Source organism: Mustelus asterias, chromosome 1 (genome assembly GCF_964213995.1).
Source record: "Mustelus asterias chromosome 1, sMusAst1.hap1.1, whole genome shotgun sequence".
In the NCBI taxonomy this organism is placed as follows: Eukaryota; Metazoa; Chordata; class Chondrichthyes; order Carcharhiniformes; family Triakidae; genus Mustelus; species Mustelus asterias.
The window spans coordinates 186,554,739-186,626,827 of record NC_135801.1 but is presented as its reverse complement, the minus strand read 5'-3'; positions in this window follow the sequence as shown (position 1 = coordinate 186,626,827).

Genomic DNA, 72,089 nt, shown 5'->3' with positions numbered 1-72,089 from the left:
TGCACTAATCAAAGGGGGGAGCGGAGATGGAGGCCAGCCCGTCATAACCTATAACATTTCTGCCTTCCCACTGTCCATGAACCCAGGAGCCTATGGCCTAAATTATCAAAACCCATACGCCCTGCAAAGTCAGACTGACTGGAATAGAAATGGGAAAGGACAGGGAGGTGGTAGGCCACCCTATCAGAATCAGAGAGGACAGGGACAGGTTAATTATCAGACTCCGAGACAGGGACCATTGCCTGGCCCTTCAGGTGTGTGTTGGGGGTGCGGGGAGGCAGGGCACATAAAAAGGAATTGCCCGCGGAATTTCCCCAGACAGGGAGAAAACCAGCAGCAGACAGGCCAACAACTGATCCAAGGATCGCCAAACAGCATCCCGATGTTTCAAGGGCCGGTAAACCATCAGAATTCCCCATAGGGAGGCCCAGAGAACCCCGAAATGGTAGGACAGCACATACAGATAACAGAAACTGCAGAGCAGGAACCTATAGTTAACGTTAGAGTAGGAGGGATCGAGGTCCCCATGATGATAGACACCGGCGCCACATGTACGTGCATGCAAACGAAATATGCGGATCACTTACCATTATCAAATCAGTTTGTAAAAACTGTGGGGTTCTCGGGGAAAGTAACATTAGCTCGAATGACGACGCCGGTGCCTGTTACCATTGGAAATAAGACAACCCATGTACCTATTTTAGTATGTGATAAAACTCCTTTAAATCTATTGGGAAGGGATGCAATCCTAGGTCTAGGACTAAAATTAGAATGCACCGAACAAGGAATTGATTTGATGGGAATGTATCCACTTGAAATACCAGGTAAGGAAGGGGTTAATGTATATTGGTTGGGAGATATAGAGGAACAAGTTAAAAAACAGATATGGGAAGTTTGGGGAAAGCTTATAAACACTTGGGTTCCACAAGCCAAATGGCCAAGAACAGAATTACACAGTACAATGATATTTGATGAAGGGCAGGAACCTGAGATACAGGAGAAATGGGAAAGGGAGGCAGGACGAGAACAGGAAATAAAGTCAGGAAGTATTTTAATCGGACTAGAGGGAGTAGCCCTCACCATTGTTAGGAATGAATGGGTTAACAAATGGTTCTCTGTATCTGGGGCGGAGCCACATGTCACATTGAAAGTGAATCCGGGATACAGATCAAAAGACCTAGGACCAATGGTGTTGAGAGCACAAGATTTAGAATTTGTCCAGACAGACAATGTAGATATTTGGACGTCCAGCAATGGACAAATGACGAAAATAATTTTGGATGTTAAGATGCTTGGGAAACCGAAGCAGATAACAATAGGAGTGCAAATTGAGAAACAGGAACTGGAGTGGAGAGAGAGGTTAGAGCAGGATTTGAACTCCCTCCCGCAGGAGTTGTGGTCCAGACAGGACACGGATGTAGGGAGGGTCAAAAACGCTAATCCAGTTGAAGTCAGATTAAAGATAGGACGTCAGGGGCCGTATAGGCCGCAATACCCAATCAAGACAGAAGCAATTGAAGGAATTAGAGGGACAATTAAGGGATTGATAGAAGCAGGGGTATTAAAAGAAACCCGGAGCAGGTGTAATACACCGCTACTACCAGTGAAAAAGGCGGACGGAGAAAAATGGAGATTGGTGCATGATCTAAGGGCAATTAATGAGGTAGTGGAAGATATGCCAGCAGAGGTTCCAAACCCTTATACCTTGATGACAAATATACCACCTGAATGTAGATGGTTTACTGTAATAGACCTATGTTCGGCATTTTTTAGTGTGCCACTAGCTCAAGAAAGTCAGTATCTCTTTGCATTTACGTACGAGGGGAAACAATACACATACAATAGGATGCCCCAAGGATTTAAACATTCCCCACATGTATTCAATCAGGTGTTGAGAGCAGATTTAGAAGGAATACAGTTGGAAGGAACACTGATACAATATGTGGATGATTTATTATTATGCACAGGAACACAAGAACAGTGCAGGAAGGATAGTTTAAAACTATTGGAAAGACTAGCAGAAGGGGGCCATAAAGTTTCCAGGAAAAAGCTGCAGCTGTGCCAGAAAAAGGTAGAATACTTGGGAAGAGAAATATCAGCAGGACAGAAGGAGATAGCTTCACAGCAAATAGAAGCAGTACTAAAAGTTCCGAAACCACAGACGGTGGGACAAATGATGACATTTTTGGGAATGACAGGATTCAGTTCAGAATGGGTGGAAAGCTATGCCGAAAAAACGCAGGCACTACGAAAGATAATGAAGGAGGCAGGGTGTGACGAATTAAAAGCCAAACTAAAATGGGATAAAGATGCTTCAGACGCATTTGAAAACGTGAAAAGAGAAATGGCACAGGCACCAGCCTTGGCCTTACCGACCTATGACAAGCCCTTTGACTTATTTGTGAGTAACAGAGAAGCCGGATTTGCTACAGCAGTGTTAACGCAGGAAAATTGCAAGGGTAGACGAAGGCAGGCTGTAGCATATTACAGTACCAAGCTAGACGACGTAGCGATGGGATACCCTCCGTGCTATCAAGGCCTGGCAGCAGCTTGGTGGGCGTACGAAAAGGCAGCTACGGTCACAATGGGATATCCGATAAACATACATGTATACCATAAGGTAGCTGAATTGATTGAGCAAGGAAAATTTGTGCTGACACCTGCTAGGATCCATCATTATCGAATGCTAACTACATTTCCAGATATCACGATAATAAAGTGCAACAGAGTAAATCCAGCTGATTACATGCCATTACCTCATGAAGGAGAAGAACATGAATGCTTAAGAGAAGCAAAAACATTTATGAAACTGAGGAAAGATTTAAGAGCAGAGGGACTAGTGACAGAAGGGAAAAGGATACTGTATGTAGATGGCTCATGTTACAGGGATCACTTAGGAAACCACGCAGGCTATGCCATAGTTGAACAGAAAGGGGAAACACTTGAAGTCATAGAAGCAGAGAAATGTGAACAGCCCTGTTCAGCCCAACTGGCAGAACTTAAAGCATTGACCAGAGCATGTGAGCTAGCAAACGGGGAAGCATTGGAAATTTATACTGATTCGGCCTATGCCCACGGGGTCTGCCATCTGTTCGGGGCAATATGGAAGCAAAGGGGATTTATGAAAAGCGGAGGAGGACCAATACAACACGAAGGTCAAATCAGGGCTTTAATAAGGGCCATGATGGGTCCAAGGGAATTAGCCATAATTAAGTGTCAGGCGCATAAAAAGGGAGCAGACAGCATCACACAGGGAAACACCAAAGCCGACAAGGCAGCTAAAGAAGCGTCAGGATGCATTGAGGCTACGATAGCCCCAGTAGAAATAGCAAGGCCACACCCAGGGCCAGGTACGGGGGATATCGAACCTCATATCACATTAGAGGATGTAGCACAGTTACAGGAGGAAACCTCTGTAGCTGAAAAGACAATGTGGAAAGATAGAGGAGCACTACAGGGACAACAGGACAGGATATGGAGAAATGGGGAGGGATTGGTCATAGCACCCACATCATTACTAACCGTACTAATTAGCGAAGCGCATGGAGTGGACCACTGTGCAAGAGGAGAAGTGGCTAGAAAGATCAAGAAGGAAGGATTCTGGTCACCATACCTGCAAAACTCGATTGACTCCATACTAAGTCAGTGTGAGGTGTGTGCTCAGAATAACATCAGGAAGGGCATTACTGCCCCAATAGGGCATATACCCATTCCTGAAGGACCATTTAAACATCTATGCATGGACTATGTGGATATGGGAAAGGTGGTGAGGGGGAAAAGATACATGTTAGTGATTATTGATAGATTCAGCAGATGGATAGAAGCAACGCCATCCAAAGATCAAGGATCTGGAACGGTGATTAACTTCCTGTCAAAAGAAATTATCCCAAGATTTGGCATACCCACGCAATTAAGTTCAGACAATGGATCTGCTTTTATAGGAAGGGCACTGAGAGAGACACTCTCGGCACTCCGAATAAAGCAGAAGTTTGGATGTGTATATCATCCTCAATCCCAAGGAATGGTGGAGAGAGCAAACGGGACCCTTAAGGCTAAAATAAGCAAAATTTGCAATGAAACAGGGAAAAACTGGATAGATGCTCTGCCATTGGCTCTAATGCAATACAGGAGTCAGGAAAACAGAATCACACATTTGAGCCCACATGAAATGATGACAGGAAGAGTAATGCCGGTACCTAAGATCAGGGGATCAGGAGGTCCTACGCTAGAATGTTTAGATCAAAGCACAAAAGAATATATACAACAATTAACTGTTATACATAGAACTATATTTGAACAGGAAAAAGCCAAGGAGGAGGAGAATCCGGTAACAGAACATCAGATCAAACCTGGAGATCGAGTATACATCAGAAAGTTCCGGAGACGTTGGAACGAACCGAGACGAGAAGGACCGTTTGAAGTCACCAAAGTGTCTCCCACGGCGTTGCAAGTAGAAGGCAGTACACTGTGGTATCACTTGAACCATTGTACCAGAACGGTACCAGGGGTGGGGGAGAGAAGGGAAATTGAAGAAGTACACAGAGTGGACAGAAGTGATAGCGAGGAAGAAATAGAAATACACGGGGAGAATCGTGGGGAGGAGGAACAGAGCCAAGGAAGAACAAAAAGAATAGAGGATGATGAAAGTAGTTCTGTACATGAGCTGGCTGATGATACAAATGCCCAGCCTGAGCCTATTAGTCAAGGTGCCGAGGGAGGTGAGGACAGGGAAGGGGCCCCATTCCCCACCTGGGACTTGGAAACTATTTCCCTTAGGGACTTCCGTGACCCATAGAAAAGGAGAATGGGATACAGAAGACATAAGGGTGCAAAATCAGGAAGATAGAGTATTAAGACGAACAAAACGTGAACGATTAGTGAGCACAAATACTATTTGGGGAAAAGCGCAGAAAAACAAATGGTGGAAATGGGCTGAGTATACAGGTCAGAAAAACAGTGATGGGAAAGAGTGTGTAGTATGCGCATCAGAGAAACCTAACACCCAAGTAACTGATATACCATGGGGATCAGTGCTGCACATTTATCCCTAATAACACTAATCCAGAAGGGTCATTTACACAAGCCATGAATAAGTTAAAAAATCTTAAGAAAGAAGTGAAAGAAAATGCTGGGTTTGGGCATGAGGTATGGAGTTGGCTGGACAGAATATTAGGAAGATGGGGGGCGTGGTTTGCCAAAGCTGGAGCTGTAGCAATCGCAACAATAATCATTCTGGGATTGATATTTTGTTGTTTTTTACCCGCCCTGAGATCCTTCCTTACCAGAGTGGCAGCGCGGCAGATGGTGACGCGGGTGATAAGCAGCTCACGCTCGAGAGAAAAAACAGAGGAATGGGAAAATCTTGAGCCGCCCCCGCTGAGTGGATTCACAATGACCTTGGTCGAAGTTGAAACTCGTCACTCTGTAAAATAACTACAATAGTGGAAGATCACCTTGTGGAAACAACAGCACCTTGCTGAAGTCCGCACGAAACCAGGAGAACTTAGTCTGTACACAGGAATCAGTCTTTTTCCCTTCCCTAGACAAGAGTGGGAAGGTTTTTGGCTGATGACTGTCAGGGGCAGGCAATCTGGAGGAGCAACCCAAAAATCAGAACCGGGATAGACAAATTATGATAAAGTTAGAATAGGGACACTGATCCCTGACCAAAATATTCGGCTCCTCCACATCGCCTGCAAAGAGTGATTAAAATAAAATACAAATGGGATTGAGCGAGGGGATTATTTGAGCTTGGTAATTGGGATGAGGCTAGGGAATAGCCTCAAAGGGGGGACTTGTAAGGGAAATTGTACTGGATATTGTATGAGTTTAGTATGAAATTCAGATTCACTTGTAAGGGAAATTGTACTGGATATTGTATGAGTTTAGTATGGAATTCAGATTCACAGGTTTTAGTAAAATGATAAAGTAGATTTAGGTCTTAGTGAAATGATAAAGTAGATTTAGGTGAATAGTGAGATGAGTATGTAACCTAAAGTAACTTTGTGTGACCTAATATAATCAAGTGTAGTCGATATGATTAAAGTGGAGGAACTAGAGGAACTAAAGAAGTAATATAGCAATCACTAATTAAGGAAAGCAGACAATAGTCACTTAAGAAAACAAGGAAGACTGCTCGGTGGTTCAACTTAATAGTGGACCATAAATCAGCAGAGAGAATGTCTTTTTCTTCTAAACACATTCGGCCTTAGTCTACAAAACCACGATTATTGTACAAACAGAAAAGTTCAGATAAGAGCAAGAGTTATAACCACCATGGTTTAAGAAACGAAGAGATATAACAGGGAACGACCAAATGCAAAGAAAACAGATAAAGGGTCAACTAAAATTAATGGTGGCCAAAGAAAGATAGGGCTGTAGGGTAAGATTACAACCAAGGACAGGCTGTAAAAGGGAGATAAGGATCTTGAGATAGGAGGCTGAAATGTACATAAAAGAGTGTAAGCCCAAGGGCTCTTTGGAGTTTTCCGGACGCTCCCGGCTTTGTCTCTTGTGCTGAGAAATAAAGTCTTTTGCTTGAAAGATCGCTGCTCAGACTCTCTGTTTTAAACCGATGTGAACGAATTGTCGTCCTGGGGAACCACGACAGTCTCCAACACTGTGAGGCAGCAGTGCTAACCACTGTGCCACCATGCCATGTTGTATTGTAGCTCTTTTTGTCGTGTGTTTCCTATTCAGTTCATAAATGTTCTTTGTTAATTTTGATCTCAACAAGACATCACTGTTCCTCATTGGTATGCAGTTCTTTTCTCACATTGCACCACTATGAACCAGTGTTCCAAGTTACCCTGAGATAAAAAAACAAATTACTGCGGATGCTGGAATCTGAAACAAACACAGAAAATGCTGGAAAATCTCAGCAGGTCTGACAGCATCTCCGGGGAGAGGATAGAGTCAATGTTTTGAATCTGGAGTCTGGATAATCTTTCGCCACTTTAGCAAAGGGTTATCCAGATGCGAAACACTCTGTTTTTCTCTCCACAGATGCTGTCAGACCTGCTGAGATTTTTCAGTATTTTCAGTTTTTCTTCCGGAAAATTCAGACTGACGCTGATTCAAGTTTACAGATGCACCATAGAAAGCATCCTTTCCGGATGTATCACAGCTTGGCATGGCTCCTGCTTTGAACCAAGACCGCAAGAAACTACAAACGGTCATGAATGTAGACCAATCCATCACGCAAACCAGCCTCCCTTCTATTGACTCCTTCTATACCTCCCGCTGCCTCGGAAAAGCAGCCAGCATAATTAAGGACCCCAGACATACTTTCTTCCACCTTCTTCCATCAGAAAAAGAGTCTGAGAATACGTACCAATCGACTCAAGAACAGCTTCTTCCCTGCTGCTGTCAGACTTTTGAATGGACCTATCTTATATTAAGCTGATCTTTCTCTACACCCTTGCTATGACTGTAACACTACATTCTGCACTCTGTCCTTTCCTTCTCTATGAATGGTATGCTTTGTCTGTATAGCGCGGAAGAAACAATACTTTTCACTGTATGTTAATACATGTGACAATAATAAATCAAATCAAATCAAAATTTGCATTTTGTTAACTGGACACTAGGTGGCCCCACTAACAAGAGGAAGCACATTGTACCAAATTACTCGACCTACGTCACTTGCTGCTTTTGGCATTTTCTGACACGGAAATGTCCTCAAGGGTCATGAAATAATCACATTTGATTATTCCAGTTCAATTATCTCTTCAGACACAACAGGAGGTGGCACTGGAAGAGCAGCGGTTCTATGGAGCTGCAAACCAGTCTGAGTCAGTGAGGAGCAGATATTCCCCATAACTTTAACCTTCACAATCGATAGAAAACCTTGACACACCTAAATGTTAATTCTGGAACTGAAAGCGATTAATAAAGACTGTTAATAGAAACCATCCACCAAGGCTTGGGGAAAGTGATCAACAGAACCAAGAGAGATATCCATACAAAACTTGGGATGCTTGGGCTAATTCCCAACAAGAGGGATTTCTCGTGTCCAATGGTTCAATTCTCTGACGTGAGTCTGGTCACTGATCCCTGCTTGATTGGTGGAATCAGAGTAGAGAAAACAGACCCCGCAGCAAGAATCGCTAGAAGCTACTGGAAGTCCAGAGTTGAAACATTGTGTAGACATTTTAGCACTTTGTACAAAACTCTGTGAATAAAATTCCTGCGCAGCAGAAACTAGTGTTATCTCTGCATTGCTTTGATGTGCAATCAAGCATGTAGACCAAGTGGTCACATGCAAATGTGGTGAAGTGGCACAGTGGCGCAGTGGTTAGCACTGCTGCCTCACAGCGCCAGAGACCTGGGTTCGATTCCGGCTTCGAGTCCCTGTCTGTGCGGAGTCTGCATGTTCTCCCGGTGTCTGTGTGGGTTTCCTCCGGGTGCTCTGGTTTCCTCCCACAGTCCAAATGATGTACTGGTTAGGTGGATTGGCCGTGATAAATGCGCAGGGGTTACGAGGATAGGGCAGAGGGGAGGGCTTGGTAAGATCTGCTCCTTCGGAGAGTCAGTGCAGACTCGATGGGCCTCTTTCCATACTATAGGGATTCTATAATATGTCACATGGTGGGGAGTGCGGGGAGCAGATACCCCCAGGATCACAGGCAGAGCACAAGTGCTGTTTGTAGCTGTGGGTTTAGAAATAAACCACTGTTCTTTGAAAATCCTTGATGTTGCTGAGGACCCACAACTTTCTACAAATTATGTCTAATATACAACAGGCACAGCAGAAATTAGATTTGACAGAGCTGTATCTAATCGAAAGCAGATAAATAATAAAATTATTGGAATTATTGTTGATTATGGGCCAAAGTGGCCAGAAACTCCCTCCCTCTGAAAGATCTCTCACAAACAATACCTACACCACATGGACTGCAGAGGTTCAAGAACCCAGATCCCAGATTGATTCCTGGGATGGCAGGTCTGTCATATGAGGAGCGACTAAGTCGGTTAGCATCATAGAATTCCTACAGTGCAGGAAGTGGCCATTTGGCCCATTGAACCTGCACCGACAACAATCCCACCCAGGCCCTTCCCCCGCATTGCCACATTACCCTGCTAATCCCCCTGACACTAAGGGGCAATTGAACATGGCTAATCAACCTAACCCCACATCTTTGGAGTGTGGGAGGAAACCAGAGCACCCGGAGGAAACCTATGCAGACACGGGGAGAACATGCAAACTCCACATAGACAGTGACCCAAGCCGGGAATCAAACCCGGGTCTCTGGCGCTGTGAGGCAGCAGTGCTAACCAGTGCTAGCCATGCCGTTAGGATTATATTCACTGGAGTTTAAAAGAGTGAGAGGGGATCTCATTGAAACTTATAAAATTCTAACAGGATTAGACAGGGTAGATTCAGAAAGAATGCTCCTAATGGTGGGAGAGTCCAGAACTAGGGGTCGTAGTTTGAGGATAAGAGGTAAAGTTTTTAGAACTGAGGTGAGGAGAAATTTCTTCACCCAGTGGCTGACTGCACTTCCCAGTTGCCTACTGGCCTAAGATGCTCTGCCCAGAGTTCAAATAAGCATTCTTATGGGTTCGCTGTCTCACCAGACTAATTTGTGACACCAATTTTGGCACCAGTCCATCTCATCCGGACAGTGAATAAACTCTATTCATGAAATATGATTAAGTGTTCTAAACATTCTTTCCAACCGAAACTTTAGCTGATAAAACTTGCATATTCCAACATTCAATTATTCTCTCGAAATATGGCTTCATCCTAATGTCTTTTTATCATGATGCCCGGCAGTAAATTGCTTCTGGCCAGAGTGAACGCTATTACTTAAAATCAACAATAATACATTCAAAATATCAGCTCATGTGTTTTACAAACATAATCACTCGTTCTGGTCGCCACACTACCAAAAGGACGTGGAGGCTTTGGAGAGAGTACAGAGGAGGTTTACCAGGATGTTGCCTGGTATGGAGGGGCTTAGTTATGAGGAGAGATTGGGTAAACTGGGGTTGTTCTCCCTGGAAAGACGGAGGATGAGGGGAGACTTAATAGAGGTGTATAAAATTATGAAAGGCATAGATAGGGTGAACGGTGGGAAGCTTTTCCCCAGGTCGGTGGTGACGTTCACGAGGAGTCATAGGTTCAAGGTGAAGGGGGGGAGGTTTGACACAGATATCAGAAGGACATATTTTACACAGAGGGTGGTGGGGGCCTGGAATGCGCTGCCGGGCAAGGTGGTGGAGGCGGACGCACTGGGAACGTTTAAGACTTATCTAGACAGCCGTATGAACGGAGTGGGAATGGAGGGATACAGAAGAATGGTCTAGTTTGGACCAGGGAGCGGCGTGGACTTGGAGGGCCGAAGGGCCTGTTCCTGTTGTTCTTTGTTTGTTCTTTGTTCTTTGAATCAATTACCACATCGTGTATGTGTAAATTTCTTCTTGTTAGCTCATAAACTTATTTTAAAAGTCATTTAACTGAATGCTGCTAGTTCTGTCAGTGCCTTAATGTCTAATGGTTTAAAAATCTTACCACCCCATTAGGGGTTCTACTTACAGACAGGGTAGATTCAGACAGAATGTTCCCGATGGTGGGGGAGGTCCAGAACTATGAGTCATAGTTTGAGGATAAACCTTTTAGAACTGAGGTGAGGAGAAATTTCTTCACCCAGAGAGTGGTGGAATTCATTACCACAGAATGTAGTTGAGTTGTCTAATTTCAAGAAGAAATTAGATGTAGCTCTTGGGGCTAAAGGGATCAAGTGTTATGGGGGAAAGAGGGGGAATCAGGATATTGAATTTGATGATCAGCCATGTTCAAAATGGATGGCGGAGCAGGCTCGAAGGGCTGAATGGCCTCCTCCAGCTTTTTTCATAGAATCCCTGCAGTGCAGCAAGAGGCAACTCGGCCCATCGAGCCTGCACTGACAACAATCCCACCAGGGCCCTATCCCTGTAACCCCATGTATCACCCTGCTAGTATGTATTACCCCTGACACTAAGGGGCAATTTAGCATGGCCAATCAACCTAACCTGCACAATTTTGGACTATGGGAGGAAAATGGATGGCGGAGGGCGGCACGGTAGCACAGTGGTTAGCACTGCTGCTTCACAGCTCCAGGGTCCCGGGTTCGATTCCCGGCTTGGGTCACTGTCTGTGTGGAGTTTGCACATTCTCCTCGTGTCTGCGTGGGTTTCCTCCGGGTGCTCCGGTTTCCTCCCACAGTCCAAAGATGTGCGGGTTAGGTTGATTGGCCAGGTTAAAAATTGCCCCTTAGAGTCCTGAGATGCATAGGTTAGAGGGATTAGCGGGTAAATATGTGGGGGTAGGGCCTGGGTGGGATTGTAGTTGGTGCAGACTCGATGGGCCGAATGGCCTCCTTCTGCACTGTAGGGTTTCTATGATTCTATGAAAGCGGAGCACCCGGGGGAAACCCACGCAGACACGGGGAGAACGTGCAAACTCCACAGGCAGCCACCCGAGGCTGGAACTGAACCCTGCGTCCCTGGTGCTATTCATGAAATATGATTAAGTGTTATAAATGTCCTTTCCAACCGAAACTTTAGCTGATAAAACTTGCATATTCCAACATTCACCGCCCCTAGTTCTAGTTTCTATGATTCTATGTTTCTATGACACCTCCAAGTTTGCAATCATGGGCAAACTTTGAATATTTGTATCTGTACGGCCACATCCAAGGTGTTCACCTTGGTAGAGTGGAGGGAGTGAGAAATCGGTGGTGGGGGGTGGGGGGGGGGGGGGAGGAGAGGAAGGAATGATTCATTGCCAGAAGAATAGAGTGGGGAGGCAGTCCCCGGCTCAATTCATTTTTCGTACCATTCTGTTTGTGAATGTAACTACATGAAAGCTATCACATTTGCCTGCCAAACAACATAGTCTCTTCAAAAGCAATTAATTAAGTGAAGTGTTTTGGGACTTGTCAGCGCAGTGAGAGTGGCAATGCAATGCAAATATTGTTACAACCATATAGCTCATGGTTCACAATTCTTGCTCCGTCAAAGGCATATTGCAATATCCCAGATGTCAAATAATTAAGGTGGTAATTTTCTTCCTGACATCGACTCAATAGTCTAATCTTTGTCTCAAAGAGAAACCACCTGCAGCTCTTTTATCGCTCAGGTAATCACTCACAGAGTTCCGCTTCTTACAAGAAGCAAATGAAATAATCCACCTACGCAGAGAGAACACTCGGAGTCTGCCAAAGGCAGAGCTGAGGGGATTAGATGAATTCCAAAGCTGTTTGTACCTCAGCTGTTTCATAAGTTACGCATCTGAGTTTGTCATCAAGAAATCTATAGGACTAAACAGCTTGTGCAGTGCTGTATTGAGTCATCCAGTCCAGCCTAACCGAGTGGCAACACCCCCGCTTCCCCCCCAACACTTACAGAATCGGAGAATTCTTACAGTGAGAAAGAGGCCATTCGGCCCACGTCCGCACCGATTCTCCGACAGAGCATCTTACCCAGGATCTATCCCCGTAACCCCACGTATTTAACTCTCTATTCCCAGTAACCTACACATCTTGGGACTCTAAGGGGAAATATAGCACGGCCAATGCATCTAACCTGCACATCTTTGAACTGTGGGAGGAAACCTGAGCACCAACTCAGACACGGGGAGAATGTACAGACTCCGCACAGACAGTGACCCAGGCCAGGGATCGAACCCGGGTCCCTGACACTGTGAGGCAGCACTGCTAACCACTGTGCCGCCCAAAACCAGATTGATAACTGTTGTGGCATCTCAGTTATCAGGGTGAATCTTGGAGAGAGTGAAAAGGAAGACTTTGCCTTTCTAGAGTACCTTTTACAGCCCCAAGATGTTCCAAAGCACTTTACAACCAATTCAGTATTTTTGATGAAAGCAAAATACTGCAGATGCTGGAAACCTGAAATAAAACCAGGAGTTAATTTTGAAGTGTAACCACTGTTGTAATATAGGAAATACAGTAATCAGTTTGCACACAGCAAGCTCCCTGAAACAACAATATGATAGTGACCAGGTAATATCTTTTAGAGATACGATCGAGGGCTAAATATTTACTGTTAGTTTATGAATTGCCTTCTTTGTTGTTTAGAGTGTGGGAAGGATGGAAGGTGAGGTGGTCTTGTGGCGCAATGGGTAGTGTCCCTGCCTCTGAGCCAGAAGCTCTGGGTTCAAGTCCCGCTCCAGGGGTTGGTGGCCAAGGAAGGAGCATTTGTAATGTGGCCAAACAAGTTAATCACCAATCTGCAAATCCTGCTAACACGCACCAATGGCAGGCGGGGTAAGAGTAGGAGAGATTCCAGGTCAGCCATAGAAACATAGAAGATAGGAGCAGGAGGAGGCCATTTGGCCCTTCGAGCCTGCTCCGCCATTCATCACGATCATGGCTGATCATCCAGCTCAATAACCTAATCCTGCTTTCTCCCCATAACCCATTTACCCCCAAGCACTATATCCAGCCGCCACTTGAATACATTCAATGTTTTGGCATCAACTACTTGGTAATTATGGTAATGAATTCCACAGGCTCACCACTCTTTGGGTGAAGAAATGGCTCCTCACCTCCGTCTTAAATGGTCTACCCCGAATCCTCGGACTCTGACCCCTGGTTTTGGACTCCCCACCGTCGGGAACATGCTTCCTGCATCTACCCTGTCTAGTCCTGTTCGAATTTTATAAGTCTCTATGAGATCTCCCCTCACTCGTCTGAACTCCAGCAAAAACAATCCTAATCAAGTCAATCTCTCCTCATACATCAGTCCCGCCATCCCCGGAATCAGCCTGGTAAACTTTCGCTGCACTCCCTTGGGAGCAAGAACATGTGATGGAAAGATCATTGGAAACTTGACCATCATTATCTGTAGCCCCAGAGTGAAACATGCATGTTACCACAGCAATTCAGGCTCCCTGGGTGAACTGTAACAGATTGAATATAAACCCTGGAAACCAGCCAATTGACATAACTGGTCCATATCTGTGTTTATGTTTCACACCTCTTCATTTCAAGCAATCAGCATAATGTTCTATTCCTTTCTCCCTTGTGTTTATCTAGTTCTCTGCGAAGGAAACCAAATACTCCAGGTGCCGTCTCATCAAGGCCCTACGTAATTCAATAAGACATGACAGGGGTACAAGACCTTCAGACCACCTGAATCTCCATTTTCAAGGACTTGAAGGGGAAGATGCATTAATATTGTTGATGCGTGCTGTCAGTGTTGTAATGCTAATCATTACATTGCTCAGAATTAGAATAACACTTGAACTAAGTACACAAGACTTATAGCGATCTAAGACTTGACGCAAACTGTAAGTAAACTAATATCAGTGTATATTCAGAGGATAAAGACTTGGGGAATGGTGTAGTAGCAGGAACCGGTACCTAAAGGGTTACCATGGGACTGATGTCCACACTGTGATGTACGAAGGCACATGACCTTGACATGAAGGCACATGTTCGGGGCAGTCAAGAGACAGGTCGCAACATGTAAGGACCTACTATAGGGTCATCTCCTTATACCCTCTGCTGTAAGTATGTGTATTGTTAGCAGTGCTAACCACTATGCCACTGTGCCACCCAAGTTAATGATATAGTTTGGGCCATGCTTTTGTTTACTGCTGGTGATGTTGGGACACATTACCAAATTATGCAACCTTAAAGATATTGAAGCCTATGTAAAAATAGATGGGTAATTTTTATGGGATAAATACAAAGTCGTCTTGACAAGTAGAGCTGAAGTGAAGCCTTATGGAGCGTAAAGGATTTTTTGATGGTCCCGTGTTTTTACACAGAGTGACAGCTGCTAACTTTAGCACTCAACATACCGCTACAGATTCTTGCATCTTGTCACTTTGAGGCTGGAGAAAGCCCTCAAAAGAAATGGTGATGAAATGCAGCCTTACCTTTTTAGCGTCTGTAATTAAGTTGATGTGTCTCAATGAATGCTAAATGAATAATGATTTAAACAGGCTAAATCCAGGATATCGGTGACACTGCTACGTTAACATTTATTACTCTATTTGCCTTGACAGCGAAGTGGCTTCAATGTCTCTGTGGACCTGGAGTCATACTCAGGTTAGCCTAGGTTGGGTGACAAGAGGTATCTGGGACAATAATTGGAAGAAGAGTTAATCGGCCTGACTCAAACATGCACTATTTTTCAAGAAAAGATTCTTTGTAGGAATGTTGGCATCACTGGCTAGGCCAGCATTTATTACCCATCCCTAGTTACCCTTGAAAAGGTGGTGGTGAGCTGCCATCTTGAACTGCTGCAGTCCCTCTAGTGTAGGTACATCCACAATGCTGTTAGGGAGAGAGTTCCAGGATTTTGACCCAGCGACAGTGAAGGAACGGTGATATATTTCCAAGTCAGGATGCTGAGTGGTTTGGAGGGGAACTTGTGGTGGTGGTGTTCCCACATGTCTACAACCTTTCTCCTTCTAGGTGGTCGAGGTCGTGGGCAGGGAATATGCTATGGAAGGAAAATTGCTGAGTGCATCTTGTAAATGGTACATACCTTAGCCACTGTGCGCCAGTAATGAAGGGCGTTGTTGTATTTAAAATGGTTGTATCTCTGCTGGTATAATATCACATGACCTGTAGTGATGTAAGCAGAGGAATTCGTGGGCTTTTGGGGTTCTTCCATCTTGGACCTGGAACAAGCAACATCTTGACAATAAACCTTTATCGTGTTTGACTTAAACTCACCAGTGTGGCACTTTATTACTTTTCTTTTTGTGGTAATGCCTGGTTGATATATAACAAAGAGGAAACTGGCAATGAAAGTCGGAGAGTCACAGAATCACAGAATACTACAGTGCAGAAGAGCCCTCTAATTTCCCTTGAGAAGGTGGTGGTGAGCTGCCATCTTGAACCGCTGCAGTCCCTGTAGAGTCTGCACCGACTCATGAAAGGCCCTGACCTGCCCATCTAATCCCACTTGCCAGCACTTGGCCCATAACCTTGAATGTTATGCTGTGCCAAGTACTCATCCAGGTACTTTATAAAGGATGTGAGGCATCCCGCCTCCACCACCCTCCCAGGCAGCCCATTCCAGACCATCACCACCCTCTGGGTAAAAACATTTTTCCTCAAATCCCCCCTAAACCTCCCACACCTAACTTTTCACTTGTGTCCCCTTGGACACTGACCCTTCGACTAAGGGGAACAGCTGCTCCCCATCTACCCTGTCCATGTCCCTCATAATCTTGAACACCTCAATCAGGTCACCCCTCAGTCTTCTCTGTTCCAACAAAAACAACCCAAGCCTATCCAACCTCTCTTTATAACTTAAGTGTTCCATCCCAGGCAACATCCAGGTGAGTCTCCTCTGCACCCCCTCCAGTGCAATCACATCCTTCCTATAATGTGGCGAACAGAACTGCACACAGTGCTCCAGCTGTGGCCTCACCAAAGTTCTATACAACTCCATCATGACCTCTTTGCTTTTGTAATCTATACCCTGATTGATGAAGGCGAGTGTGCCAGATGCCTTTTTCACCACCCTATTTACCTGCCTTTCCGAAAAAAAAAATTTTTTTCGACTGGATTCAAGGAAAAGAAACACAGCACTTTGGATTGAAAAGTCTATCGAAGACCAGGAAAAAAAATACCTCTGAGGCATGGTGAAACCTCCAAGGCATGACGAAACCTCCAAGGCATGATGAAATGGCTTAGAAAGGAAAGTAAACCATGAGGAAGCAAGAAACAAAGGTCAAACTTACTTACTGTTCAATAAAGTGGGTAGACTTCCACTGCATGTGGTGAAGCGTAATGGGCTGTGGGAGTGGAGATTCTCAGAAACGAAAGTCTGTGGGGTCTTAAAGAGAAGCTACGATTCAGAATAAAGGGAAAGGGAATCTTTGGCATCGTCGGCGAAGCTAACCTCTTGTATGACGAAGAGGGAGAAAACTGAAGAAAGTCTCAAACCTGGGATTCGATAACCAGAAATGGTGGGAGAAGGTAGTGCCATGGATTTATTTAATGAGAATTGTTACACATGGAACTCACACAAAGAAAGATTCCAGTATTATCTGCAAGAAAATCAAGTACCAGATGACTCAAAGGTTGTAACATTTCTCAGTTTGGGAGGATGCAAAACTTTTACACTGGTATAACGTTTCGTCCTTCCAGCAAAGCCAGGAGTTAAAAGCTGCAGCAAACTGTAAAGGTCTGAGAGGGGCATTTTTACCAAAACCGCTCATCATTGCAGAAAGATTTAGGTTCCACCACCGCAGCCAAGAGGGAAGTGAAAGCATTACAGTTTGTGGCGACCTTTTGAAGGCGAGTTCAATATTGCAAATGTGGTGCGATGCTTAATGATACTCATTGTGATAGGTTGGTATGTTGACACGGTGGCACAGGGGGTGGCACGGTGGCACAGAGAGCGGCACAGTGGCACAATGGTTAGCACTGTTGCCTCACAGCGCCAGGGACCCGGGTTCGATTCCCGGCTTGGGTCACTGTCTGTGTGGATCTGCACATTCTCCCTGTGTCTGCGTGGGTTTCCTCCGGGTGCTCTGGTTTCCTCCCACAGTCCAAGGATGCGCTGGTTAGGTGCATTGGCCATGCTAAATTCTCCCTCAGTGTACCCGAACAGGCGCCGGAGTGTGGCAACTAGGGGATTTTCACAGTAACTTCATTGCAGTGTCAATGTAAGCCTACTTGTGACGCTAATAAATAAACTTTAATTTTTGGTAGATCAACACCAACAGGGCCCCAGGTTTTTGATTTCAATATAATTTGTATCCCCAAATATAAAGGAGACACAAAAGTGACTTTCAGATTTATTATCTCTGTCTATTTTTGATGCATCATGTGATACATATATATTGGGTGGAATCTTACAACCATTCACACCGGCCGGATTGCAATGAACGGAGATTTTTAAAATTCATTCATGGGATATGGGCATTGCAGGCAGGCCAGCATTTATTGCCCATCCCTAGTTGCCCAAGGGCAGTTGAGAGTCAACCCCATTGCTGTGGCTCTGGAGTCACATGTAGGCCAGGCCAGGTAAGGACCTGGCCTTACCTGGAATCTTCCCTAAAGGACATTAGTGAACCAGATGGGTTTTTCTGACAATGGTTTTATGGTCATCAGTAGGTTCTTAATTCCAGGTATTTTGTATTGAGTTCCAATTCCCCCATCTGCCGTGGCAGGATTCGAACCTGGGTCCCCAGAACATGAGCTGAGTTTCTGGATTAATAATCTAGTGATAATACCACTAGGCCATCATCTACCCAGATTTGACTGGGTGTCAAAATCTCATTCCTCGCTTGCAGTGGTAGTGGGGTGAATGGGCCAGCAAGGTCACACCCATTATATACAATGTTTAACACAAGGAAATGACCAAAGTTGAAAGTGAAACTTGATCTAAACACATTTATATAGTACAGAGAGAGAGAGAGAGAGATGAAAAGAGACAAGGGCGTTGTCCACCGTGAAAGGGTATAACAAAATACAGAAAATCCATTGGAACAAGCCAGACCTCTAATTGAAAGTTAAAATGCTGAAACTCCCCTGTGACACTTACTGCTGCCTTCTGTAATGTGAGTTAATCACTGCTAGATTAGGTGGAAAATAAGCTACTCCTGTCCTGAGTCTTATAATTAGTGTGGGGTGAGAATTTCCTCTCAGAGTGTTATTATTTGTCACCTTTATCTCCAGCCTTCTTGTGCATTATTTTATATCTCTCCTGCCCTGCTTGGTGGCAGTTTTGTGTCTCTGGATCTTTTCTGTTCCCCTGTATGTAAGGAGCCAGTTAGAGTCCCATTGGGTGGGATTTTACAGTCTCGCTCGGGCTAGACCAGAAATTCCTGCCCGAGGTTAACGGAGATTTCCATTGTTGGACCCTCGCCTGCTCCGATTCCATGGCGGGCCGGGTGGTAGAGTTCCGGCCAATGTGTCCGCCTGCACAGATCTGAGTGCCTTCATATTGGAGATGACTTACTTTCTCCCTCGGAGCCTCTTCATTTTCACCTTGGGTTTCCCATTCACGCCACCCAACGCCAATGGTGACCAAGTCATTCCGATGATCTTGTCAATTCTCTTGGTGGTCACTCAAAATTCTCCTCCTCTTCAAAGTTCCAGGTGCATTTCTCCCAAAAATATTCAAAGGGCGGTCATGGCCGATGCAGGATTTTCTGGTCTCGCTGCAGTGAGCGGCCATTTGGCTGAGCGCCAAATCCCCAGTCTTTGCTTGCAGTGGCGATGGGGAGTGAATAGATGGAAAATCCCGGCTTAAGTGTTGTCCCCTGTTGGGGATCTACCAACACTTAGGTATTGTGTTGGAGCCTGGGGTGATTCCTGGTGGGAAGGAGATGCGCGGGACTGAAAGAAACCTGCATGGCTGACTCCCCAGAGATTGAAGCGCCATTTTTGAAGGGCGCCCGATCTCCAGACAACCGTGCAGATTTCCCGCCCCTATTCACCAGCAAAGACCCCCATCAATTTCCATGACCAGCATCTCCCCCACCAAGTGAGATAAACCTTGCTATGTGGATGTCCTTCAGGCCCTCCCCTCATGCCTCACTTCAGGCCCCTCCCCTTGGCAGTTCCAAACTGACAGTGCCAGGTTGGCAGTGCCAGGTTGACAGTGCCAGGTTGGCAGTGCCAGGTTGACAGTGCCAAGGTGCCAGGGGGCAATGTCAAAGAACTTTCCAGCCATGTCCCTGGCCACGTGGATCAGGGCCGCACATAGTCATCATGCCTGGTCTCTGTTTGTGAAGACCAGTGGTGATTCCCACTGGCCTCATGTTTTGCCGGCAGCTAAGAGAATTGAATTTGGCTTAAAGCTGAATCTAAACATACTGATGATAATTTAAGTACGCTCATCTGGCTCACGCTCTGGCAGGATTCTCCAGCTGTAACGCACTTTGTGTCTTCGCACGCAGCACTGGAGAATTGCCCCCTCCATTTCTGTATTTCCCCTCCAAACTTAAATTGATGATTTCTTGTCGGAGTCGGAATTGTACGGCACAGACAGAAGTCCATCGAGTCTGTATTGGCTTGTTCGAAGTGCAATAGTTAGCGCAAGTCCTCTGCTCCTTCTCAGATTGCTTAAATATTCCCTCCTTCAAGAATTCAGTCAATTCCTCCTCGATAGCTACTGATGAATCCATGTCCACCCTCCGGTCAGGCATTCCAAATCCTAACTAGTCGTAACATAAAAATAACTTTCCTCACGTCATCCCTGTTTCTTGTTCCAAACACCTTAAATCTGTGTCCTCTGGTTATGCCTCTTCAGCAGAGACAGTGTCAACCCTTCAAGGCTCGAGAAACTTTCGATCAAATTTCCTCAGTCTTTTCTGTTGTGAAAAAAGAATCACTTTTAATTAGAGACTGCGAAAATAAAACTATGTTTCTTGCTTAATTTAATTGCATGCCTCACAAAATCCATTTTTACAATAGCTGCTATGTGGTAGACGGCAAGAAGCACCCAGGTGGCTGGGGGCGTTTATCTTTGTTGTACTGATGTGGACAAATAAACATGGTAAAGATTCTAGTTATATTACAGCTACCTCTGCAGCACGGTGGCCCAGTAGTTAGCTCTGCTGCCTCACAGCGCCAGGGACCCAAGTCCAATTCCCAGCATAGGTCACTGTCTGTGCAGAGTCTGCACGTTCTCCCTGTGTCTGTGTGGGTTTCCTCCGGGTGCTCCAGGCTCTTCCCACAGTCTGGTTAGGTGCATTGGCCATGCTAAATTCTCCCTCAGTGCACCTGAACAGGCGCCAGACTGTGGCGACTAGGGGATTTTCACAGTAACCTTGTTGCGGTGTCAATGTAAGCCTACTTGTGATACTAATAAATAAATTTTAACTTTAAAATCTTTCTCTGTTCCTGCTGTGGAGGTACAAATAAATGTTAGTCCTTGTTTGCTGAGAATCCACAAGGTGGGTCTTTCTCAGCGCAGTGCACAACAGAAAGCTGGCAATGAGGTTGGGGTGGAATTCATTCTGACATTTCCTTTGGGGAATTAAGTATGGATACGTTGATTTTGAGGATGCTCCAGTGGTTTTGAGACATTGCTCCCTCTGCATCACATGTTCATGGACCGCTCAGCAAGACAGTGTGCAAATGGATGAAAAATATAAAGGCAAAATACTGCGGATGCTGGGATCAGAAAATGCTGGAAAATCTCAGCAGGTGTGACAGCATCTGTGGAGAGAGAATAGAGCCGACATTTGGGAGAAAAGTGAATACAATAGGGGCTGAGGAGAAAGTAAATGTTTCTCTCACCATGATGGAACCAGCTGCTTTTGATGTAATATCTAAAGCGCATTTCCCAAAACCCCAAAATTATGGAATGTGATGGAATTAATGTGATTCTGGACTCATATTATGCTTAAAGTTTATTAATTAGTGTTACAAGGCTTACATTAGCAGTGCAATAAAGTGTGATGTTAGTGCAACTTTAAGAGATTTTGTTTTTAATCATGATCTCTGCGGCTCTCACAGTCAGTGTTTTCTCAGTTCACAGCCTTAGCTGATGTTATTATGTTGCCGGGCTGACTATGATTAGTCCTTTTATGGCTACTTAAGTGGCTTTAATGGGGTTGTTTGTGTTTATTCTGGGATCAGTTTTACGATCCTGCATTGTTAGGAGAATGGTCATGTGTTTTTGGACAGTTTTTGTTTCATTTTCAGTTTGGAGCTGCAGGTTTGAGTTTTAGTTTTAGAAGGGACAGCAAGCTAAAAAGAAGTGTTTTCCCTCTCTCCCTGTTGTTTTGAAAATTCCGTTGGTTAGCTGAAAACAAGATCTTGTTTTCCTGAAGGGTGAAAATCAGTTGTTGTTGGGGAGTTGGGCCAGAGTCCCTCTGGTGTCTTGGGAAGCTGTCTTGTCTTCAAATTGTTCAGGGTAAATCCAGAGAAGTAAAGTAATGTTTCTTTATTCGTCAGAAGTAAGGCTTACATTACACTGCGATTAAGTTACTGTGAAATCCCCCTGGTCACCACAGTCCAGCGCCTGTTCGGGTCACTGCACCAAACCAGCACATCCTTCAGACTGTGGGAGGAAACCGGAGCACCCGGAGGAAACCCATGCAGACACGAGGAGAATGTGCAGACTCCACACAGACAGTGACCCAAGCCAGGAATCGAACCCAGATCCCTGGCGCTGTGAGGCAGCAGTGCTAACCACTGTACCACCATGCCGTCCGGACTTCAACCAAAGGATTAAAATTCCAGTATCATGTGAGTATTAGTCTGTGCTATGTTAAACCTGGTTAAAGGGTTTTGTCTATGGCAAGGGTTTTGGTTTCATTGGAACACATTAGATATCTTTGTTAAGGGTTATACATTACAGTGGTTACTGTGAAAATCCCTTAGTCGCCACACTCTGGTGGCTGTTCAGGTACATTGAGGGAGAATTTAGCATGGCTAATGCATCTAACCAGCACATTTTTTGGACTGTGGGAGGAAACTGGAGCACCTGGAAGAAACCCACACTGACACAGGGAGAACGTGCAGACTCCGCACAGACAGTGACCCAACCTGAGAACCGAACCCAGGTCTCTGGCGCTGTGAGGCAGCAGCGCTAACCACTGTGCCACACATGGCATGACTCAGAACAAAATTGTATTGACAGCAGCTTCAAGTTAAAGAAAATGAGACTGTAGTGGATTACATTCTCAGTTTAAAGGAACTCCCTCCGCACTGTGTGGGTGTGGGCGAACTTAAACAATCAAGCTTTGGGACACGGTTATAGGAAGCCTGAAAAGCAATAAGATCCAGGCCAAGCTTTTGAGTGAAAGCAATCAGCTGAAGTGGAATGAGGCCTGTAGTGAGGCCATGGCTATTGCTGTGGCAGAAAGAGATGTTTGCAAATTGCAACAATGCTTTCCTGAGCTGGTGGTGCCGATCCACAGGATTTCACCGAGTCTGGGCCACAGCAGCTAAATTTTCAATCTCTGGCCAGGATTTTCCAGTCCCACGATGACCAGAGGTTCTTGTCCAAAGTCAACTAAAAGAACATTCTTTAAAATTTATTTATTAGTCACAAGCAAGACTTACATTAACACTGCAATGAAGTTACTGTGAAATTCCCCGAGTCACCATACTCCGGTGCCTGTTCGGGTCCATGCACGTAACTAGCATGTGTTTCAGAATGTGGGAGGAAACCAGAGCACCCGGAGGAAACCCACGCAGACACGGGGAGAACATGCAAACTCCGCACAGACAATGACCCAAGCTGGGATTCGAACCCAGGTCCCTGGCACTGTGAAACAGCAGTGCTAACCACTGTGTCACCGTGCCGCCCCTAGTCCCACTCCCTGCCTTTTCCCCGTAACCTTTTTCCGATAGCAAGCCAATTTCCTTTTGAATGGATCAATCAAACCTGCCTCCGCAACCCTCTCAGGAAGTTCATTCCTCCGGGTGGGAGGGGTGGTATAGGTGGGGGGGGCGGCACGGTGGCACAGTGCTTAACACCGTTGCCTCGCCAAGGACCAGGGTTCGATTCCCAGCTTGGCTCACTGTCTGTGTGGAATCTACACGTTCTCCGCGTGTCTGCGTGTGTTTTCTCTGGGTCCTCCAGTTTCCTCCCACAGTCGGAAAATCATGCTGGTTAGGTGGATTGGTCATGCTAACCTCTCCCTCAGTGTACCCGAACAGGCGCCTGAGTGTGGTGACTCGGAGATTTTCAAAGTAACTTCATTGCAGTGATAATGTAAGCCTTTATCAAGTAATTTGAATCTGTGCCCTCTAGTTCTTGATGCTCTCTTGAGTGGAGCATTTTCTCACTATTTACACTGTCCATCCCCCTTATGATATTTAATACTCTATCAAGTCTCCCTTCAGCCTTCATTTCTCTAGGAAAACAGTCCCGTCCTCCCCAATCTATCCTCATGCTGTTTTTTATCCCTGGAATTATTCTTGTGAATCTCTTCTATATTCTCTCAAATGCCTTCGCACCCTTCTGCAAGTATGCTGGTTAGAACTGGATGCAGTACTCCAGATGAAGCCTAACTGGTATTTTACACAAGTTCAACATGACATCCTTCACTCTTGTACTCAATGCCTCTATTAATAAAGCCTAAGATATTTTATGCTTTATTCACTGCTCCCTCAACATACCCTGCCACCTTCAATGAATTCTGTACACATACACTGAGGTCCTGCACCTCCTTTAGAGTTTCTCCCTATAATTTATACTGTTTCTCTGTATTATTCCTGCCAGAATCTCACACTTACTTCTCAGCCAGTTGTCAGAGACACTTGAAGGAAAGGTGTGGAAAATGGAAAAGGCTGTGCTTTAATCTCCTGGGTTTGTGGAGACAATGGATACTGTATCCTACATCCCATCAGACATCCAAAAACCCATCTCCTGTGATCAATATCTCAAAATGTGTATTAAAAAAATGAAGTTCTGAGATGAGCACAGGATGGACTGCGGATGTAAAACATGTCTATTTTCCCCTCCTGAGAATACAGATAGAAAATGGGTTAAAACTGGCTGATGATTAGTGAGTGACAGAAGCAAGAAGCACGTCAGTCTTCAGTCACTCTTGCAGAGACAGTCTCGCGATCTCTCAGTTTTGCTGGAGACAAGTTGTCTTGCAGACAGTTAGCGCTGCAGAGCCAACCAGGTCATCCAGTAAGTGTCCCCAGCAGACTGCGAAACTCAAGTCAGCTGTACTGAAATCACCCAACTTTATGACCGCAATATACCGTGTGTGTGTGTGTACGTGTGTCTGTGTGTGTGTAAGTGTGTGTGAAGTGTAAGTGTGTGCGTATGTGTGTAAGTTTAAGTGTGTGTGTGTATGTGTGTGTGCGCACACGCGCATGTGCGGTGTGTGTGTGTGTGTGCGTGCATGCCTGTGCAGTGTGCTTGTGTATGTGCGTGCGCATGTATGTATGTGTGCACATGCGTGTGTGCATGTGTGTGTGTGCATGTGCACTCGCATGTGCGGTGTGCTTGTGCGTGTGTGCACATGCATGAGTGTGTGCATGTGCATGTGTACGTGTGTGTGTGTGTGCATACACACATGTGCAGTCTGCTTGTGTGTGTGCACGCGTACGTGTGTGTGTGCATGTGCTTGTGTGCGTGTGTGCATGTGTGTGTGTGCATGTGTGTGTGTGTGTGCATGTGTGTGTATGCGTGCGTGTGTGTGCGTGTGTGCGTGTGTGTGTGTGTGTGTGTGTGTGTGCGTGTGTGTGTGTGCATGCAAGCGCATGATGTATTCTATTATTTTTCATGGGGTTATTAGTAACTAATAAACTTACTATTCCTTTGGTGCAAGTGAAGTACATCTGGATTGGGAAACGATATCCATGGGAAAGAAATCTAAACAAACCTTTCTTGCGCCCAACTGCGGAATCTGAATAAGGAAGGGATTCAGCTCATTGCTCCTCGGCAGGGATTGTAACATTTTTGTGGGACGAGACATCCCAGTTATCCGTAAAGCAGCTCGGCTTGTGAAGAGGTATGGCTCGGTCACTGCGCCACTCAGGAAGCGGAAGGGACAATATAACGCTGGAGGAATAAGTGCTGAAGTATGGAGGGTGAAGATATACAGTCCAAAGTTTCATTGCATTGGAACCTGTTGCCTCCTCCTGATGGCAGCCTGCCTCGTCACATCCACGCTGTACAGTGGGAGCAGCCAACAGGATTTCCGTCCTTGCCACTCTATCTGTGGTAACCAGTAACAAGCCAAATGGAGGAGAAATCTTGGCTGTTCAAGTGTTTGGCAGCATTTCAGAAAAGAGTGGCAAAAAAAATCCAATTATTCTAAAGGCAAATGTAGATAACTGCTGAATGCAAACAAAAAAGCAAACATGTTTAAAGGATATTAGAGAGGAAAAGTAAAGTTTATTAGTGTCATAGTGGTTTCCAGCATGGAAACAGGCCATTCAGACCAACTTGTCCATGCCACCGCATTTTTGTATAGCCCTAAGCTAGTCCCAATTGCCCGCATTTGGCCCATATCCCTCTATACCCATCTTACCCAAGTAACTATCTAAATGCTTTTTAAAAGACAAAATTGTACCCGCCTCTACTACTACCTCTGGCAGCTTGTTCCAGACACTCACCACACTCTGTTAAAAAAATTGCCCCTCTGGACCCTTTTGTATCTCTCCCCTCGCACCCTAAACCTATGCCCTCTTGTCTTAGACTCCCCTACCTTTGGGAAAAGATATTGACTATCTAGCTGATCTGTGCCCCTCATTATTTTATAGACCTCTATAAGCTCACCCCTCAGCCTTCAATGCTCCAGAGAAAAATGTCCCAATCTATCCAGCCTCTCCTAATAACTCAAACCACCAAGTCCCGGTAGCATCCTAGCAAATCTTTTCTGCACTCTTTCTAGTTTAATAATATCCTTTCTATAATAGGGTGATCAGAACTGTACACCGTATTCCAAGTGTGGCCTTATCAATGTCTTGTACAACTTCAACAGGACGTCCCAATTCCTGTAATCAATGTTCTGACCAATGAAACCAAGCATGCCGAATGCCTTCTTTATCACCCTGTCCACCTGTGACTCCACTTTCAAGGAGCTATGAACCTGTACCCCTAAATCTCTTTGTTCTGTCACTCTCCCCAACGCCCTACCATTAACTGAGTAAGTCGTGCCCTGGCTCGATCTAACAAAATGCATCACCTTGCATTTATCTAAATTAAACTCCATCTGCCATTCATCAGCCCACTAGCTCAATTGATCAAGATCCCGTTGCAGTCCAAGATAACCTTCTCCACTATCCACTATGCCACCAATCTTGGTGTCATCTGCAAACTTACTAACCATGTCTCCGATATTCTCATCCAAATCATTAATATAAATGGCAAATAACAGTGGACCCAGCACTGATATTAGTGTCAGAAATAGGCTTACATTAACACTGCAATGAAGTTACTGTGAAAATCCCTGAGTCGCCACACTCAAGCGCCTGTTCGGGTACACTGAGGGAGAATTTAGCATGGCCAATGCACCTAACCAGCACGTCTTCCAGACTGTGGGAGGAAACCCACGCAGAGACAAGGAGAAAGTAGAAAGTAGTAAGAAGTAGAAAGGGTTGAGAGCTTCAAAGTTTTTAGGGGTTCAGATCGCCAACAACTTATCCTGGTCCTATAGTTAAGAAAGCCCACCAATGCCTCTACTTTCTACACCCTGCTTTCTACTTTCTACAATGCCTCTGCACCCTAGCAATGACTGTAACACTACATTCTACACTCTCTCGTTTCCTTCTCTATGAACGGTATGCTTTGTCTGTATAGCATGCAGGAAGCAATACTTTTCACTGTATGTTAATACATGTGGCAATAATAAATCAAATCAAATCAATCAAAATGTGCAGACTCCGCACAACCAGTGACCTAAGCCAGGAATCAAACCCAGGTCCCTGGTGCTGTGAGGCAGCAGTGCTAACCACGATGCCACCGTGGTGCCCAGACTTCAACCAAAGGACTCAATTTCCAGTATCACGTGAGTATTAGTCTGTGCTATGTTAAACCTGGTTAAAGGGTTTCGTCTATGGCAAGAGTTTTGGTTTGATTGGAACACATTAGATATCTTTGTTAAGGATTATACATTACAGAAGCTACTGTGAAAATCCCTTAGTCACCACACTCAGGGCCTGTTCGGGTACACTGAGGGAGAATTTAGCATGGCCAATGTACCTAACCAGCACATCTTTTGACTGTGGGAGGAAACTGGAGCACCTGGAGGAAACCCACGCTGACACAGGGAGAATGTGCAAACTCCACAACGACAGTGACCCAAGCTGAGAATCAAACCCAAGTCCCTGGCGCTGTGAGGCAGCAGCGCTAACCACTGTGCCATCCATGGCATGACTCAGAACAAAATTGTATTGACAGCAACTTTAAGTTAAAGAAAATGAGACTGTAGTGGATTACATTCTCAGTTTAAAGGAACTCCCTCCGCACTGTGTGGGTGTGGGCGAACTTAAACAATCAATAAGATCCAGGCCAAGCTTTTGAGTGAAAGCAATCAGCTGAAGTGGAATGAGGCCTGTAGTGAGGCCATGGCTATTGCTGTGGCAGAAAGAGATGTTTGCAAATTGCAACTATGGTTTCCTGAGCTGGTGGTGCAGATCCACAGGATTTCACCGAGTCTGGGCCACAGCAGCTAAATTTTCAATCTCTGGCCAGGATTTTCCAGTCCCACGATGACCAGAGGTTCTTGCCCAAAGTCAACTAAAAGAACATTATTTAAAGTTTATTTATTAATCACAAGTAAGGCTTACATTAACACTGCAATGAAGTTACTGTGAAATTCCCCTACTCGCCACACTCTGGCCTCTGTTTGGGTCAATGCACCTAAACAGCACATTTTTCAGAATGTGGGAGGAAACCGGAACACCCGGAGGAACCCCATGCAGACACGGGGAGAACGGGCAGACTCCACACAGACAGTGACTCAAATTGGGAATCGAACCCGGGTCCCTGGCACTGTGAAGCAGCCGTGCTAACCACTGTGCCACCATGCTGCCCCTAATCCAACTCCCCTGCCTTTTTCGGTGGGGGGCATGGTGGCACAGTGGTGGATTCTACACGTTCTCTCCATGTCTGCATGGGTTTTCTCCGGGTGCTCCAGTTTCCTCCACAATCAGAAAGACGTGCTGATTAGGTGCGTTGGCCGTGCTAAATTCTCCCTCAGTGTATCCAAACAGGCACCGGAGTGTGGCGACTGGGGGATTTTCACAGGAACTTCATTGCAGTGTTAATGTAAGCCTACTTGTGATGCCAATAAAAAAGAAATTTCCACACATCACTGATGCGCGACAATTAAGCACGTGGAACCAAGGCTTCGATATTGAAGGCTTTTATTGTGTAACAATGGAACTACTAACACGAATACACCAGTTCAGACTGAAGGGGTCCTGCCGGAGCAGAGGGTCTTATACCTCGCCACCGGAGGCGGGACCCCACTGGAATGTGCCATGATAACACTTATAACAGGTAAACACCCTAACCCAACAACATTGTACAACCCCCACAGTAACAACACCCTAGCCCAACAGTAACATAATAACAACCCCCAGTGGTGAACCAACGATGGTTCACCACAATCACTTTTACTCCTTTTTGTCAATTATTTTGAATCTGTGCCCTCTAGTTCTTGATGCTCTCTTGAGTGGAGCATTTTCTCACTATTTACACTGTCCATACTCCTTATGATATTTAATACTCTATCAAGTCTCCTTTCAGCCTTCGTTTCTCTAGGAAAACAGTCCCATCCTCCCCAATCTATCCTCATGCTTTTTGTTATCCCTGGAATCATTCTTGTGAATCTCCTCTATACTCTCTCCAATGCCATTACATGCTTCCTCGAGTATGGTACTTAGAACTGGATGCAGTACTCCAGATGAGATCTAACTGGGGTATTTTACACAAGTTCAACATGACATCCTTCACTCTTGTACTCAATGCCTCTATTAATAAAGCCTAAGATATTTTATGCTTTATTCACTGCTCCCTCAACATACCCTGCCACCTTCAATGAATTCTGTACACATACACTGAGGTCCTGCACCTCCTTTAGAGTTTCTCCCTATAATTTATACTGTCTCTCTATATTATTCCTACCAGAATCTCACACTTCCTTCTCAGCCAGTTGTCAGAGACACTTGAAGGAAAGGTGTGGAAAATGGAAAAGGCTGTGCTTTAATCTCCTGGGTTTGTGAAGACAATGGATACTGTACCCCACATCCCATCAGACATCCAAAAACCCAGCTCCTGTGATCAATATCTCAAAATGTGTATTAAAAAAATGAAGTTCTGAGATGAGCACAGGATGGACTGCGGATGTAAAACATGTCTATTTTCCCCTCCTGAGAATACAGATAGAAAATGGGTTAAAACTGGCTGATGATTAGTGAGTGACAGAAGCAAGAAGCACGTCAGTCTTCAGTCACTCTTGCAGACAGTCCGGTTAAATACATCTGGATTGAGAACCGATATCCATGGGAAAGAAATCTAAACAAACCTTTCTTGCGCCCAACTGTGGAATCTGAATAAGGAAGGGATTCAGCTCATTGCTCCTCGCCAGGGATGGTAACATTTTTGTGGGAAGAGACATCCCAGTTATCCGTAAAGCAGCTCGGCTTGTGTAGAGGTATGGCTCGCTCACTGTGCCACTCAGGAAGCGGAAGGGACAATATAACGCTGTAGGAGTAAGTCCTGAAGTATGGAGCGTGAAGATATACAGTCCAAAGTTTCATTGCATTGGAACCTGTTGCCTCCTCCTGATGGCAGCCTGCCTCGTCACATCCACGCTGTACAGTGGGAGCAGCCAACAGGATTTCCGTCCTTGCCACTCTATCTGTGGTAACCTGTAGCAAGCCAAATGGAAGAGAAATCTTGGCTGTTCAAGTGTTTGGCAGCATTTCAGAAAGGAGTGGCAAAAAAAAAAGCTAATCCAATTATTCTAAAGGCAAATGTAGATAACTGCTGAATGCCAAAACACTAAATAAGCAAACACTTTTAAAGGATATTAGAGAGGAAAAGTGAAGTGTATTTATTTATTAGTGTCACAGGTAGGCTTACATTAACACTGCAATGAAGTTACTGTGAAAATCCCCCAGCCACCACACTCCGGCGTCTGTTCGGGTACACCGAAGGAGAATTTAGCATGGCCAATGAGAACATAAGAACTAGGAGCAGGAGTAGGCCATCTGGCCCCTCGAGCCTCCTCCGCCATTCAATAAGCTCATGGCTGATCTTTTCGTGGACTCAGCTCCACTTACCCACCCGCTCACCATAACCCTTAATTCCTTTACTGATCAATAATTCATCTATCCTTGCCTTAAAAACATTCAGTGAGGAGCCTCAACTGCTTCACTGGGCAGGGAATTCCACAGATTCACAACCCTTTGTGTGAAGAAGTTCCTCCTCAACTCAGTCCTAAATCTGCTTTCCCTTATTCTGAGGCCATGCCCCTGGTTCAATGCACCTAACCAGCATGTCTTTTGGACTGTGGGAGGAAACCAGAGCAATCGGAGGAAACACACGCAGACACGGGGAGAATGTGCAAACTCCACACTGACAGTGACCCAAGCCAGGAATCAAACCCGGATCTGTGGCGGTGGGAGGCAGCAGTGCCAACCACTGTGCCAGCGTGCCGAGGATAACTGTTTGGCTGCATGTCATAGATCAATGACTGATACATGAATGTTCTCGGCTTGGTATAGTGGGCACACAGTAACAATGTTCAGATGATATAAGTGAGGTAAAGCCATCATAGTCCCAGATGACCAGAGGTTGCTCTTCTCTTTGAGGGGAGATCTGACTGGTGGTGATTTAACTTGAGGATCACCACACCTCAGGCAATGGCAAGGTTGAGAAAGCGGGGCCTTCATGAATAACCTCAGCTGGTATGGCAATTGAACCCATACTGTTGGCATCACTTTTTTAAAAATTCATTCGTAGGACATGGGCATTGCTGGCTGGCCAGCATTTATTGCCCATCCCTAGTCGCCCTTGAACTGAGTGGCTTGCTAGGCCATTTTGGAGAACAGTTGAGAGTCAACCACATTGCTGTGGTTCTGGAGTCACTTGTAATCAGAGAAATCAGAGAAATCCTACAGTGCAGAAAGAGGCCATTTGGCCCATCGAGTCTGCAGCGACCACAATCCCACCCGGGCCCTACCCCCATATCCCTACATATTTACCCACTAATCCCTCTAACCTAGACATCTCAGGACACTAAAGGGCAATTTTAGCATGGCCAATCAACCTAACCCGCACATCTTTGGACTGTGGGAGGAAACCGGAGCACCCGGAGGAAACCCACGCAGACACGAGGAGAATGTGCAAACTCCACACAGACAGTGACCCAAACCAGGAATCGAACCCAGGTCCCTGGAGCTGTGAAGCAGCAGTGTGAACCACTGTGCTACCGTGCCGCCCCTGATTGTAGACCAGATCAAGTACGGACGGCAGATTTCCTCCCCTAAAGAACACTAGTGAATCACATGGGTTTTTCCAACAATTGACAACGGTTTCATTATCAGTAGATTCTTAATTCTAGATATTTTTTATTGAATTCAAATTCCACCACCTGCCGTGGCGGGATTCGAACCCGGGTCCCCAGAACATTAGCTAAATTTCTGAATTAATAATCTAGCAATAATACCACTAGGCCATCGCCTTCGCACTAATGCTGCATCACTAACTAGTCATCCAACCAACTGAGCTAAACCGACCTCCAAAAACCCCTTGAATCTGACATGATTCGATCATGCAACCCTCTTATCTGGAGTCAGACATGCTACTGTTACACCACAAACCTGTCCACTTGGATGATGGAATGGGTGAAAATGTGGTGGATGAAATTTAATAGGGAGATGTGCAAAATGAGACATTTTGGTGGCAGGAACACAGAAAGGTGATGGACGGGATTTGAAGGGTTTAGAGAGAGTGCAGGAAGGATTTACAAAGTGGTTCCAGGGATCAGGGATGTAATTTCTACAATAGATTGGAAAAGCTGAGGCTGTTTTCCATGGAGATGAGAAGACTGAGAGGAGATTTGATAGGAACACTATCAGACACTATTTGACACTACCAGAAGGACATGGAGGCTTTGGAGAGAGCACAGAAAAGGTTTACCAGGATGTTGCCTGGTGTGGAGGGTATTAGCTATGAGGAGAGATTGAATAAACTGGGATTGTTCTCCCTGGAAAGACGAAGGCTGAGGGGCAATCTGATAGAAATTTGTAAAATTATGAGGGACATAGATAAGGTGAACAGTTGGAAGCTTTTTCCCAGGGCAGAAATGACAATTACAAGGGGGTAAAAGTTCAAGGTAAGGGGGGAAAGGTTCATTGGAGATGTGGGGGGGGAGTTTTTTACACAGAGGGTGGTGGGGGCCTGGAATGCACTGCTAAGTGAGGTGGTTGAGGCAGATAGGTTAGCGGCATTTAAGACTTATCTGGATAGACACACGAACAGGCGGGGAATAGAGGGACAGAGGGATACATGTGGTTGGTCTAGATAGGACAACGTGATTGGTGCAGGCTTGGAGGGCCGAAGGGCCTGTTCCTGTGCTGTACTGTTCTTTGTTCTCTGGATGTAAGTACTCATTGCACTCATTTCCAGTACGGTAAGGTTTCTCACAAAGTTTGGTGACTACTTAACATGGTGGCCATGATGTGGAGTTGCTGGCATCAGGTGAGTGACTCACCTGATGAAGGAGCAGCGCTCCGAAAGCTCTTGCTACCAAATAAACCTGTTGGACTTTAATCAGGTATTGGTGGTGATGGTTTCGGCATGAAACTTTGACCATGGTTCAGGGGAGTTCGCTGCTCTTCACTGGATCAGAAGTAGGCCATTCGGCCCTTCGAGCCTGCTTTGCCATTCAAACTGACCATGGCTGACCGTCCATCCCTGTACCATTTCCCCCTCATTACCCTCATGCCCCTTCATGTCATTGCCATCCAGAAATCCATCGATTTCTGACTTGAAGATGCCCAATGATTGAGCTTCCACAGTCCTCTCCTGTGAATAATGCCACTGGATCCGGAAAATCAGAAAAGGCAGATCAAATGTTCGTTACAATTTCATCTAAACGGCGGTGCTTGAAACTTCCGTGCCAGGCTTGAACCCAGTTCCTTCTGGTGCAGAGGTGAGCGTTCTATCAACTGGCCAAAGCTGACACTAATATATTTATGTCAAAAAAATTCTAAACATGATCTTTTTAATGGGAAGTATGTTTTCTATTTAAAGATTCGAATTAAAGTTTGCTGACTTTGGTTTCTCATCTCAACAGAGAATTGGAAGATTATATTTCAACAATTTTCCTATCATTTTAATTGTGAACCGAACACATTAAGATTTCTGATTCTGATTTACTGGCAGGCAAGGTTCCTCCTAGCTGGCAAAAAGGCCATGTAAAATGATACCTGTATTGCCCTGATGCCAGGTTGTCAGGTTACACTTGTACACTAGAATGGTTATAGCACAGAAAGAGGTCATTTGACTCATTGCGACAGTGTTGGCCTAGTGCACACACTACCTCCATCCACCCCCCCCGCCACCCCCCCACCCCCCCCCCCTCGCCCCCCCCCCCCCCCACCACCCCCACCCCCCCCCCCCCCCCCCCTCCCCCCCCCCCCCCCCCCCCCCCCGCCCCGCCGACCTGATCATGTTGTGATACTGTATGCATGCCAATGCATGGGTCAAAATCCTGAAACTTCCTCCCTATCAGCACTTTGATTTGATTTGATTTATTATTGTCACGTATTGGTATGCAGTGAAAAGTATTGTTTCTTGCACACTATGCGGACAGAGCATACCATTCAAACAGAGGGAAAGGAGAGAGTGCAGAATGTAGTGTTATAGTGTGTAGAAAAAGATCAACTTAGTGCAAAGAAGGTCCATTCAAAAATCTGATGGCAGCAGGGAAGAAGCTGTTCTTGTGTCAGTTGGTACGTGTCCTTAGAATTTTGTATCTTTTTCCCGATGGAAGAAGGTGGAAGAGAGAATGTCCGGGGTGAGTGGGGCCCTTAATTATGCTGGCTGCTTTGCCGAGGCAACAGGAAGTGTAGACAGAGTCAGTGGATGGGAGGCTGGTTTGAGTGATGGATTGGGCTTCGTTTACGACCCTTTGTAGTTTCTTGTGGTCTTATTCTTACAACACATGGATTGCAGCAGTGCATGAAGGCAGCTCAACACTACCTTTCTGAGGGCAATTATGGAGGGGAAATAAATGCTGGCAGAGCCAATGACACCACATCCCATGAATATATTAAAAAGCTGCACAGTGACCTTCTCCCTCTGCTCCTGACTTTTCTGAACACATCCCTTTTCCAGATTTCTGTAGTTTATTTCTTTAACTACCTGGAACTCACATTCCCTGATCTCTGACTGTTCTTTAGCTTCTGGGATTTGTTTTCAGTCCGTCTGTATCGTCCTGCATGTATTGACAGTTCCTGTGAGAGTTGCTTTCTTCTGAGTTACCTGTTTCAAACTGGATTCTAACTATTTCTGCCTTTCAGTGTGGGCCTTGCTTAGTATTTTTGAAAAGACTGTGATTGTTTTTAACATCGTAAAACCTCAATTGCAATGCAGGCAAAGCTTAAAGTGAAACTGAAGTTCTGACCCTTTCTCAGCATACAAACATAGAAACACAAAGTATGCTTAAACTTAAACTCAGTAAGAGTTTTAACAACACCAGGTTAAAGTCCAACAGGTTTATTTGGTAGCAAATGCCTTTAGCTTTCGGAGCGCTGCTCCTTCATCAGATGGAGTGGATATCTGGCGTGGATAAACTTAAACTTTCATGGAATCCATACCGTGCAGAAGGAGGCCATTCGGCCCATCAAGTCTGCACTGACCACAATCCTACCCAGGCCCTATTCCCATAACCCCACGTATTTACCCTGCTAATCCCCCTGACACTAGAGTCAATTTAGCATGGCCAATCAACCTAACCCTAATCTTTGGACTGTGGGAGGAAACTGGAGCACCCGGAGGAAACTCATGCACACGGGGAGAATGTGGAAACTCCACATAGACAGCGACCCGAGGCCGGAATTAAACCCGGGTCCCTGACGCTGTGAGGTAGCAATGCTAACCACTGTGCCGCCGTGCCACCCTTACAACTTATTATTGATGCACACAGTACAATTAAAATTATTTAAACCATCTCTATTTCCCAACAGAAATCAGGATAGATTATCGTGGAATTCTCCAATATCAGTATTGAATACAGGAGTTGGGACGTCTTGTTGAAGTTGTACAAGACATTGGTAAGGCCACACTTGGAATGCTGTGTGCAGTTCTAGTCACCCTATTATAGAAAGGATATTATTAAACTAGAAAGAGTGCAGAACAGATTTACTAGGAAGCTACTAGGACTTGATGGATTGAGTTATAAGGAAAGGCTGGATAGACTGGGACTTTTTTCTCTGGAGCGTAGGAAGCTGAGGGGTGATCTTATAGAGGTCTATAAAATAATGAGGGGCGTAGATAAGGTAGATAGTCAATATCTTTTCCCAAAGGTAGGGGAGTCTAAAACTAGAGGGCATAGGTTTAAGGTGAGAGGGGAGAGATACAAAAGTGTCCAGAGGGGCAATCCTTTCACACAGAGGGTGGTGAGTGTCTGGAACAAGCTGCCAGAGGTAGTAGTAGAGGCAGGTACAATTTTGTCTTTTAAAAAGCATTTAGATAGTTACATGGATAAGATGGGTATAGAGGGATATGGGCCAAATGTGGGCAATTGGAATTAGCTTAGGGGTTTTTAAAAAAGGGCGGTATGGACAAGGTGGGCCAAAGGGCCTGTTTCCGTGCTGTAAACCTCTATGACTCTGTGACCCAGTCCTTAAAGGTCAAGGCTTTTGGAGTAAAATTGATCACAAGATAGCATGTATTTTTTAAAATTCGTTCGTGGGACATGGGGTGTCACTGGCTGGCCAGCATTTATTGCCCATCCCAAGTTGCCCTTGAATTGAGTGGCTTGCTGGATCATTTCAGAGGGCAGTTGAGAGTCAACCACACTGCTGTGGCTCTGGAGTCACATGTAGGCCAGTCCAGGTTAAGATGGCAGATTTCTTTTCCGAAAGGACATTGGAGACCAGTTGGATTTTTCCATCAATCGACAATGGTTTCATGGTTAGCAGTAGATTCTTAATTCCAGATATTTTATTGAATTCAAATTCCACCAGCTGTCGTGGTGGGATTCGAACCCAGGTCCCCAGAACATTAGCTGGATTAATAGTCTAGCAATAATACCACTAGGCCATCACCTCCCTTTTAAGACCACACCATCTTGTATGCTTCAAAATGCACATGTTTTATTGAAGCCAATTATAGATTATAGCTCATACATGAAATTGTAACTAAAACTAATCATAACATACCAATAATGTAGTAAGTCAACCAATTTTAATTCCATCTTAAAAGGCAAGCTTATGGAATGATACTCAAACAAATATATGAAGGAAAACTGATGCTCAGAACTTACAATATGATTAAATTAGTATCTCTGTCTCACTTCCAGGGAGTTAACCAGTTAGTCCAACACAACCTGTGGCCGTCAAGATGGCCGACCCAGAATGTACTCTTGTGTTGTCTTTCCTGAAGACATGTCTGTGTGGCTCATTGATGTAGACAGGGATTCCCCATTGTTTACCACAAAAACAACTGCTTATCAAATCTGAAAATGTCCTCAGACTAAAATCGACTTGTACTTTCAGTTGGCTGCCTTCCAAAAATACGTAGGCACTTTTATGTTTACTTCTGAACTTAACATCTTGGCAACAAATCAAGTCCTGGAGCCATATTTTTAATGTCAGTCTAAATGCCTAATTATTTCTGCTAATTACTGCATCTTGATCAAAACTTATTAATCTATTTACACAATTGCTCCAACTGAATACAATCATGCATTGACTTGTTCCGCCCCAGATTTTTGGTCAGAGTTTTCCAGCTGTTCCAGGCGGCGGAATCTTCCGGTCACTCAGACGGCGCCATGTCTTTCTCGTTGGCCAGGGTGTGGGGCGGGGGAGCAAAACAACGGGAAATCCTGTTGACAGTGGCAGGACAAGAAGATCCTGCTACCGACCAATAACGGGCTACCTCTGTTGCCACGAAACACGTCGCGGGGCTGGTGGGATGAGCGGGGGGCGCGATAATTCCGACGAAGCAAATCTGAATCTTAGCCCAAGACCACAAGAAACTACAAAAGGTCGTGAATGTAGCCCAAGCTATCACGCAAACTAGCTTCCCATCTATTGACTCTGTCTACACTTCCCGCTGCCTCGGCAAAGCAGCCAGCATAATTAAGGACTCCACGCACCCCGGACATTCTCTCTTCCACCTTCTCCCGTCGGGAAAAAGATACAAAAGTCTTAGGTCACGTACCGGCCGACTCAAGAACAGCTTCTTCCCTGCTGCTGCCAGACTTTTGAATGGACTTATCTTACACTAAGTTGATCTTTCTCTACACCTTAGCTATGACTGTAACACTACGTTCTGCACTCTCCCATTTCCTTCTCAATGAACGGTATGCTTTGTCTGTATAGTGCGCAAGAAACAATACTTTTCACTGTATGTTAATACATGTGACAATAACAAATCAAATCAAATCAGCTCTGTGCTTGATCTGGTCCCTCCCTCTCCCCAAGTTGGTGAGGCAAAATGAATTTGCCAAGGTGAATTGGGATTTCATCGCTGCTTTAAGCTCTTAGAAGGTTTGCCTTGATATTTTTAATTTCTTTTGCTGCTCTAGACCTTTCCGGTGTTGATCTACCTTTCACTGATACCTCCTATGGATACTAACCCGTTTTGGTAATTCTTCCTAAAATTTGCTTAATTTTAAAATTAATCATTGGAAGTAACTCTCTTAATCATTTTTTTAATTCAATCGTGGGATATGGGTGTCGCTGACTGGCCAGCATTTATTGCCCATCCCTAGTTGCCCGAGGGCAGTTGAGAGTCAACCACATTGCTGTGGCTCTGGATTCACATGTCGGCCAGACCAGGTAAGGATGGCAGATTTCCTTCCCTAAAGGGCATTAGTGAACCAGATGGGTTTTTCCGACAATCGACAGTGGTTTCATTGTCATCGGTAGTTCTTAATTCCAGTTTTAAAAAATTGAGTTCAAATTCCACCATCTGCCGTGGTGGGATTCGAACCCGGGTCCCCGGAACATTAGCTGATTTTCTGGATTAATAGTCTAGTGATAAGACCACCAGACCTCCACATAATATGGGCGCAACTGTTTCTCCACTCCCACACATTGACCCTCTAATTCCTGAACACCCTAATGGTACAGTCAAGAGTCAATCATATTCCTATGGGTCTGGAGTCACATGTAGGCCAGACCGGGTAAAGATGGCAGACTTCCTTCCCTAAAGGTCATTAGTGAAACTTATGTTTCTTGATGACAATTGATGGCATTGTCATGGTGACCATTACTGAGATTAGCTTTATATTCTAGGGGTTGCATTTTACCTGCCCATACTGGGTGTGTTTGCAGCGGGGAAAGAGGCAGGTGTGGGCATGTAAAATAGGGTGGGTGCCCACCGCACCAGCAACCCCCCCCCCAGACCTGAGGACACCCCCATGATATGAATTTGGCAGCCGATGCTCCATATTTAAATGGACAATCATATCTTTGCCTGGTCACCTAACCTATATAAAGCCTTAAGTCTTCTTCATATCTTATTTTCCTATCTATTTTTGAGTCAGCAGCAAACTTGGCAAACATATTTTCAGTCCTATCATTCAAGTCTCTTCTGGGGACCCGGGTTCTAATCCCGCCACGGCAGATAGTGGAATTTGAATTCGATTTTTTAAAATTTGGAATTAAGAATCTATTGATAACCATGAAACCATAGTCGATTGTCGGAGAAACTGATTAGCTTTCACAGCTCTTGTTGCTGTGGAGAAAGGCAGAGCTGTGACTGGTGACAGGATTTTTGGGGTAAGAATTAGTTTTAAGTACTTTTCCGCGGGTGTTATTTATTTATTTAATTTAGTTTTAAATTTTGGCGCGCAACCGGCAGTGGCCGCGGGGTTTACTGGGAAGGGTCTCTTGAGTTTTTTTTTTAGTGCACAGGAGGTTTAAAAGGCAGGTCCCACTATCTAGCGGGCAGCGTTGGGAGCGGGCAGCGGAGTGAGACGGAGCTGAGTGAGAACTGAGGGGCTTTGGCTCATCGGGCTTAGGCAGAAAGGGCGAGCAGGGGTGAGTTTCTTATTTTTAAAAAATTTTATTTATAAGTTACTTTTCTCCGGGTACCTTGGTAGAAATAATTTGGAACAGAGAGGAATAATCTTCATTCACTTTTTTCCCTGTGTTTAAAAGGGCAAGTATGACTGTCAGGCCAGTATGTTGTTCCCAATGTAGGATGTGGGAGGTCCTGGAGGCTCCTAGCCTCCCGGACGACCATATCTGTGCTGGGTGTGTTGAGCTGCGGTTCCTAAGGGACCATGTTAGGGAACTGGAATTGCAGCTCGAGGACCTTCGCCGGGTTAGGGATAGTGAGGAGGTCATTGACAGGAGCTATCGGCAGGTGGTCACACCGGGACCACGGGAGGAGGGTAACTGGGTAACAGTGAGGAAGGAGAAAGCTCGGGTGATGGTGAGCACCCCGGTGGATGTGCCCCTTAATAATAAGTACTCCTGTCTGAGTACTACTGGGGTGGACAGCCCACCTGGGGGAAGCAGCGGTGGCAGTGTCTCTGGAGCTGAGCCTGGCCCAGTAGTGCAAAGGGGTAAGGAAAGGAGGGTAGTGCTAATTGGGGACTCTACGGTGAGAGGGTCAGATAGGCGTTTTTGCGGACACAGACGGGACTCTCGGATGGTGGTTTGCCTCCCTGGTGCAGGGGTCCGGGATGTCTCTGGTCGAGTCCCAGAAATCCTGAAGGGGGAGGGAGAGGAGCCCAAGGTCGTGATGCATATAGGTACTGCTGACATCGGTAGGAAGAGGGAAGGGGTCATGAAAAGAGAATATAGGGAGTTGGGTAGACAGCTGAGAAAGAGGAATGCAAAGGTAGTAATCTCGGGATTGCTGCCTGTGCCGCGGGAGAGTGAGAACAGGAATCGGTGGAGAATGAATGCGTGGCTGAGGGACTGGAGCAAGGGACAAGGATTTGGGTACTTGGATCATTGGGACCTCTTTAGGGGCAGGTGTGACCTGTTTAAAAAAGACGGGTGGCACTTGAATCCCAGGGGGACCAATATCCTGGCGGGAAGGTTGGCTAAGGCTACTGGTGAGACTTTAAACTAGAAAGGTTGGGGGGAGGGAATCGAAATGAGGGGACTGAGAGCGAGGAGGTTAGCTCGCAAATAGATAAGGAATGTAGACAGGGTAAGAGGGAGGTTAGACGAGTGAGGGAGAAGGGAAGTGCTCAGGCTGAAGGTCTGAGATGTGTCTATTTTAATGCCAGGAGTGTAGTGAATAAAGTGGATGAGCTTGGAGCGTGGATTGCTGCTTCGAATTGTGATGTGGTGGCCATTACGGAGACTTGGATGTCTCAGGGACAGGACTGGGTGCTTCAGGTGCCAGGTTTTAGATGTTTCAGGAAGGACAGGGAGGGAGGCAAGAGAGGGGGGGGAGTGGCACTGTTGATCAGGGATAGTGTCACGGCTGTAGAGAAGGTGGACGCCGTGGAGGGACTGACTACGGAATCTCTGTGGGTGGAGGTTAGGAATAGGAAGGGGTCGGTAACTTTGCTGGGTGTTTTCTATAGGCCGCCCAATAGTAACAGAGATGTTGAGGAGCAGATGGGGAAACAGATCCTGGAGAGATGTAGGAATAACAGAGTTGTCGTGATGGGAGATTTTAATTTCCCAAACATAGATTGGAATATCCCTAGGGCTAGGGGTTTGGATGGAGAGGAGTTTGTTAGGTGTGTCCAGGAGAGTTTCCTGACACAGTATGTGGATAAGCCTACTAGAGGAGAGGCTGTACTTGATCTGGTGCTGGCTAATGAACCTGGACAGGTGGAGGATCTCTCGGTGGGTGAACATCTTGGGGATAGCGATCATAATTCTATCTCCTTCACGATAGCATTGGAAAGAGATAGGGTCAGGCAGGCTAGGAAAGTGTTTCTCTGGAGTAAAGGGAAATACAGTGTCATCAGGGAGGAAATTAGACGGGTAAATTGGAAGGAGGCATTCTTGGGGAAAAGTACCGAAGGAAAGTGGAGGATTTTCAAGGAATGTTTGTCTGGAGCTCTGCATGACAACGTTCCGATGAGACAGGGGGGTGTTGGTAGGGTACGGGAACCGTGGTGCACGAAGGTTGTGATGAACCTGGTAAATAAGAAAAGAGAGGCGTACAGAAGGTTCAGAGAGCTAGGAGGTGTTAAGGATTTAGAGGAGTATACGGGATGTAGGAAGGAGCTTAAGAAGGAAATTAGGAGAGCGAGAAGGGGTCATGAGAAGGCCTTGGCGGGTAAGATTAAGGAGAATCCCAAGGCTTTCTACAAATATGTCAAGAGTAAAAGGATGAGATGTGAAGGCATAGGACCCTTAAAAGGTGAAGGGGGAAAAGTTTGTGCGGAACCGTTAGAAATGGCGGAGCTGCTTAATGAATACTTTACCTCGGTATTCACGGTGGAAAGGGATCTGGGTGGTTGTACTGCTGGATTGCGGAGGACAGAAAGGATCGAGCATGTGGACATAAAGAAAGAGGATGTGTTGGAACTATTGAATGGCATCAAGGTTGGTAAGTCGCCGGGACCGGATGGGATGTACCCCAGGTTACTGTGGGAGGCGAGGGAGGAGATTGCGGAGCCTTTGGCGATGATCTTTGCATCGTCGATGGAGACGGGAGAGGTTCCGGAGGATTGGAGGATTGCGGATGTGGTCCCTATATTCAAGAAAGGGAACAGGGACAGCCCGGGAAATTACCGACCGGTGAGTCTAACCTCAGTGGTTGGTAAGTTGATGGAGAGGATCCTGAGAGACAGGATTTATGATCATCTAGAGAAGTTTAGTATGATCAAAAGTAGTCAGCACGGCTTTGTCAGGGGCAGGTCGTGCCTTACGAGCCTGGTTGAGTTCTTTGAAAATGTGACCAAGCACATTGACGAAGGAAGAGCGGTGGATGTGGTCTATATGGACTTCAGCAAAGCGTTCGATAAGGTCCCCCATGCAAGACTTCTTGAGAAAGTGAGAGGGCATGGGATCCAAGGGGCTGTTGCCTTGTGGATCCAGAACTGGCTTGCCTGCAGAAGGCAGAGAGTGGCTGTGGAGGGGTCTTTCTCTGCATGGAGGTCAGTGACCAGTGGAGTGCCCCAGGGATCTGTTCTGGGACCCTTGCTGTTTGTCATTTTCATAAATGACCTGGATGAGGAAGTGGAGGGATGGGTTGGTAAGTTTGCTGACGACACCAAGGTAGGTGGTGTTGTGGATAGTTTGGAGGGATGTCAGAAGTTGCAGCGAGACATAGATAGAATGCAAGACTGGGCGGAGAAGTGGCAGATGGACTTCAACCCGGATAAGTGTGTAGTGATCCATTTTGGCAGATCCAATGGGATGGAGCAGCAGTATAAAATGAAGGGTACCATTCTTAGCAGTGTAGAGGATCAGAAGGACCTTGGGGTCCGGGTCCATAGGACTCTTAAATCGGCCTCGCAGGTGGAGGATGCGGTCAAGAAGGCGTACGGCGTACTAGCCTTCATTAATCGAGGGATTGAGTTTAGGAGTCGGGAGATAATGCTGCAGCTTTATAGGACCCTGGTTAGACCCCACTTGGAGTACTGCGCGCAGTTCTGGTCACCTCATTACAGGAAAGATGTTGAAGCCATTGAAAGGGTGCAGAGGAGATTTACAAGGATGTTGCCTGGATTGGGGGGCATGCCTTATGAGGATAGGTTGAGGGAGCTTGGTCTCTTCTCCCTGGAGAGACGAAGGATGAGAGGTGACCTGATAGAGGTTTACAAGATGTTGAGGGGTCTGGATAGGGTGGACTCTCAGAGGCTATTTCCAAGGGCTGAAATGGTTGCTACGAGAGGACACAGGTTTAAGGTGCTGGGGGGTAGGTACAGGGGGGATGTCAGGGGTAAGTTTTTCACTCAGAGGGTGGTGGGTGAGTGGAATCGGCTGACGTCGGTGGTGGTGGAGGCAAACCCGTTGGGGTCTTTTAAGAGACTTCTGGATGAGTACATGGGATTTAATGGGATTGAGGGCTATAGATAGGCCTAGAGGTGGGGATGTGATCGGCGCAACTTGTGGGCCGAAGGGCCTGTTTGTGCTGTGACTTTCTATGTTCTATAAACTCATCTGGTTCACTAATGTCCTTTAGGGAAGGAAATCTGCCGTCCTTACCTGGTCTGGCCTACATGTGACTCCAGAGCCACAGTAATGTGGTTGACTCTCAACTGCCCTCTGAAATGGCCCAATAAGCCACTCAGTTCAAGGGCAATTAAGGATGGGCAATAAATGCTGGCCTAGCCAGCAATGTCCTTGTCCCACAAATGAATTTAAAAAACTGAACCCTGTGGTTCAATCCGCTCATCATGTCCTGCCAACCAGAAAAAGACCCAAATATGTTTATCCTCTGTTTCCTGATTTGATTTGATTTATTATTGTCACATGTATTGTTTCTTGCACGCTATACAGACAAAGCATACTGTTCATAGAGAAGGAAAGGAGAGAGTGCAGAATGTAGTGTTGCATTCATAGCTAGGGTGTGGAGAAAGATCAACTTAATGCGAGGTAAGTCCATTCAAAAGTCTGATGGCAGCAGGGAAGAAGCTGTTCTTGAGTTGCTTGGTATGTGTCCTCATTCTTCTGTATCTTTTTCCCAACGGAAGAAGGTGGAAGAAAGTGTATCCGGGGTGCGTGGGGTCCTTGATTATGTTGGCTGCTTTTCTGAGGCAGCGGGAAGTGTAGACAGAGTCAATGGATGGGAGGCTGATTTGAGTGATGCACTGGGCTACATGTTAGCCAGCTGATCTTCCATCTATGTCAATATTTACACCATGAGATCTTATTTTTCATAATAACTTTCAATGTGGCACCTTACGATACGCCTTCTGGAAATCTAAGTCCAGGACATCCACTGGTTTATGCACAGCACATATTACTTCTTCAAAGAACTCCGGTACAGTGATTAAACATAATTTTCCTCTCACAAAGCCATGTTGACTCTGCCTGATTGCCATTAATTCATCTAATTGCCCTGCTAAAACACCTTGAATTATAGTTTCCGATGCCCCATATTTATATATTTCCAGCTAGCTAACTTTCCTTAGCACTCTGACCCTCCTTCTTAATCTTTGTGGCATTCTTTGCTGTTTTGTCCAATCTTCTGACCTGCCACCTTTGCACGTTTTTTCCTTCACGCTCGATACCTTTAGCTAAACCGCAGACATTGGATCCTCCATGGGGAATTTTTTGTTGGAGTGTATCTATTGTGAGATATCCCCATTTCTTAACTGAACACAAGACCGAAATTCTCCCATCCCTCCCACCACTGGAATTTCAGTGGGTGGGTTGCAGACAACATGAAACCCCATTGACAGTCGGGCGGGCATTTCCGGCTTTTAGACCAGCCCAGCCGGAGAATTCCACCCCAAGTTTCAGTTGTCACAGGTGGGATTTGAACCCAGCTCCCCAGAGCATTAACCTAAGGCTCGGGGTTACAAGTCCAGTAACTTGTCACTATGCCACCTTCTCCCCTATACTGGCATGTTTATTTATCGCTGCCTAACATTGGTAAGCAAAGAGACATTTACTTTGCCTTTCTCCATGGCTTGAGTGGGCCAACACACCACTGGGGGGGGAAATCCATGATCCAGTATTCCCTCTGGGAAGACAACATCATGATGTGGAGATGCCGGTGTTGGACTGGGGTAAACACAGTAAGAAGTCTAACAACACCAGGTTAAAGTCCAACAGGTTTATTTGGTAGCAAACACCACTAGCTTTCGGAGCGCTGCTCCTTCGTCAGGTGGAGTGGGAGATCTGCCCAGCAGGGCTCTTGAGCACTATTCCCTGTGACAGGCTCTGAGAGCAGCACTCCCACTGAGACACTTGCCACAGTGAATGGCACTGAATAATTCACTTCCTGCAGCTGTGGAATGCACTGTACTTGAACCTGACTGGAGGGTTACACTGACAGAAAGCATCTCACCAGGGATTCTACTTCCAGAGGCAGCTTATATTCGTTTAACTTCACAGCCAATACAAAGCCAAAAGTAAAGCTCATTAAAATTGTTTTCTTTTTTAGTTGAATATTTACTAAAATAACTAAAAATAGAATCCATCACCAGGAGCAGCTGTATGGTAATGATGAGTGTCTCTAGCCAACAGGCCAGGCATGACTCACTGGAGACTTGTTACTCCTCAGGCAAATTGTCTCATTTCTTCCTGCTAACCTTCAGTTCTCCTCTGTGAAGTTTGCAGTCGCTTGTTACTTATGTGCAAGGTAATAGCTTATCTATTACCTTGCACATCAGTAACATCACCTCGCAAGAATCTTCCGTGCTGCCCTCAGACTTTTGAATGGACCTATCTTATATTAAGTTGGTCTTTCTCTCCACCTTAGCTATGATTGTAGCACTAAATTCTGCACTCTCTCCTTTCCTCTCAATGGCAAACGTGGGAGGGAAACTTAAGTCTTTTCAAGGTGATCGCAGGGTGGTATCATTTCTGAATCCCAACTGGTTGGCAAATGGCTCTCACCAATTTTTACAGATGCACCATAGAAAGCATTCTTTCTGGTTGTATCACAGCTTGGTATGGCTCCTGCTCTGCCCAAGACTGCAAGAAACTACAAAAGGTTGTGAATGTAGTCCAATCCATCACGCCTCCCATCCATTGACTCTGTCTACACTTCCCGCTGCCTCGGAAAATCAGCCAGCATGATTAAGGACCCCTCGCACCTCTCGACATTCTCTCTTCCACCTTCTTCCGACGGGAAAAAGATACGGAAGTCTGAGGTCATGTACCAACCGACTCAAGAACAGCTTCTTCCCTGCTGCTGTCAGACCTTTGAATGGACTTACCTTGCATTAAGTTGATCTTTCTCTACATCCTAGCTATGTCTGTAACACTACATTCTGCACTCTCTCCTTTGCTCCTCTCTGAACGGTATGCTTTGTCTGTATATCTCACAAGTAACAATACCTTGCACAAAAAGCGAAAATGCTGGAAAATCTCAGCAGGTCTGGCAGCATTTGTAAGAAGAGAAAAGAGCTGACGTTTCAAGTCCAGATGACCCTTTGTCAAAGCTTTGACAAAGGGTCATCTGGACTCGAAACGTCAGTTCTTTTCTCTCCTTAGAGATGTTAGAACATAGAACATAGAAAAAATACAGCACAAACAGGCCCTTCGGCCCACAAGTTGCGCCAGTCATGTCCTTACCTACCTAGGCTTATATATAGGCTTACCTATAACCCTCAATCCTATTAAGTCCCATGTACTCATCCAGAAGTCTCTTAAAAGACCCTATCGAGTTTGCCTCCACCACCACTGACGGCAGTCGATCCCACTCACCCACCACCCTCTGAGTGAAAAACTTACCCCTGACATCTCCTCTGTACCTACTCCCCAGCACCTTAAACCTGTGTCCTCTCGTAGCAGCCATTTCAGCCCTGGGAAAAAGCCTCCGAGAATCCACCCGATCTATACCTCTCAACATCTTGTACACCTCTATCAGGTCACCTCTCATCCTTCGTCTCTCCAAGGAGAAAAGACCGAGCTCCCTCAGCCTATCCTCAAAAGGCAATCCAACCAAACCAGGCCACATCCTTGTAAATCTTCTCTGCACCCTTTCAATAATTTCCACATCCCATCATGTTTGTGAGGCACGACCTACCCTTCACAAAACCGTGTTGACTATCCCGAATCAAATTATACCTTTCTAGATGATTATAAATCCCATCACTTATAATCTTTTCCAAAACTTTGCCCACAACAGAAATAAGGCTCACTGGTCTATAATTACCAGGGTTCTCTCTACTTCCCTTCTTGAACAAGGGGACAACATTTGCTATCCTCCAGTCTTCTGGCACTATGCCTGTAGACAATGACGACATAAAGATCTGATGTGCTACTCAAACACGAGGCCTGAAGCTCAGTAAATGAAAGGCTTTTATTTACTGTAATGAAGCAGCCAGAACTTATATACACTATCCCAGACTGAAGGGGTCCCGGCCAGAGCAGGGACTCTTATACCTCTCCCAGGAGGCGGAGCCCGACTGGGATGTGCCACAACACTACAGTACAAAGGTGTAACAACCTCACCCTAACCCCAACAGCAACAATAGCACAACCCAACAGTAACATATGTACATCCTTATAGTACTGGCCAGCCCCTGGCTCAGCACTATCCAGTGGGAACCAACGATAGTTCACCACATTCACCCCTCCTTTGAGAACACAGGCCGGCGGGGTACAAAAAACAGAATAAAGTGTCAGCAGTCTGTAAGTTCAGACGGTCAGGGGGACTGCACCGTCGTTGTGACCTCCTCAATACCGGCGGTGACACCGGAGTAGGCACTTGCGGTGGCGTTCTCCCCAAGGCGGCGTCCAGCTGTTCTTCCACGGACTCACAGGCCGGTTGACCCTGAGGTGACGGTAGTCCATGGTTCCCGACACGCCCTGCAGTGGCGACCATCTTCTGGGCTCAGGCAAGCTGTACATGGGAGTAAAAGGGTTAAGCAATGGTCCCGATGCTGCCCGCGCCGTGTCCGGGGAAGAAACAAGAGATCAAGGGTTTGTTACAGGGGGTATGGGAGCGACAGGGGTTGCTACGTCCCCTGCGGGCGCCAGGTCTCGGATCGAGACCGTGTCCTCTCGCCCGTCAGGGTATGCCACAGATGGCATACTGAGGGTTGGCGTGGAGGAGATGGACCTGTTCGACCAACGGGTCGGACTTGCGGGCCCTTACATGTCGCCGCAGGAGGACGGGTCCTGAGTACGTCAACCAAGACGGTAATGAGGTCCCCGAGGAAGACTTCAGAGGGAATGAGAACATCCTCTCGTGGGGAGTAGCATTGGTTGCCGTACACAGGAGGGAGCGAATAGAATGGAGCGCATCAGGGAGCACCTCTTGCCAACGGGAGACTGGAAGACCTTTTGACTTCAACGCCAGTAAGACAGCCTTCCAGACTGTAGCATTCTCGCGTTCCACCTGTCCATTACCCCTAGCGTTGTAGCTCGTGGTCCTACTAGAGGCAATCTCGTAGGAGAGCAGGAATTGCCTCAACTCATCGCTCATGAACGATGACCCCCTGTCGCTATGGATGTAGCCGGGGTACCCGAACAGGGTAAAGAGATCACGGAATGCCTTGATAACCGTGGCAGCGGATGTATCAGAGCAGGGAACAACAAAAGGGAACCGAGAGTACTCGTCAATGATATTGAGGAAGTACACATTCCGATCTGTTGAGGGAAGGGGGCCCTTAAAATCGACACTCAGTCTCTCGAAGGGACGAGTGGCCTTGACTAAATGTGCCCGGTCAGGTCGGTAAAAGTGCGGTTTGCATTCCGCGCAAACCCGACAGCTCCTTGTTACTGACCTGCGTCCTCCACCGAGTAAGGCAGGTTGCGGGCTTTTATAAAGTGGTAGAGCCGAGTGACCCCAGGATGGCACAGGTCATTATGGAGGGCGTGCAAACGGTCCTCCTACATACTAGCGCATGTTCCACGCGAGAGGGCATCCGATAGCTCATTGAGTTTCCCTGGACGGTACATGATGTCGTAGTTATAGGTGGAGAGTTCAATTCTCCACCGCAAGATCTTGTCATTCTTGATCTTGCCCCTCTGCGTGTTGTTAAACATGAACGCCACGGACCGCTGGTCCGTGATCAGGGTGAACCGATTTCCCGCCAAGTAATGGCGCCAGTGCCTGACGGCCTCCACAATGGCCTGGGCCTCCTTTTCCACCGCTGAATGCCGAATTTCGGGGCCTTGGAGGGTGCGGGAAAAAAATGCGACGGACCTGCCTGCCTGGTTAAGTGTGGCGGCCAGGGCGAAATCAGATGCATCGCTCTCCACCTGAAAGGGGATGGACTCGTCTACAGCGTGCATCGTAGCTTTCGCGATGTCGGCTTTCAATTTATCGAAGGCCAATCGGGCCTCTGGCGTTAAGGGAAAAGTCGTGGACTTAATGAGCGGACGGGCTTTATCCGCGTAGTTCGGAACCCACTGCGCATAATAAGAGAAGAAGCCTAAGCATCTTCTCAGTGCTTTTGCACTAGCAGGTAAGGGAAGTTCAGAAAGGGGGCGCATACAGTCTGGATCAGGGCCAATGACCCCGTTTTCCACCACGTATCCGAGGATGGCTAATCGGCGCGTACGAAACACACACTTCTCTGTGTTGTAGGTCAAGTTCAGGCGAGATGCAGTGCGTAGGAAGTTCAGGAGATTTGTGTCGTGGTCCTGCTGATCACGGCCGCAGATGGTGACATTATCCAGGTACGGGAAGGTAGCCCGCAGCCCGTTCTGGTCCACCATTCGGTCCATAGCATGCTGGAAGACCGAGACCCCATTGGTGACACCAAAGGGAACCCTGAGAAAGTGATACAAGCGACCATCCGCCTCAAAAGCCGTGTATTGTCGGTCCTCTGGGCGAATGGGGAGTTGGTGGTAGGCAGACTTGAGGTCTATGGTGGAGAACACCCGCTACTGCGCAATCTGATTGACCATATCAGATATGCGCGGGAGGGGATACGCATCCAGCTGCGTATATCGGTTAATGGTCTGACTGTAGTCAATGACCATCCGGGGTTTGTTCCCGCTCTTGACCACCACGACCTGCGCTCTCCACGGACTAGCACTGGCTTGTATGATCCTTTCTTTGAGGAGCCGCTGAACCTCAGATCGAATGAAGATCCGATCCTCAGCGCTGTAACGCCTACTTTTAGTCGCGATGGGCTTGCAGCCTGGCACAAGATTCTGGAACAAGGAGGGTGTGGTGATCTTCAGCGTCGAGAGCCTGCAGGCAATTTGAGCAATTGCGTTGGGCAATTGCGTTGGGCAATTTGGAGGCTGCTGCTGTTTTCCCACTGCCAGTGAAGGGAGTGGTCCACCGTACTGTAGGATTACACTCCTCAAGTGGACCATGAAGTTTAGTCCGAGAAGTATTGGCGCGCAAAGATACGGCAACACAAGGAGCTTGAAATGCTCGTAAACTGTGCCTTGCACCTTCAAGGTTACCACGCAACTCCCTAGCACGGCAACAGACCGGGACCTTGATGCCATAGAGATTGTCTGTTTGGCAGGTTGAATCTGGAGTCCATACCGCTTCACAGTGTCTGGGTGGATAAAGCTCTCAGTGCTCCCGCTGTCAAACAGACAATAAATCACGTGGTCATTTACCTGGATATTCATCATAGATTTGTCAAGTCTATGAGGCTTGACCTGGTCCAGGATGATCGACGCCACCGTTGGTTCATGAGCGCCACTGCAGACAGCTGAAATCGATGAGGAGGACCCCTGCTGGTCGTTCGTGGTCATGGCCGCTCCCATGAGTCGCACGTGGGTGAGGGCGCCAAACTCAGCGACCCCTGGTGGTCATACTCCTCCGACTCCATCGACCGTAATGGCGTCGTCCTGGTCTCGCACGTGGACGAACCCCGCGATGACTTCGACGACGAAGATCCGAGCTCTGAAGAATCGCAGGCCGCACTGCCGTTCCTGGGTTTAGATCGGCACACTTTTGAATAGTGCCCTTTTTTACCGCATGCGGTGCACAACACAGCTTTAGCGGGACAGCGTTGCCGAGTATCCTTCGCTCCTCCACAGAAATAGCACCGCGGGCCGCCCGGGGCTGCTGCCGTCATCTGGCCCGAGTGTGAGCACGCCATTACGCAGCATTTCGAACCCGAGGGACGAGGAGGGATTGGCGACTGCTCCTGCCACGTTGTCTCCACATGGTCCTCCAGATATAACACTAAGCTTTTGGAGGCCGTCTCGAGCATCTCTGCTAGCTCGATGGCCTGGGTAAGGTTAAGGTTACCCTTCTCCAACAGTTTAAGTCGAATGTACGACGATCCGACCCCGGCCACAAACGCATCTCGGGCGAGGTCGTACATGCTCTGCTCAGCCGACACAGCTTTGCAGTTACAGCCCCTGGCTAGCTGTAGGAGCTCGTTCGCATAGTCCTCCATCGTTTCGCCAGACTGCCGTCGTCGAGTGGCTAGGAGGTAACGAGCGTGTATCTCATTGGGTGGTTTGATATCGCGCTTCTTCAGAAGCTCGAGGGCCTTAGTATAATCGGTGGCCGCACGGATCGCGAGGTAGACAGTGTCGCTTACCCTCGCATGGAGGACCCGGAGTCTGTCATCATCTGTGGTGACCGCTGCGGAGGCTGCCAGGTAGTCTTCGAAACACTTCAGCCAGTGGTCGAAGGTGTTAGAAGCGCCCACCGCACGTGGATCTAGCGTAAGGCGTTCCGGCTTCAGAATTTGCTCCATACTCTCTCTCTTTTTTGTCTTCGATGAGAGTTTAACGACAGTAAATAAAATTGATGCGCTACTCAAACACGAGGCCTGATGCTCAGTAAATGAAAGGCTTTTATTTACTGTAATGAAGCAGCCAGTACTTATATACACTATCCCAGACTGAAGGGGTCCCGGCCAGAGCAGGGACTCTTATACCTCTCCCAGGAGGCGGAGCCCGACTGGGATGTGCCACAACACTACAGTACAAAGGTGTAACAACCCCACCCTAACCCCAACAGCAACAATAGCACAACCCAACAGTAACATATGTACATCCTTGTAGTACTGGCCAGCCCTTGGCTCAGTACTATCCAGTGGGAACCAACGATGGTTCACCACAAGATCAAAGCCAAAGGCTCTGCAATCTCCTCCCTAGCCTCCCAGAGAATCCTGGGATAAATCCCATCCGGCCCAGGGGACTTATCTATTTTCACACTTTCCAGAATTGCTAACACCTCCTCCTTATTAACCTCAATCCCATCTAGTCCAATAGCCTGTATCTCAGTATTCTCCTCGACAACATTGTCTTTTTCCTGCGTGAATACTGACGAAAAATATTCATTTAGCGCCTCTCCTATCTCTTCAGGCTCCACGCACAACTTCCCACTCCTGTCCTTGATTGGCCCTAATCTTACCCGAGTCATTCTTTTATTCCTGACATACCTATAGAAAGCTTTAGGGTTTTCCTTGATCCTACCTGCCAAAGACTTCTCATGTCCTCTCCTGGCTCTTCTTAACTCTCTCTTTAGGTCTTTCCTGCACATCTTTGGATACAGAGGGGCAATTTAGCATGGGCAATCAATGGGATGGGTGGTAAAAAGTTCATTCATGAGGCCACTGTAATGAGATCAATTCAGAACAAGTTTATTACCTTTTCAGGTTAACTATAGCAATAAGCTCAGGCAGTGATTTGTAGTCCAACATGAACCTCCCATATTAAGACTGGACACGATGCTTAGCATGGCTCTTTTTGTTCAGCTTTTAGCCTTTCCGAATCTCTGTTTCTTTCTCTTCCTGTCTCTTGCTTCTTGTTTCTGGTTTTCTTCACCATGCAATCCTGATCAGAAGAGTTACTTTTATCCTTGATTTTATCCAATTAACCTCTCCCTGTGCCCAGTCATAGCTCAGACAATCAATACTAGCCCTACTTAATCACAAACTATTATAGAGTCATAGAGTCATTGAGGTTTACAGCATGGAAATTTCGGCCCAACTTGTTCATGCCGCCCTTTTTTTTAAACCCCTAAACTAATCCTAATTGCCCACATTTGGCCCATATCCCTCTATACCCATCGTACCCATGTAACTGTCTAAACGCTTTTTAAAAGATAAAATTGTACCCGCCTCAACTACTAACTTTTGCAGCTTGTTCCAGACACTCACCACCCTCTGTGTGAAAAAATTGCCCATCTGGACACTTTTGTATCTCTCCCATCTCATCTTAAACCTATGTCCTCTAGTTTTAGATTCCCCTACCTTTGGGAAAAGATATTGACTATCTAGCTGATCTATGCCCCTCATTATTTTATAGACCTCTATAAGATCACCCCTCAGCCTCCTACGCTCCAGAGAAAAAAGTCCCAGTCTATCCAGCCTCTTCTTATAACTCAAACCATCAAGTCCATCCTAGTAAATCTTTTCTGCACTCTTTCTAGTTGAATAATATCCTTTCTATAATAGGGTGACCAGAACTATACACAGTATTCCAAGTGTGGCCTTACCAATGTCTTGTACAACTTGAACAAGATATCCCAACTCCTGTATTCAATGTTCTGACCGATGAAACCAAGCATGCTGAATGCCCTCTTCACCACTCTCTCCACCTGTGACTTTCAAGGAGCTATGAACATGTACCCCTCGATCTCTTTGTTCTGTAACTTTCCCCAACGCCCTACCATTAACTGAGTAAGTCCTGCCCCGGTTCAATCTACCAAAATGCATCACCTCGCATTTATCTAAATTAAACTCCATCTGCCATTCGTCAGCCCTCTGGCCCAATTGATCAGGATCCTGTTGCAATCGGAGATAACTTTCTTCACTGTCCACTATGCCACCAATCTTGATGTCATCTGCAAACTTACTAACCATGCCTCCTATATTCCCATCCAAACCATTCTGCTTATTCTTCCTTGTGCTATTTCCTCTTATCTCAAGGTTGCTGTTACATCTTATTGTCATTTATTTCATGGAGGCCCATGTATTAGTTTACCCAAGCAGCTTCAATGTTTAGCTTTCAACTGTCGTAAGCGTCTTTTTCAAGTTCAACATTAGTCTCCATAATCCGTCTACCTCGGCATCAATGTCCTATTTCTACATTTTTCTCACTCATAAAGTCATAGAATCCATACAGTGTAGAAGGAGGCCATTCGACCCATCAAGTCAGCACCAACCACAATCCCACCCAGGCCCTATTCCGATATCCCCACATATTTGCCCTGCTAATCCCTGCATTTGGAATGTGGGAGGAAACCGGAGCACCAAGAGGAAACCCATGCAGACACGGGGAGAATGTGCAAGCTCCACACACATAGTGACCCGAGGCCGGAATTGAACCCCAGTCCCTGCCACTGTGAAGCAGCAGTGCGAACCACTGTGCCACCGTGCTGCCCAAATCAAAGTGGAGAACGTGTGCACTCGACTACACAAAGGACAGCATGATGGCACAGTGGTTGGCTCTGCTGTCTCACAGCGCCAGGGTCGCGGGTTCGATTCCCGGCTTGGGTCACCGTCTGTGCGGAGTCTGCACCTTCTCCCTGTATCTGCATGGGTTTCCTCCGGGTGCTCTGATTTCCTCCCACAGTCCGAAAGATGTGCTGGTTCGGTGCATTGGCCATGCTAAATTTTCCCTCAGTTTACCCGAACAGGTGCTGGAGAGTGGCGACTATGGGATTTTCACAGTAACTTCATTGCAGTGTTAATGTAAGCCTTTAGTTGTGACACTAAGAAATAAATTTAAACCACAAACTGGGTTTCTGATAAAGTTAAATGCTAGTAACCTTGTTAAAAGCCTAATAATCTCACAATATTAAGAAACAAGCCAGTCAGCCCATCCAATTCCATTCTGGCAATTCTCACCATTTTGTGTGTGAAGACATTTCTCCTGAATTCCTATTCATAGGTGGCTATCTTATATTCACAGCCTCTAGTTATGCACTTCCACACATATAGGAATGTTTAACGGCATTTTGTGAGTCATGTGATCAGATGTCACATGATCGGACATCAGCGATGAAGTATCAGCTGCTCAGGTGTCATGTTGTCAGACTATCACATGATCAAACCTCCAGAAATGCCTCCAATCAAAGTTGGCAACCCTAAATGTACAAGCTGTTGTTCCTCGCTAATTGGATCACAACCAGATGGCAGGAATGGAATCTCCACAGCTCAGTTAGCTTTTTAACAAGCGGAGTGGAGAACATGCCCCTGTCTACATCAACTGGCACGAAATGGAGATGAATTTCAAGTTTCTAGATGGCCGAGAGTTTCAAGTTTCTAGGTGTTCAGATCACCATCAACCTGTCCCGGGCCCTCCACGCCAATGTTATAGTTAAGAAAGCCCACCAAAGCCTCTACTTTCTCAGGAGGCTAAGGAAATTTGGTATATCCGCTATGACACTCACCAAGTTTTCCAGATGCACCATAGAAAGCATTCTTTCTGGTTGTATCACAGCTTGGTATGGCTCCTGCTCTGACCAAAACTGTAAGAAAGCACAAAGTGTTGTGAATGTAGCCCAGTCCATCACTCAAACCAGCCTCCCATCCACTGACATTGTCTACACTTCCCGCTGTCTCGGAAAAGCAGCCAGCATAATCATGGACCCCACACACCCCGGACATTCTCTCTTCCACCTTCTTCCAGTGGGAAAAAGCTACAAAAGTCTGAGATCATGTACCAATCGATTCAAGAACAGCTTCTTCCCTGCTGCCATCAGGCTTTTGAATGGACCTAGCTTATATTAAGCTGATCTTTCTCTACACCCTAGCTATGACTGTAACACTATATTCTGCACTCTCTCCTTTCCTTCTCCTCTATGTACTCTATGAACGGTATGTTTTGCCTGTATGGCGCGCAAGAAACAATACTTTTCACTGTATACCAATACATGTGACAATAATAAATCAAACCAAATGAAATCAAAATCAAATCAAATCAGTAGCAGTGGGGAGGGTGATTCCATGCCCAACCTGCCACAGGATTTGCTGTACTCTGCGCGGATGCATAAGTAACAAGCTATACAACATAAGATCACACCACCCCAGTGAGAATCACTTGCACATGCGCAACGTCCACCAGATTAGTCTTCAAAGTGGAAGATTCCACCCATTCATACATTACTAGGTCATTATCAATTTTCTGCCCCTGAAACCATCAATGCAAAAGTCAAGGCTTAAGCATTTCCATGCACCTTTAGTCTGAGGTCCCCACCATCATAGGTGCCAATCTTCAGACAATTCAACTGACTCAACATGGTATCAAGAAATTGGTGGAGGCATGAGGTACAGCAAAGGCTGTAGACCCTGACAACAACCTGGCAATATTACTGAAGAGTTGTGCTCCAGAACTAGTTGCACCCAGAACCAAGTTGTCCAGTATGGCTGCAACACTGCCATTGACCCAGCAATGGGGAAAATTGCCATGGTATAAAAGCAGGGCAATCCAATCTGGCCAATTCTTGCCTCAGCAGTCGATTTGTGTCTTGGACCCACTGAGAGAATTCAAAGGCTTCTCAAGGGATGAAATTCCTCAGCAAAGAGATGGACAATGCCATTGGCAGTGTCAGTGGGTGGTACTTATACAATACTTACACAAATAACCTGCTCTTTGGTGCTTAGTTTGGATTCCTCCAGAGCCAGTCAGCTTTTGACCTCATTGCAACTTTAGTCCAAACATGGACAAGAGTGTTGAACTCAAGGGGTGAGATGAAGGCGATCGCCATCAATATCAAGGCAGCATTTGACCCAGAGCAATATTGAAGTCAGTGGGGATAAGGGGGGAAAGCTCTCCACTGGTTGGAGTCATACAGAACACATAGGAAGTAGTGGTTGTTGGAGACTAATCATTTCAGTCCCTGGACATCAGGGAGTTCTTCAGGTTAATATCCTTGGTCCAACATGCTTGGATGAATGCAGCCCGAACTACATTTCGAGAAGACTAGAATACAAAAGCACGGATATACTGCTGAGGCTTTATAAGGCTCTGGTAAGACCACATCTGGAATATTATGAGCAATTTTGGGCCCCATATCTAAGAAAATATGTGCAGGCCTTGGAAAGGGTCCAGAGGAGGTTCATGAGAATGATCTCTGGAATGAAAAGCTGGATATATGATGTGCATTTGAGGACTCTGGGTCTATACTCGGTGGAGTTTAGAAGGATGAGGGGGGGAATCTCATTGAAATCTACCGAAAGGTTTGGATAGAGTGGACGTGGGGAAGATGTTTCCATTAGTAGGAAAGACTAGGAACCAAGGGTACAGCTTCAGAGTAAAGGGATGACCCTTTTAGAACCGAGATAAGGAGGAATTTCTTCAGTCAGAAGGTGGTGAATCTACGGAATTGATTGCCACAGAGAGCTGTGGAGGCCGGGTCATTGAGTTTTTTTGAGACAGAGATGGATAGGTTCTTGATTGGTAAGGGAATCAGAGGTTACGGGGAAAAGGTGGGAGAAAGGGGTTGAGAAACATATCAGCCGTGTTTGAATGGTGGAGCAGACTCGATGGGCCAAATGGCCCAATTCTGCTCCTATATCTTATGATCTTATGAATACTTAGGATGCCCAACACCATCCAGGAAAATAACAGCCTGCAAGGTCGGTGCCCCATTCAGCATCTTAAGCACCCATTGAACCAGCTGTGAGCTATTTTCTCCAAACAATCCTTTCGAATGCAATAAAAATAGCTGGAAGATAAATTTGTGTGAAGGAGTTAGAAGAACCTCAATCCAAGTCAGTTGCTCGATTTGTGCTTTGGAGCCACTGAGAGAATTCAACTCCTTCTCAAGAGGTGAAATTCCTCTTCAAACAAAAATAGAAGAACATGACCTCTTTTCCTCCATAACTGGGTATTGAAATTGCATGAGGATTAATAAATCCTCAATGATAAAGGAGAAGAGGCCTTCTCCTACTCTTTTTATGAAAAGAACTTCAGGAGATGAAAAATATATTTCGATAAAGAAAGCCATTTTTCTCATTTGATTTTCCAACTCTACCCTGTGACACTAAATTCACCCGAAGTGAGTCTATCGTCACGGCAATACTCATTTTTTCAGTCACCCCCTTGTTCAAATTCCAGATACTTCCTGGTGCTTGCACTAAATGTATCTTTCACAGCACCGAACCTATGCCTTTTCTACATATCCAAACATCCCTCCACACCTACATTATAGTTAAGAAAGCCCACCAATGTCTCTACTTTCTCAGGAGACTAAGGAAATTCAGCATGTCCTCTGCGACTCGCACCAAATTTTACAGATGCACCATAGAAAGCATTCTTTCTGGTTTTATCACAACTTGGTATGATTCCTGCTCTGACCAAGACTGCAAGAAACTACAAAGGGTCGTGAACGAAGTTGAGTCCATCACGCAAACCAGCCTCCCATCCATTGACTCTGTCTACACTTTCTGCTGGCTCGGAAAAGCAGCCAGCATAATCAAGGACCTCACACACCCCAGACAAATTCTCTTCCACCTTCTTCCGTCGGGAAAAAGATACAGAAGTCTGAGGCCACATACCAACCAACTCAATAACAGCTTCTTCCCTGCTGCCATCAGACTTTTCAATGGACCTACCTTACATTAAGTTGATCTTTCTCTACACCCTAGCTATGACTGTAACACTACACTCTGTACTCTCTCATTTCCTTCTCTGTGAACACTATGCTTTGTCGGTATAGAACGCAAGAAACAATACTTTCACTGTATCCCAATACATGTGAAAATAATAAATCAAATCAAATCAAATTAAAATCCAGCTCAGAATCCCTTTTCTCTGTCCCAATGTCTACCCTTGAATTATGTTCATCAGAGAGAGAATTCTTAGTGTTCGGAATCGAACTTTTCCTGATTTAGCGATTCGATGTCAGAATCAGATTCAATGGAACACAGAATAAAGTTCCCTCTGCTCTGTCCTAACAGCAAGGCCACAAACGCCAAACCTCAGAAGAATGCAGCAGTGGGCAGCACTGTGGCACAGTGGTTAGCACTGCTGCCTCACAAGTAGGCTTAAATTCACACTGCAATGAAGTCACTATGAAAATCCCCTAGTCGCCACACTCCGGCGCCTGTTCGGGTACACTGAGGGAGAATTTAGCATGGCCAATCCACCTAACCAGCACGTCTTTCAGACTGTGGGAGGAAACCGGAGCACCCGGAGGAAACCCACACAAACACATGGGGAGAATATGCAGATTCCACACAGACAGTGATCTGAGCTCAGAATCGAACCCCTGCCCTGGTGCTGTGAAGCAGCAGTGCTAACCACTGTGCCACCATGTCACCCAACAGAGGTGCCATCCATTGAACGGAATCTGCTGTGACTGTGGTGCATTATACTTCTCTGGGGAGGTGAAAGATCGCTTTGCGTTACTTGAAAATAAGCAGTGAGCTGTCCACACCAATATCCTTCCTTTAATATCCTTGAGGTGCTATTGATTAACTGCTCCCATGTCCTGCTATGTGGGGCTATGCTACGTACTGAACTTGACTATTGCGTTTAGCTACATTACAACAGTAGTCACACACTTCAATGTGCATCAACCCTCCCTAGCACTCATTGTATAAATCTTGTCCAATTTTCCTTCTCTTCAGCTCTGACGAAGGGTCATCATGACTCGAAACGTTGGCTCTATTCTCCCCAACAGATGCTGTCAGACATGCTGGGATTTTCCAGCATTTTCTGTTTTTGTTTCAAATTCCAGTATCTGCAAAATGTAAACTATTGTCTGCAAAATTTTTAGGACTGCCTTGATCACATCAGAAGGTGCTATGCAAATGCCCTGGCTCGAAAATTCTGTCAGAGGCCTTTCCAGTCTCCCTCCATTTCTCTGTGGGCAGTGGGGCCAGTGGGAGTGGGGGGATTGGTGCAAGGAGAGGGGCCAGCAGAGGGTGGGGGCGCGATAGCAGGGGAGGAGGTTGCTTTGATTTGCCAAAGTTACAGCAGCACCTTCTGGAAAAGCTCACAAAAGGTCTAGGATCTTGATATTCATCTCTTAAAGCCATCTCTTAGGGCGGCATGGTGGCACAGTGGTTAGCACTCCTGCCTCAAAGTGCCCGAGACCCAGGTTTAATTCCCGGTTTGGGTCATTGTCTGTATGGAGTCTGCACATTCTCCCCGTGTCTGCGTGGGTTTCCTCCGGGTACCCTGGTTTCCTCCCACAGTCCAAAGATGTGCGGGTTAGGTGGATTGGCCATGATAAATTGCCTCTTAGGTTCAGGGGATTAGTTAGGGTAAATGCATAGGGTTCTGGGAATAGGGCCTGGGTGGGATGGTGGTCGGTGGAGACTCGATGGGCCAAATGGCCTCCTTCTGCACTGTAAGATTCTCTGATTCTACAGTGATTTATTTCTGTATAGAGCCCTTTTGAGATCTTCTATTACAACTGTAACGCTTTAACTTACGGCTCTCTCTTCTCAGCCCATCCTTATTATATCAGGATCCACCTCATGGGGACCAGGGAAGATGGTGATGTGGTGGTAAAGTGGCTGAGTTAGTAATCCAGAGGCCCAGGCTAATCCTCCAGAGGCGCAGGTTCAAATCCCAATATGGCTGCTGATCTGAGCTTGTTATGACAGATCCCCAAGCGACTTTCCCCAAATTGGTCAACCTGGGTGAGATCCCTCAATTTGTTACTGTCTGGCTGAGATGCCCCCACGCTCCCCACCACCCCCACTCCCCCGTCCCCAAAATATTATGTTCAGGAGTGGCCCTAACAAGAAATCTAAAAAGGATCCCTCCCATCATGGATTAATGACAGGCAGCCTGGTTTTCTATGGGGAAGGTCATGTCTCACTAACTTGATTGAGTTTTTTTGAAGAAGTGACAAAGATAATTGATGAGGGAAGAGTTGTGGATGTAGTTTATATGGACTTTAGTTAGGCTTTTGACAAGGTCCCACATGGCAAACTGGTACAAAACCCTAAATCACATCTGATTTGGGCTAGATGGATACACAACTGGCTATGGGATAAGCAGGAGAGTCTGTCCAATTGGATTATTGCTTCATAGAAAGAAGTTTAACAACACCATGTTAAAGTCCAACAGGTTTATTTGGTAGCAAAAGCCACACAAGCTTTCGGAGCCCCAAACCCCTTCTTCAGGTGACTCAAAGTTCCTTTGCTGTACTTTTATTGTTCTTTGTTCTTTGTTCAAAGGAAACTATTTTCAGCGATTTATCAGCATGCTTGGTTAGAATTAGGGCAGCACGGTGGCACAGTGGTTAGCACTGCTGCCTCACAGTGCCAGGGACCCGGGTTCGACTCTGGCCCCGGGTGACTGTCTGTGTGAAGTTTGCACATTCTCCCCGTGTGGGAGGAAACCGGGTGCTCTGGTTTCCTCCCACAGTCCAAAGATGTGCAGGTTAGGTTGATTGGCCATGCTAAATTGACCCTAGTGTTAGGGGATTAGAAGAGTAAATATGTGGGGTTACGGGAATAGGGCCTGGGTGGGATTGTGGTCGGTGTAGATTCGATGGGCCGAATGGCCTCCTTCTCCACTGTAGGGATTTTATGATTAAATACTCCTAAAAGTAGCGATGAGCTTGCATACAGCCAGCTGATGAGGAAAATAAGAGGCTGGAGTGCAACATATACAGACTGAGACATTAGTTGTAGAGAGAAGAAGGTTTGATTCAAAGAGAATGTACCACAGAGGGCAAATACCAGATTATCTGGACTACATTTGAAGGAACTATGAGGAATGTTGTGCACATGTTTCATTGCAAGGTTCATCTTCTGTGACTATGTGAAACACACTCCAAGTTAACACCTTCATGCATGAAGAGGAATATATCTAATTAACAATGGAAGGATACAGATGATTGGATACTATGTGAAGCATAATATTTTCCGAGTTACTGGACCTTCAAAGGTAATCAGGCAACAACATGTCATGTAGGGGATATGGTTAGAGGTATTCATGGAGGATTGCCACGTTTACTTTGAGGTAAGGGAGCATTCACATTTCCAGGTTGTAAGGTTATCAGTGAAAGAGCTAGCCCAGCATGAACCAAGCTGACAATACAGAGGGACTGCTACATGGACAGACAAAGTGGAGAGAATGCATTGTCCCAAAGGCTGGTGGAAGCAGATTCAACATATACCTTTCAAAGGGGAATTGAATAATGACTTGAAATAAAAACAGAATTGTGGGGCTATGGGATAAGCAGGAGAGTTTGTCCAATTGGATTACTGCTTCATAGAGCCAGCACAATGGCTCAAAGGAGCTCTTCCTGTGCTCCATCATTCCATAGTCCTTCAACAAGAACATTGAACCGAGATCTCTTCCGACTTCTGGGAGATATTTAAAACCCCACTCCGGTACCCCCTAAAGCAGGGATGATCTGCTGGTGTCTCACAAACCTCCCCTAACAAATCCTACCACAAAAATCAGGAAGCTTTAAATGTGTTCAGCGAATTGAGACAATTTGACAACTCGATAAGGCACTGAATAAAATAAGCATTTTACGGTCAACTTGTATTTCAAACAAATTAAATAAACACAATGGATTCCATGACAGGGTAACTATTGACATTGTGCAGGCAGAAGAGTCTTAATGGGCCAAATGGCCCTTTTCTGATCATGTTCTCATGAAAAGGCTTGAGTAGGGGTCGGGAAGGGACAGCACATGAGATAGGCTTGTTGAGAATAGATACAGTGCCAGAGATCCATTAACAGTGAGAGTCAACGTTGGTTAGAAATTAGTGATGAAGGAAAGAATCACTGAGTGAGCAACATACTTTATCAGAAGGTTTACTGCACCAAACCTTGCTCTAAAGGTAACTGGATGACACACAGTGTTGGTAACGCACAAATCAACCAGCACCTTGTAGCGAGGAAGAAAATAAAACCTCATAAATTGCAAATAACAAATTGTTCATCAACTTATGATGGTGTCAGCCAGGATTCAGTTAATCGCGCTCTCATCTCTGAGTCAGAAGGTTTTGTGTTCAAGAATCGCTCGCAGATTTGAGAACAATATCAAGGCTGACGCCCCAGCTCAGTGCTTGAGGGCATCTTTTACTGTCAGAGGTACAGTCTTTCAGGTGAGGCATTAAATCAAAGGTCTGTCTGCTCCCTCAAGTGGATGCAAAAGCTCCCATGGCAGTATTCTGATGAAGTTCTCCCTGTCAACCATGCTGGCCAAGCTGTAACCTCAATAAACATCACTCATAACAACAGATCATTCGGTCATCCTGGAAGATTGGCTGCCATGTTTTCTAACAGAAATGGAACAGAAACTGTCAGGGAAAGGCACTAATGAAAAGTGGAACTTTTTCAAGGAACGAATACTGGGTGTCCTTGATAGGTATGTCCCTGTCAAGCAGGGAGGAAATGGCCGAGTGAGGGAACCATGGTTCACAAAAGAGGTGGAATGTCTTGTGAAAAGGAAGAGGGAAGCTTATGTAGGGATGAGGAAACAAGGTTCAGATGGCTCGATTGAGGGTTACAAGTTAGCAAGGAACGAGCTGAAAAAGGGGCTTAGGAGAGCTAGGAGGGGACACGAGAAGTCCTTGGCCGGTCGGATCAAGGAAAACCCCAAGGCTTTTTACTCTTATGTGAGGAATAAAAGAATGACCAGGGTGAGGTTAGGGCCGGTCAAGGACAGTGGTGGGAACTTGTGTATGGAGTCAGTAGAGATAGGCGAGATGATGAATGAATACTTTTCTTCAGTGTTCACCAAGGAGAGGGGCCATGTTTTTGAGGAAGAGAAGGTGTTACAGGCTAATAGGCTGGAGGAAATAGATGTTCGGAGGGAGGATGTACTGGCAGTTTTGAATAAACTGAAGGTCGATAAGTCCCCTGGGCCTGATGAAATATATCCAAGGATTCTTTGAGAGGCAAGGGATGAGATTGCAGAGCCTTTGGCTTTGATCTTTGGGTCCTCACTGTCCACGGGGATGGTGCCAGAGGACTGGAGAATGGCGAATGTTGTTCCTCTGTTTAAGAAAGGGAATAGAAATGACCCTGGTAATTATAGACCGGTTAGTCTTACTTCGGTGGTTGGTAAATTGATGGAAAAGGTCCTTAGGGATGGGATTTACAACCATTTAGAAAGATGCGGATTAATCCGGGATAGTCAGCACAGATTCGTGAAGGGCAAGTCGTGCCTCACAAATTTGATTGAATTTTTTGAGGAGGAAACTAAATGTGTTGATGAAGGTAGGGCAGTTGATGTCATATACATGGATTTTAGTAAGGCGTTTGATAAGGTCCCCCGTGGTCGGCTTATGATGAAAGTGAGGAGGTGTGGGATAGAGGGAAAGTTGGCCGATTGGATAGGTAACTGGCTGTCTGATCGAAGACAGAGGGTGGTGGTGGATGGAAAATTTTGGGATTGGAGGCAGGTTGCTAGCGGAGTGCCACAGGGATCAGTGCTTGGTCCTCTGCTCTTTGTGATTTTTATTAATGACTTAGAGGAGGGGGCTGAAGGGTAGATCAGTAAATTTGCTGATGTCACCAAGATTGGTGGAGTAGTGGATGAGGTGGAGGGCTGTTGTAGGCTGCAAAGAGACATAGATAGGATGCAAAGCTGGGCTGAAAAATGGCAAATGGAGTTTAACCCTGATAAATGTGAGGTGATTCATTTTGGTAGGACTAACTTAAATGTGGATTACAGGGTCAAAGGTAGGGTTCTGAAGACTATCAAGGAACAGCGAGATCTTGGGGTCCATATCCACAGATCTCTAAAGGTTGCCACTCAAGTGGATAGAGCTGTGAAGAAGGCCTATAGTGTGTTAGCTTTTATTAACAGGGGGTTGGAGTTTAAGAGCCGTGGGGTTATGCTGCAACTGTACAGGACCTTGGTGAGACCACATTTGGAATATTGTGTGCAGTTCTGGTCACCTCACTATAGGAAGGATGTGGAAGCGCTGGAAAGCGTGCAGAGGAGATTTACCAGAATGCTGCCAAGTTTGGAGGGTAGGTCTTATGAGGAAAGGTTGAGGGAGCTAGGGCTGTTCTCTCTGGAGCGGAGGAGGCTGAGGGGAGACTTAATAGAGGTTTATAAAATGATGAAGGGGATCGATAGAGTGAATGTTCAAAGACTATTTCCTCGGGTGGATGCAGCTATTACAAGGGGGCATAACTATAGGGTTCGTGGTGGGAGATATAGGAAGGATATCAGAGGTAGTTTCTTTACGCAGAGAGTGGTTGGGGTGTGGAATGGACTGCCTGCAGTGATAGTGGAGTCAGACACTTTAGGAACATTTAAGCTGTTATTGGATAGGCACATGGAGCACACCAGGATGATAGGGAGTGGGATAGCTTGATAAAGCTCGGCACAACATCATGGGCCGAAGGGCCTGTTCTGTGCTGTACTGTTCTATGTTCTATGTATATCAGTGACTGCACTTCACATACACTTCATTCACTGTAAAAGACTTCAGAATGTTTGGTGGTCATTGATTTGATTTGATTTGATTTATTATTGTCACATGTATTAATCTACAGTGAAAAATATTGTTTCTTGCCCATCATATAGACAAAGCATACTGTTCATAGAGAAGGAAACAAGAGGGTGCAGAATGTAGTGTTATAGTCATAGCTAGGGTATAGAGAAAGATCAACTTACTATGAGGTAGGTCCATTCAAAACCTGATGGCAGCAGGGAAGAAGCTGTTCTTGAGTCGGTTGGTACGTGATCTCAGACTTTTGTATCTTTTTCCCGATGGAAGAAGGTGGAAGAGAGTATGTCTGGGGTTCATGCGGTCCTTGATTATATTGGCTGCTTTTCTGAGGCAGCAGGAAGTGTAGACAGAGTCAATGGATGGGAGGCTGGTTTGCGCAATGGACTGGGCTTTGTTCACGACCCTTTTTAGTTTCTTGCGGTCTTGGTCAGAGCAGGAGCCATACCAAGCTGTGATACAACCAGAAAGAATGGTTTCTGTGGTGCATCTGTAAAAGTTGGTGAGAGTCGTAGCTGACATGCCAAATTTCCTTCGCCTCCTGAGAAAGTAGGGGCGTTGGTGGGCTTTCTTAACTATAGCATCGGCGTGGAGGGACCAGGACAAGTTGTTGATGATCTGGATACCTGGAAACCTGAAGCTTTCGATCATTTCAACTTCAGCTTTGTTGATGTAGACAGGGGCATGCCCTCCACTACGCTTGATGAGGTCGATGACTATCTCCTTAGTTTTGCTAACATTGTAAGAAGTCTCACAACACCAAGTCTCCAACAGGTTCATTTGGAACCATGAGCTTTTGGAGCGCTGCTCCTTCATCAGGTGATCACCATCTGATAGTGTTTAAATGCTATTAGTGGGCCCGGGACTGAATTCTCCGGGCCTGCTAGCCACTCCTACCCCGCCAGGAGTATTTCAGTCCAGCGGGGTTCAGAATAGCTCCCCGCTTTCAGAGAACTAGCGAGACAATACTGCTGGAGTGAACGGCGGGCAGTCAGGGCCCACCAGAGGGTCGGGCGGCCCGGGGTTAGTGCCCCCTGGGCATTGACACCCTGCCCAGGGGGCACCAACCTCTATGCCCAGGGGACACTCTGGCACTGTCCATCAGGCTGAGGGGGCGGGACCTATTTGGGAGGAGCTGAGTGGGCAGGGATTGCTGAGGGTGGGGCCTAGTGGGTGATCGGTGGGGGTGGGAGGGGTCCCACTGTCGTTCTGCCATTGTGATCGATGGGGGCGGGAGGGAGGCCGGCAATCGGGGCAGGCTGGGAGGCTGCGGTCAGCCGGGGAGTGAGGGGGGGGGTCTTCCTCCTGGTTGGGGGGGGGGGTCTGCTGGGGCAGTGGGGGGGGGAGGGGAGGATTGTCACTGCTGGGGAGGGGGGGGGGCACTGGAGATTGGGCGGTCCTGGATGGGGCGGGGGGTTGGGGCTGGCCCACGAATGGATAGGGGCCGTGATTGGGCCATGGGAGGGTTGGGGGGGCAGCACTGCAGGGGTCCAGGGCTGGTCAGCAAACTGCAGGCTGACAATTTGGGGCCAGTGCACATGCGCAGAGGCCTGCTGGTTTCAGCCTCTCCAGCATGAATAGGCCCCACCCCCTGAAATCTAATGATATTCGCGCTGGTGACCTCTGCATTGCACAGAGTGTGGGAGATTCTTCAGTCGCACTGAAAAAAGCAGCGTGAATTACTCCAGTTTTCCTGCGAATTTAACATTTAGAACATTTTTTGGGGAAGAATTCCACCCTCTATCTCTTTCCTGTTATGAAAGGTGCAATCTAAATGTGAGCCTTTCTTTCCTCTGTCTCTCTGTCTCTCTGCCTCTGCCATCCTGGTATCCCACCCTTTACCTTCCTGTGAGTTTTACGATGCTGTTGTACCTTCACTTTAGCTGCCCATTAAACATGATACAGGAAGTTAAGCCTAGCAATTAAAAGGGTCAGTATCTGTTGATTAATTGGCGATGAATACCAATTAACCTCTCTCGCCTATTTCTTATGTTTTAATTGGGGAAATATATAGTTGAACAAGAAAATCAGCCATGATCTTGTTGAGCGGCAGAGCAAGCTCCAAGGGTAAATGGCCTGCTTCAACCCCAGTTAAAAATGTCTCATTCCTTCAGCTTGTGCACTGTTTTTGGAGCTTACAGAAAAGTAACATTTTTTAGATTGCAAATTTTTGCCTTACTTTCTCTTTGTCCCTTCTCGCTCCCAATCCAGTTGTGCTATCCCTCCCTGTAATCTCTATACCTGAATTGACATTAAGTTAATCCACTCTAATTCATACTCCTTCTCCATCCTCCCTCTGTTCATTTCTCACTAATTAAATCTCACTCATTAAGAAGATACACTTATTGTCTGTCATTTTCACCAAAGTCCCAGATGCCTTATTACTCTCGCTGCACCAATATTATTTTTTTATTTCATTCGTGGGACATGGGCAACGCTAGCTGGCCAACATTTATTGATGTGGAGATTCGGCCTCTGATATTCGGGTAAGCATTCTCCAAGGCGGCCTTCACAACACACGTCAGCGCAGAGTCGCTGAGCAGAGACTGATAACCAGGTTCCGCACACATGGGGACGGCCTCGACCGGGATCTTGGGTTCAGGTCACACTGTCTGTGGCTCCCACAACTTGCCTGGACTTGCAAAGTCTCACTGGCTGTCCTGTCTGGAGTGGCGTTGTTTTGTTTCTTAAAGACTTGATTAGTTGAAAGTATTCGCATTCCAACCATTATTCATGTAAATTGAGTTTGTGTCTTTATATGCTCTGTTTGTGAACAGAATTCCCACTCACCGGAAGAAGGGGCTTGCAGCTCCAAAAGCTTGTGTGGCTTTTGCTACCAAATAAACCTGTTGGACTTTAACCTGGTGTTGTTAAACTTCTTACTGTCCTGTCTGGAGACAGTACACATCTCTTTAACCTGTGCTAATGCTCCCTCTACTCACATTGTCTGTACCTTTAAGACTTGATTAGCTGTAAAGACTCGCACTCCAATCATTATTCATTATTCCGTAAATTGAGTTTGTGTCTTTATATGCCCTGTTTGCTGTGTATGGGCAGATCTCCCACTCACCTGACGAAGGAGCAGCGCTCCGAAAGCTAGTGGCGTTTGCTACCAAATAAACCTGTTGGACTTTAACCTGGTGTTGTTAGACTCCTTACAACATTTATTGCCCATCCCTAGTTGCCCTTGGAAAGTAGTTGAGAGTCAACCACAATGACCACAAGGAATTACAAAAGGTCATGAATGTAGCCCAATCCATCACGGAAGAAATAGCGAGATATCTGGATGTAAATTGTTAAGACGCAGCATGGGTTCATGAAGGGCAGGTCATGTTTGACTAATTTGGTGGAATTCTTTGAGGACATTACGTGCGCAGTGGACAGTGGGGAACCTGTGGATGTGGTGTATCTGGATTTCCAGAAGGCATTTGACAAGGTGCCGCACCAAAGGCTGCTGAACAAGATAAAGGTGTATGGTGTTACGGGTAATGTATTAGCATGGACAGAGGATTGGGTAACGAACAGAAAGCAAAGATTGGGGCTAAATGGGTGTTTTTCTGGTTGGCGATCAGTGATTAGTGGTGTGCCCCAGGAATCAGTGTTAGGACCGCAATTGTTTATGATTTACATAGATAATTTAGAGTTGGGGACCAAGTATAGTGTGTCAAAATTCGCAGATGACACTAAGATGAGTGGCAGAGCAAAGTGTGCAGAGGATGCTGAAAGTCTGCAAAGGGATATAGATAGTCTAAGTGAGTGGGCGAGGGTCTGGCAGATGAAGTACAATGTTGGTAAATATGAGGTCATCCATTTTGGTAGGAATAACAGCAAAATGGACTATTATTTAAATGGTTAAAAATTGCAACATGCTGCTGTGCAGAGGGACCTGGGTGTCCTTGTGCAGGAATCTCAAGGAGTTGGTTTGCAGGTGCAGCAGGTAATTAAGAAGGCAAATGGAATTTTGTCCTTCATTGCTAGAGGGATGGAGTTTAAAAACAGTGAGGTTATGTTGCAGCTGTATAAAGTGCTGGTGAGGCCACACCTAGAGGACTGTGTACAGTTTTGGATATACTGGCACCGGAGGGGGTGCAGAGGAGATTCACTAGGTTGATTCCAGAGTTGAGAGGGTTGGCTTATGAGGAGAGACTGAGTAGACTGAGGCTATACTCATTGGAATTCAGAAGAATGAGGTGAGATCTTATAGAAACATATAAGGTTATGAAGGGAATAGATAAGATAGAAGCAGGGAAGTTGCTTCCACTGGCGGGTGAAACTAGAACTAGGAGGCATGACCTCAAAATAAGGGGGAGCAGATTTAGGACTGTGTTGAGAAGGAACTTCTTCACACAAAGGGTTGTGAATCTGTGGAATTCCCTGCCCAGTGAAGCAGTTGAGGCTACTTCATTGAATGTTTTTAAGGCAAGGATAGATAGATTTTTGAACAGTAAAGGAATTAAGGGTTATGGTGAGCGGGCAGGTAAGTGGTGCTGAGTCCACGAAAAGATCAGCCATGATCTTATTGAATGGCGGAGCAGGCTCAAAGGGCCAGATGGCCTCCTCCTGCTCCTGGTTCTTATGTTCTTATGTTCTTATCATGCAGACCAGCTTCCCATCCATTGACTCTGTCTACACTTCCCGCTGCCTCGGAAAAGCAGCCAGCATAATTAAGGACCCCATACCCTGGACATTCTCTCTTCCACCTTCTTCCATCGGGAGAAAAATACAAAAGTCTGAGGTCACGTACCAACCAACTCAAGAACAGCTTCTTCCCTGCTGCTGTCAGACCTTTGAATAGACTTAACTTGCATTAAGTTGATCTTTCACTACACCCTAGCTATGACTGTGACACTACATTCTGCACTCTCTCGTTTCCTTCTCTATGAATGGTATGCTTTGTCTGTATAGCGTGCAAAAAATAATACTTTTCACTGTATGTTAATACATGTGTGAAGTCGGGAATGGGTTAATGAACTTTGTCACACTTAAGCATTAAGACCCGAACTCTGGGATTTTGTTGAGAACACTGCAGAGTCCATGTTTTTGTCAGAGTTCGGTGTTTTTCATGTCTGTGCCAGATAAAAGGAACAGCTATTCTTGTTATTAAGAAATGTGATTAACCCAGCTCGAAATAAGCTAAACAGTCTCCATTTTTATGTACCGTTGTTTAACACGATGGAGTTGACATGTATGCCTTCTGTGATCGTATAACCATAGATTCATATATATATTCATCATACGTTATTCATCTTATCCTAATATAAAGTATTATACAAACCTGTATGTATATTAGTTAACTTGTCTGTGCAAAACCTGTGATGTTGTTATAAGGATATAAATGACGAACAATCGTGGCCTTGGAGATCGAACAAACTACGCAGAGGAAGATACTGCTGATACAACAAGAATCTCACCATGAACAATGACAGACATCTTAGAGAATTGCAATGTAATGAGGGCAGGGCCCAGGACATATATAAACTCTGTTCTTACTTGTGTTCGATGAGAAGGCTGGGGGTCCACTGTTAGGAACCTCACTTCTCCCACAATTGTGAAAATAAACACTGCATTTTGAACCACTAATAGTGTCAGAGGTTTTTTACCTACAACAATGTGACAATAGTAAATCAAATCAAATCAATGCTGTGGCTCTGGACACACATGTAGGCCAGACCAGATAAGGATGGTTAGTGATCCAGATGGATTTTTCCGACAACCGACAATGGTTTCATGGTCATCAGTAGATTCTTAATTCCCAATTTTTTTTATTGAATTCAAATTCCACCATCTTCTCTGGGAGCAGCTGTTCCCCTTGATTGAGAGGTCAATCATGAGGGGGCATAGCTTTAGGGTGAAGGGCAAGAGATTCAAAGGGGATTTGAGAAAAAACCGTTTCACTCAGTGGGTGGTGGGAATCTGGAATGCACTGCCTGGGAAGGTACTGGAGGCCGGAAACCTTACAACCTTGAGATAATATTTGGATGAGCACTTGAAATATCATAACATTCAAGGATAAAAGCTAATGCTGGAATCTGAAACCAAAAGAGAAAATGCTGGAAAATCTCAGCAGGTCTGGCAGCATCTGTAGGGAGAGAAAAAAAACTCTTTTCCCTCCCTACAGACGCTGCCAGACCTGCTGAGATTTACTCGCATTTTTGCTTTTGGTATAATAGTCAAGGATATGGGACAAGTGCTGAAAAATGGGATAAGCGCGTCTTTAGTGGTCGTCATTGCTGGTACAGGCTCGATGGGCCAAAGGGCCTTTTCTGCGCTGTACGACCCGATGACTCTATAACTGATGGGGCATGACATTGGGTGTCCTGCGCTAGCATAATCTACGGTGTTCAATTTGCAAAAGACAAACATCAGGTACACTGCCAGCACGAATTTCAGAGAGTCCTGACAGGATAAGTACAGTTCATTCATCCACTATTTTACACAGCAGCCTGCATAAAAATACACTTTAAAAATGCATTATTATATCAATATTTATATTTGCCAGTCAGAATATAAAACTCAATTAAAATTTAATGTCCTTTTAAAACGAGACAGGGAACATTATTGAGTCTGACTTGCCGTGTCCACATGGAATAGAGTAAAGATCATTCATCACAGTTTGTGT